We start from the raw sequence: 60,948 nt of genomic DNA, 5'->3' as shown, positions 1-60,948 counted from the left end.
GGAACATCCCTGTGAAGACACAAATATTTGCTCAAATACTGCTTCAATCAAAAGAGAGAAAAGGAGTGTACCAATTGCATCCAGTTTGAATAAGCAAATTCAAAATGTGTATGGTCTGGGAAGTTGAGACTTCTAGATAATAGCCAAGGACTCTTAACCCGTTGAGGACGAGTCCCGAGTATACTCGGGCAAGTGTCTATGGGAAATGCGTGTTGTAGCAAAATCAAACCGTCCTCAATGGGTTAAGAAAGGGCAATGATTGTCTGTGTGTATGAGATGGAAAAATCCAAGTCAGTTTGTGTTTAGTGAAAGGAGAACATTGACAAGCGTTGACACATTGCTTCATAATGGCCACTGGAGTATGATATAAAGCTTGTGCTAAAAAGAAAAATTAGGCAGCAATGTACCGATATCTTGCCCATCCTTCTTACCTGTGTTGCCACATGCATGCATTAACCCTATGCAATATACAACATGCGGACCCTGTTACACAAGAGAGAAAGTTTGATTTTTCTCCTTAACCTGTTGTGCGACAAAGAGAATTGGCAGTGTATCCCCTCACAGCCCAAGGAGATCTTGCCACCAACTGCACCTGCCCGCAACACCATCTTGAAGCATTTGTGGGGCAGATACAAAGTTTTCAGTATGTCTGAAAGTGATGTGAAGCAACCACAGCAAGGCGTCATCAGTAGGCATTCTTCTTAGCTTGGGTCAAAGGTCACAAGGCACATGATTGTGGTGTATGCATGGGCAATGGACTTCAAACGGCCATTGTCAATCTTCTCCCCGCGAGACAGGTTCTCGCAGCCGATCTCCCCTCCACCAAACAGCCCAAAGAGGGGCGTGTCGGGGAACACGCGATGGAATTCCTCGCTCTCCACGTTCTTGGAGCCGTAGAAGAACTGCCCGCGGCCGGCGCAGGCGAACATGAAGCCCACGCTCTGCGAGGCGGAACCAGCATGGATGTTGGCCTCCTTCAGCCTCAAGATGGCTCTCCGTGTGTCCTCTCGCTGCCGCACCTCCTCTCCCAGCACCACCGAGGCGGCTCGCACGTTGGGCCCAGAGAACATCACCCCGATCACCCCCGAGGACTCCTCTGACCTGGTTAGCAATGGATTGTGGTCATACATTTCAGGCCTGTCAACTACAGCACCATGAGGCCATAGAGTACCAAAGTGATGATGTCACACCTACGTGTATTGTTATAGCTTGGACTAGAACCACGGCCCCATTTCATAGAAAGTTGATATGATAGCAACTTTTGCTGGAATGGAAATTGTCGATGGTAATTACAAAAATCCAGTTTCCTGATTGGCTTTTGCCATTGGAAGTTGCCTTTTCAGCAAGAGTTGCTATCCGAACATCTTAAATGGCGCCCAGGTGCATGCTTCAACACTTGGGCCAGATGAAGTTGTCCAGAACCAGTTTCCATGGCAATGATCGATGAATGGCTCTGACATCACACTTTGGTACCCTATTGCTGCAACGATGAGGCATATGAATTTAAACAGCATCACATCATCATTATCTTGTCAATAAATGAAGATCTCACTGCAGCATAATAAAGTCTCTTCTTTTCTCCGCACATTTCTCTTACATTTGTATGAATGCTGATAAGAATAATCACAAAATTGGTCAAAGTTCCGGAAAACAATACAATGATTGTGAAATTCAGCTGATGAAATACTAAAATGCAGGAGACTTTGATGATTTTTTTTTTCCAATGGCTTTTTATTAGGAGCTTTTGTAGGAAGCAAAAGTAAACACTACTTTGCTAACAAACTACAGTAGTCCAATCAATCTTTAAAGGTATTGTTTACCATTGGAAGCAGTGATTTAAAGGTAATACAACTTTGGAGGGCTACCATTTGGAGAGCACAATGGTGGTTGGGAGGAAAGACGAACTCTTCCTCTTTCCATTGATACTTGTGATGTTGACACAGTCATCCGTGACTGAGCACAAGAACTTCAAAAACAACAATGACAAATTGCACTTTTTCCAAGTTTGAGTGTCACATGAACGAACAATGTTAGGTCTCACTGAATGGATGAGATCTGTCAATGAAAATGACCAAATAAATCTATAGGTCAGCTTTCATGACTGCAGGTTTGTACTTAGGATTTATGTTTGGGTTTCTTCTAACATTTTATGGTCCACAACCTTAAACATGGCCACCTGTCCAATAACTTGCTCACTCTCACAAAGGCCAACCTACACAGTCCAATTTCTTTTCTGCTCATATTCAACACATAGCTTGCAGTGACAAATCATGTCTTGAATATGAAGAGACAAAAATGGATGATGGGTTAGCCTTTGTGGGAGCGAACAAGTTATCAACAACGTGGTCATCTTGAAGGTCATGGACCATAAAAGATATTAGAAGAAACCCTAAAAACACAAACCTGCAGTCGTGAAGGCTGGCCTGTTAATTTGACCACTTTCATTGACATATCTCATCATTTAGTGAGACATCCATTTCCGTATCTTCACGATAACACTAAAATTTGGAAAAAGTGCAATTTGTCATGTGCACAGTCATGCATGACATTTGTCAACATAATTAGGCATCAATTGAAAGATGAAGAGTTCCCCTCTCCTCACAATCAACACTGCACTCTCCATTGGTGACAATTACGAAATAATAGCCTTCCAAATTTGGATTACCTTTTTATGATACACACTGTATAGATGATAATTTGGGGACCTGAATTTTAACTCCGTTGTAACAAGTTTTTTTTTTTATCAGTATCTACTTCAGACTGTCCTCCATATCTCACTTACCTAGAAAATAAACCCTTACTGAGGAGGCGGTTAACAATGGCACCAGCGATGACTGGACTGCGGCCAGCTTTCTCTAGGAACAGGCGCTGCAGCTCGAGAGCGGCCTGCTGCACCCCCGTCGTAAAGCCCCACCCAAAGAGGAGGATGCACTGGGTGTCAGTCGGTGAGAGCCCGGTCTCCTGCCACCGCTGCCACAGGGTGTCCTTATCCCCGCCCTGGAGGAGCTTGAGGGAGACCGGCAGAAGGCTCATCTCCACCCCAGGCAGCTTTGGAAAGAGGGCGCAGAGCGCCCCTCCCTCGGACTCGCTCTCGTCACAGGGTTTGGTGCTCTCACTGCATGTAGGAGCTACAGGATAAAGAAAGAAAGAAAAAAATCACCCAGCATTTTTTTTTTGTCTTACCATTTCACTCTTCAAAGTTTCTCATAAACTAGTGTTTTCATTCCTAAATTAATTTGTGTCACCTCTAGGAATATTTTGCACTCATAAAAGCAGGTAGACATGAAAACACAGATCTGTGATACGCCATGTATTTTGTGAGGGTTTTTGTTTTCATGAATTCTACAAATCCCATGCTATTCCGAAATCAAACAACACATGAAATATTGTGTACAATAGTAAGTGCTGCAACATGTATTGAAACATGTCACAAGGCTGACAGAAAGAAATCCTCACAACAATAGTGTTTGTATCTTTTATTCAACCTTTATAATTTGCTGCCTGCAGTGAGCTGTTACGCACTGGGTCAAGTTTTAACTTTTTTACAAACGTAACTGGTATCAAAGACAGTGCAGATTTACCTTTGGTTCATGAGCAAAAACAAAGCACCAACTGATATCATGACCATGTATGATCAATCTATTATTCTTAGCATGATCTCTTACATTACAGACATGTACGAATTTGACCATGACCCATGCACCTGAAAACTGGCATGATGTGATGCACTTTTGGAGCGTCTTTATACCCATCAACCTTATCATCTAAGGGTTGCCATGATCGCAAGCTGCTCTTCATATTTGACGATAATTACAACCTGTTGAGCATCTGCGACAAGAAGACTCAGGTTGCGGGCTGTGGTGATCATGTGCTATAACAAAATCAGAACGGTTTCAGTGGGCTATACTAGTTATTCTCACGCATACCGACTGTCCCAGGTGTCATCAAGCTGAGGAGGATGCAGTCACTTGGGAGCAGATTCCTGATGAAGTCAACGACCTCCTGTGCCTTCTTGGGACCACTGTCCTCAGTCTTCTTCCGTGAAGGTCCATTGGCCCTGTACTCCGCACCCTTTGAGAACTCAGTGAACATTAGTGCTAGCTTGGGCTGAGAGTCAGTAGACTGGGGGGTGGGTGGGGGGAGGTGGAATAGAAATGGATGTGAAGAATAAGAACAAAGGCAAATTATATCTGTATTCTATCAGACAATACAGAATCTTGCTGTTCCACTTTATATGCTCACTAAATTAAGTGTTTCCATCATCTTCTTGTTGTTGCATAAAGATACAGGGTGCTGAAACTACATGTGATTTCTGATGCCGAATACTGCCATTCAAATGAGAATCATCTTCTATAATATGCCTATATGAGACTTTTTAAGTATGTGTACCTTCCTCAATGGTGCAATTTTCCAAACAAACTCTAAAAAAAAAAACAACAAAAACAACACACACACAAAAACAAAAAATGGCAGATTTTTTAATCTTCTGAAATGGTGTATCTCCAAAGTTTGGTCACCATCCCAGCATACTACCAAAAACTAGGTTTTCATTGCTTTGTTGTTTCTTTATCTTTTTCTTTTTTTCCCCAATCAAATACAGAACTAATTGTCATCTAAGGCAGTTGCAGCTGCTGGTGCTGTTTGCAAACTCATTTTACCTGTAATTTTCCTTCTAGACCTAAACCAAAGAAGCCGAGTGGATGTGACGTCTGGCCCTTGGGATGGGACGACTTGAAGTCTACCACCCAGTGGATGTTTTGCCGCCTAGCAAGAATCCTCCTAGCTGTTTTGTGCCATACTTTGCAGACCCTGAATGGAGAATGGCCAAATCATAACAGGAACAAGAAATAATGTCATAAAGTCAAAACACAGAACTTTACTATAGCAGGTAGTAATTTATACAACAGCCATGACCAACTCTGTTTGCTATTTGACATTAGTAAAAGCTGGTATGAGATTCTAGTTCTTGTTTTCATTTCTTCTATAAAATGGTTTGCTTCATTTACACCAATTGTATTTCATAGCATGCTCCTGTTTCATGCGGGATCATGCACCAACTCAAAAGCAAGCAGTCAATGCAGCTACATGTAGGCCCTACATGTATTTTGTAGGTATAGCTCGACCAGACGCCGTGCAACTTCTCACAGCTACAGCTATAGGGGCTGTGTATTATAGTTGCATGTAGGTAGGATAATCTGGCATTTTTGACAGTCAACATGGACCAGGTCAAAGAAGAAAGATCTAGAATATCTAATATCATAACAGACGTTTGAAAGACAACTTAGGGTCTAATCAAAAGAATTTCGACGCTAACTTTGTCTTTAGACCCTTATCCACTCACAAGGGAATGAGAATTGAGGTGGGTTACGCACCTTGCACACACATTAAGCTGTCTTGCTGTGAGAAAAGAAAATGTTCTTTTCAGAACTTCGCGGAGCTCTGTCATCACCCATGCTGATCGCTCCCCGTTAACGTCGTCGACTATCGACTCGTCCGTGCCCGGGACGCCCTCGGACATGGTGATCCTGATCCCGTCCGTCTGCAGCCGTCTACGGTCTGCACGTTACGCTGACTGGCTTAGAATACAGACTCTAGGCCCTAGTCGAAGTGAAGTGGACGGCGTCTAGAATGTTTATCCCGGTTGGAGACAAGAAAATGCCAAGCCAATCGTAGATTTGCGAGAATTCTTCTTTTTAACGTCCCACGTCGACTGTCGACGGATCTTGGTACGGTAGCGGTAGGGTGAGCCCCGAGGGTCGCGGTGTACTGTATTACGGCAGCTGCATGCAGAGGAATGAGAGGAATTGTATGGACATACGAGCTGCGAGAGGGGGAGATCCCATCCAAGACCGTCGTCTTAGCAGCTGCTGCAACCTAGAGCTCGATAAGGCGGTGAGGGAATTACAGAAAGGCCTGAATAAAGGTGATAAGAGAGTAAGCATTAGGTCCCACCGACGTATTGTTAGCTGTATATGCTAGCTCTTGCTGCTAGTAGAACTCTAGTCTGTCAGAATTCCCTACACAAGTGCTCGCAGACGATCAAAGACGAAACTGACTGGTGGTCTATCCTTTGTTTATTTTTTATTTTGATTCCGTAATTCCTCCTATCGTAAGTTTAACACACACACAGTGTACGATACGTACATCCATACAGTATACATGACGCACTTCACTCGTCCGCCAGTTCATCGAAGGCCCTTGCACGCGCACGCGTGTAAACATCGAGTGCTGTACGTGCATACTTCTATACTAAACTTAGATATTATCAGGGAGGTGAGAGGAAAGCACCTCGATCCCATTGTATCAAAGACCTAGATAAAATTTCTTTGGATCACACTCAGTTCGAATCCCTGGACAAAGCAAGCGTAGGTTATAGTCCATTCGTTGTCTTCCAGGGGAAATCCCGAGGTATTTTCCTTCGTCGCAAAATACATGTATAATAATTGGAAAACTTATTTCCCCTTCTACGACATGTTACTGCTGTGTGATACAGCTCACCTGCTCAACATCGTGTAGTGATGGTTAAATTAAGAATAAAGATTTTTTTTTCTCTTTCCCTTTCATCGTTCTTCCCTCTCCTCCTACAAATACATCTACGTGTATTGAAGCTTCATAAAGTGAATGAAGAATCCTTAGCCCAAGGGGAAAATAGGGCTTACTTTCCTCCCTTGGGATGAAAACAGGATAACGAATATATTTATACTGCATTATGTATTTTGGTTTGGCTATTGTAGTTGGTGATGGACAGACAGTAAGCCATAATCATCTCTAGGTGGCCTTACAAACTGACCTGCCAATATTATCACTGTCATGTTTGTCCAACTTTTGACTGGTATGACTAACTCATATCAGGGAGGTGAGACAAAACCTCCCTGCTCATATAACCCATCATATATCCAGGACCTGGGCTGTGAAACGTTCCATGGCCGGCGCTATACGTTTTTCAAATGTGGGGGAGGGGCACTTCTGGATTTCATCAGCATAACAAGCAAGAATTAGAAAAAGTGGACCTTTTTATGGCAAGTTTGCATCAGTTCCGTCATTTATAGGGCCTAGGCCTATACCGAGCAATACCAAGGAGCAACGCCTTAGGGGGGTACCCCCCAGTTACCGGCCTGCACACACACACACACACACACACACACACACACACACACACACACACACACACACACACACACACACACACACAAACAAACAAACAAACAAAATCACACACACACACACCTCTGACAATAATTTCAGAATCGTCAGTGATCAGGACCCTTGACTGGATTTTGTCGAGCCTCCATTACTTAGAAACTCATTGCAACCGGACTATAAAATATCTCCTTGCCTCTTAAAATTCCCCCAAAAAGTGAGTAAAGAAATTGACCCATTACGTTCCAAGGGGCCGTCTGGAGATTCTATGCCCGTCGGCCAGCAGCCCCTTCCCCCCCCCCCCCCTCCCCGCTCCTCCACTATAGGAAATTTTTGTTTTTTGTTTTGTTTTGAGAGGTAAAACACCATTCGTTATTTTTGTATATAGGACTATAATGAGTTTGGGACATGCAGTTCAAGAAAATGTCGCTAATGGCAGAGGCAAACCCTGATTTTTGCCAACATTCGTCAGAAAAGTTGGCGAATCCAAAATTCGCAACGTTCGTAAGCATTCACCGCTCAGTGAGATACCCCCTTATTGTTGTTGTTGTTTTGTTGTTTCAAAGGCGCGTTTAGATTCAGAGTTGAATATTTTGCTGCAGGACTACATACCAGTCTCTCACTCTATAGCCAATAGGTCAGATTTATAGTATTCATGGCCGGCGGAGCCGTGGGGGCTGTGGGGGTTCGGGCCCCCACACTTTTTGTGCATCATACAAAGGAATACATATAAGGTGTCATCACTTTGGGCCCCGCTTTTTTTTAACCCGGAAGTACGTAAGTGGCAATAAATAGAAACATACCTTTTTTAATGAAACCCGGAAGTGGAAGGGGAGAGATGAGCTGGGACTTTTTTTTTTTTTTTTTTTTTTTTTTTTTTTTTTTTGCTTGTTAGCTCATGAAACCCGGAAGTGGGCCCCCACACTTTTGAAAACGATCCGCCGGCCCTGGTATTATAAAGATAAAGTAAAATCATGATATCATATTTTTTATTTTCATTTTTATAAAATGAATTACCAAGAACATTCAAAGAAAAAAATGTCCAATATTGTGAGCTGATCATCTACAGTTTGTCAGAGATGAGCATGATGGAAGTGTCTTTTTGCTCCTCAAAGTCTCGTCGACCTGGGCAACACTAATCCGAAGCAACGGCGGACGCCGGCAAGGGCAAAAGTGTGAAAACCCTATTGGAGTATTATCATAATTGTGAACGTTCGACCATTGTATACAGATATTAGTGCAATCCATCATAATTCACATCATATTCTGTTTAGTCACAAGCATGAAAAAACAAAGTTAACGTTATTTGTAACAGGTAAGAATTTTTTTTTTCAATGGATGAATGAAAATGATAACTTACATCAATTCTGTTATGTATATAGCGTCTTATCTCGTAATTCCCATACCAGCTGTCTCTGTTCCAGACCAGACAAAATCATTGTTTAGCACACGAAATGAGAGTGATAGCAAAATCTCTCCTCCTCGAAGTATAATGAAGTCAGAATTAGCATTATAGCTGCAGTGATTCTATTAAAAGAATCTAAAAGCATATTCATTGTGAGTTTATTATGGTTGACTGTATTGTTGGCTTTATAAAGTTTGTTATAGTGGCCGTTGTCTTTCATGAAAACCAGCAGAACAAAATCTTGATAAAGCTAATACAATAACTGTAATAAGGTCTTCAATCCTTTACTCAAAATAATGGATACGATCTTTTATAGCATAACCTTTATTAGAAAATGATTGAGAAATTTGTCTTAATTAATTACAGGCAACTTCCCGTTTTATATACTGTAAACTTGTTATTTTAATCATGCGAATCATTCTGTAAATATTGTGATTCTTCATGACTCTTCTAATAAAACATTTTAAAAAAAATCATGCCGCTGTTTTCCTATCTTTACAGGTCAATTAATGCACACGACGTTCAACCGACATTCTTTCCATGTTATCTTTCATACATTCACAAAATGACAAAACTTTTTGTGCAGTGTCTGCTGAATTTCATACTAATGTATGCCATGATTTGAATTTTCCCATCGCATATCATACATCATTACTGAAGTTATTCTAATGACTATTTTAGATATTAATTTGTTTATTTTTTACTCCACTAGAAGGCAACCAAATTTAATGGTATTATCGTTCTCGCACAGTCCCCTCATTGCCTCTGCTCTAGCGCCATCTACGACAATGCCTTGTCAGTGTTACGAAAACTTCGATGTCTCGAAGAAGATCCTGCGTGCGTACACATCGCTCTAGTGAGCTATTGAGCTAGCTAGCTACACACTTCCCATGTAAAAACAGTGCGGGAAACATGGCGACTGCGTGCAAATTACATTGTGAGTAGATTCTTCTTCTTCTTCGTCTTCTTCTTCCTCTTCTTAAAGGGCTATGCAACCTATCACGAAGATTGTTTCAGCGCCATCTGTGGGATCATTTCGAAACCGTCTAACGGTTGATCACAGTGTGGCTAGTATTTTCGTCAAATTTTCTATGTGCTTGTAAATATCTGTAAATAAATTGTATTATAATGTAAATAGCACCAGTCTGCAAGAATCTTCAGTCTATTGAAGGAGGCAGACTTAATCAGAAGAAGAAGAAGAAGATTCAGTTGGGCAGTTCTAGCATTCAGTAATGTTTTGAAACTTTTGATGCCCTGACTGACGTGACCTGATAATGTGTGTGTGTGTGTGTGTGTGTGTGCGTTTTCATCAAGCGCTTGCACTGGCAGTAAAATCACTAAAAAATAGATGGCATGTGTATCATCATCATCATCATCATCATCTGTACGGGAGTGTAGGTAAATCCTGTCAGGTCTCCCGGTCGTCAGCGCTTGGTGGCACGTATATAAACAGTCTACAATGTATATCGAGCGTGGGCGTGGATGTCAGACAATTTCAAAACGTTTGTCTGACCAGAACATGTCTAAACCATGTTTGAAAGAATCTATACTAGTGGATGTAACAAGTGATGAGGGCAGACTGTTCCATGATTGGATGACTCTTGCTGAAACAGTTGCTGCGGATATTCAAACGACAATGGGTTGCAAATAATTGGAAGGGATGGCCTCTCGTTCCATGATACTGTGACTGTACAAAGAAGGACTGTGGGTTGATTCTGTCTATACCATGTAGTATTTTGAAGACCTGGATCATGTCCCCTCTTTCCCTACGGTAATGCAATGAATACAGGTTAAGCTTTACTAGTCTCTCTCTGTAGGAAAGGGTGCTAAGTCCAGGAAACAGTTTGGTTGTCCTGCGCTGAACAGCTTCGATCCTTTTGTCATCTGTCGTAAACCTGGGTTTCCATATACACTGCAATATTCCAGATGCGGTCGAACCAAAGCCTTGTACAGAGGCAGGAAGATATCTGGTTTGATGTTAACGAAAGCACGTTTGATATAAAAGACCTAACATTTGGTTAGCCTTCTGGATAGATGAGGAGATGTGTTGGCGAAAGTTGAGCTTGCTATCAATCAAAACACCCAGGTCCTTTTCACAGTTGACATCATCAAATGTAACATTCTCAATTGAATAGGAACATTGTAGGTTGTTATACCCGATGTGAAGGGTTTCACATTTCTGCGAGTGAAGAGGGAGTTGCCAGGTTAGTGACCACTTTTCCACACCAGTCGGGTCCTCTTGCAGTGATTGGCAGGAGTCAATATCCGGTACTCTAGCATAGATCTTGGCGTCATTGGCATATAATTGTGATTAACTAGAGATAACATCTGGCAGATCATTCACATACATCACAAAAAGTGTCGGGCCTAGAACACTCCCTTGAGGAATGTATGTCCCTGTGTACAATGCTAATGGTGTTGGATCTAACTACTAACTGTTAGAACATAGTCTAGATCCTAGTAAATAACTGAGTATAAGCCCTAACCCAAATCAATCCTCACATCACACTGTTTATTCTAAACCTAAAAACCTATCACAACCCTAACCGTTACTGCCAACCATAAACTTGTGTTGAAGACCTTCACTGGAGAAAATATGACTAGAGCAATTGTGATTGTCGCATACGGCATGAGCCTGAGGAAATGTGTCATAATTCAAACCCATTTTCATGATTTTATTGTCTAGACTAGATAAACAAAATGCAATTCATTTGAGATAGTTAATGATTACAACTAACTATGTTGTAAACAGTACATTGTATATGTCAGTAGGCTTTGCATTTGACCGAGAGATTGGTCTGTAAATTTTATCTGATCGCCGGGGATATGTTCCATGGAGGAGACTGGCTCCGAGGAGAGCGATAATGTCACAAAGATAAAAAGACTCCTCCGGACAGATGGATCTTTCTGTCTAGCTTTGCACATGAGCAGCCAGGAAACAACCTACACAGTGTACCAACCTATCAAAGACCTACAAGCACGTGTGTAAAAAACCTGCACCAAGATTCGACCTCAAGTGCCAAAATTTGACTGTGTGCAAAAGCATGGGTTTCTAACGTTATAACTGTGACCAGCCCGAACGCAAAGCATTTCGGACTGCGGACAGTAAGATTTTTTGACTTGTACAGGGCAGTATCACGCAGAAAGTCCAAATTCAATGAGTTTGCTTCAATTTGAATTCATACAGATGTAGAGGTGTACATTGTACGTATGCGCAGAAGAAAATAACTCACAAAAATCAAGTAAAGTGAATGTGCAGTTGTGGTGTATGTTAAAAAATCATACCTCAAACAATTTCGCTTGGGAGAAGCAGGCAGTTTTTAAAAGAAGGCTAACATTTTAGCAGAATGATTGTCATTTGTGATCTCAATATTTCACTTTTCTCCAGCTTATTCCAGAGCAAATAGGGATGGTAATGGTAGAGAACAGATTACAGTGTATATAATCTTGCCATTAGGCAAGGTCTTATGCGTGTGCGAAAATGTGCGAATCAGCAATTCTCCATCTTTTGGCACAAAATTTGTAATGATCTCAGGTTTGCTGCTCCTCATCATCTGTATTTATTCAAAGACATTTCTGCTGAAAAAAGGCACATCAGTGAAACAAGACTGAAATGAGGGAAATGATTCTTTTGTTAGTGACGATACATGATTACACAATTGTTATTGTCAAGACACCTGAATGTACTCATTAAGATGCACATGATCAGGTGTCGGTGACGATCATTACATCAAAGAAAGACTGCCATGAATAGTCCATGTTATATTAGGTCCATGATTCAGTCAAGCGGAATCTGAGAACGACGACTGTTCTTTTGATGGATATGAAACATATGCAGCTGTGCTTGCGCTAGGCGTTCATGGCTATAAGATAGCAACAGGCTTATCAGCAGCATACCTGTGTATAACAGAGCACCCCAGGGTTAAAAAAGGCTTGTCTATTTAAAGTGGAATTCTACATCTCCAGTTGCAGTTTAAATTGCAAATATGCAACTCTTAACAATTCAATATTTCAATGTGCATCTGTGCATGCATAATAGCTAACGAGGGCCCAGGTTAGGGTTGTATATAGTGGATTTCTTTCTTTTATTGAAATGTCTGTGAACCTGTACCTTGCTTATATATTTGTGTGTGTGTGTGTGTGTGTGTATTTGTGTGTGTTTGTACATAATTTTTGTATCAATCGTATTCAAACTGTTCAATTGTATCAGGGCGTCCCAATGCAAGTTGCCTGTTAGTGTAACTTCTTGGGGCATGTCCTCATGAGATCTCTGTAGTATAGCTATCATATTCCATAGAGTAAACAACCCTGTTTGCTTTAGGGTGCCTATTTCTGGCAGGGGCACTTACATTCATCAATAAAACAGCAAATAAACATCATGCGTGCCTAGTCCCACTTTAGAACACAAGCAGAAGTTACTTGCTAGTGTTGTGGGAAGTAACACCTGATTGGGCCTTTTCATCAATGAATGAAATGCCCCCAGCTGCAAATGGGCACCCTGTACAAAGCTTGCTGCAAACAGGGTTGTTTACTCTAAATGTATTCTCGCGATTGATATGATCTAAATGGAATAAATATATCTGATTTTTTTTTTTTTAATTTAGCAAAACTGGATGGGGAGGGGGATACAAAGTTCTAAGTCTTTCCTGCACCCTTTTGGAGGTCTTCAGGGATAACAGCTACATATGTACAAGTGACGAGTGGCAAGGAAACTGCTCTGTATCTCTGTTCTCAAGAAAGTAAATCTTTCTTATTCTATAATCTTCTTGTATCAATTGCTGTAGCGGCGAGCACGATGATCAGCCGACTTGCATTGTTGGGGCGGTTTTCCAGTCTCCCGGTCAGGACATTGCCCACAGTGTGCTCACAGTCACAGCCCGCCAGGTCCCTCCATGAACAGAAGAACACCCCAAACCCTACCCAGTGCACCAGGTGAGGCTTCGGCCCATTTTCTGTTACACGGTACTTTGCCAATTCGAGTGAGTTTTTACGCCTCTGCTCTTTGGTGGTGCAAGAGATTGTTGATTGTTTGAGTGGCTGTTCTAATTCATCCATTATTTATCAAATAGTTTTGTGCAACACTTAAAGATCAGCCTTTGTGGCTGAGCATATGTTGTTTGTCTATGATTGTACAGTAAAAAAAAAAAGAGACAGAATGTGGTCAGATTTTCAAAATGTTTCAGGATCAAGATTGAATGCCAGAATTATTTGATTTGAGCAATGGATAAGTACAGCTGAAATTAAAACTTGAACTCTGATAAGACCCCACATGTTAGGCACAGTGTACACATTAGTATTAGTAATTCTCCTGTTTTGTATTTTGATAAATTTCATGGGACTTGACAGTTTGAAACAAGATTTTTCTTCACTGTGTGCTCCTTTTCGATCCCCCTTTCAATTGGACACAGCCTTGTGCCATACAGGCAACAGAGCTCTGCAGCTGTACCTGCAAAGAAAGGTGGCTTTTCCATGAACAATGCAGCAGACTTCGTAGTTGCCAAGGCTGATGATGTCATAAACTGGGCAAGAAGGGTAAGTTTAAGTGCATATCTTGGTAGTCTGCCTGAACATAAAACACACACACACACACACACAAAAAGAAACCTTCATAACAAATTGATACTGCATGTTGAGAAACCTCATAGAATTATGGCTGGAATACTTAGATTGATTTCATCTGCAATAAAAACCTTGGGGTTGAAAAGTATTTATTATTAATGATCTCATGGCATTCCTACTTGCCTTTTACATTGTATATTTAATGCTAATATAATAAATATGGTTATATAAATTTGTCTTTGTATTTTATGCCAATATGAATGTTTAGAAACAGCAAATTGAACAAAAATCTTACGAAGTGTCAGAAAGTTCAATAAATATAGATCAAAGCAGGAAAGTAAAGAAATGAATAAGAGTCCTCTTCAATAGGATGTACAATGTGTTTGCATGAAGATTATGTGGTTTATATGTTAGCAATCAATTTTGAAACCGTCAGAGTTCCCTGTGGCCCATGACTTTTGGTCTCGCGTGCTGCGCCGTGGAGATGATGCACTTTGCCGCTCCGCGATACGACATGGACAGATTCGGTGTGGTCTTCCGTGCCAGCCCTCGGCAGGCCGATGTGATGATCGTCGCTGGAACACTGACAAACAAGATGGCACCCGCTTTACGGAAGGTCTACGACCAGATGCCAGAGCCGCGATGGGTTATTTCAATGGGAAGGTGAGTTGTGTGTATCATGAGCAGTATGCAGACTTAGCCTACATTATATAACCGATCCAGACATTCAAAGATGAAGATGGAAAAGATAGAAAATTGTGCTAGTAATACGCAAGATATATGTATCAAGGAGGAGAAGATGATAGAAGCAATGATGATATTAGCAAAGGGAATTCTTTTTTTTCTTTAAGGATTTTGGCTGCCTTTTAAAAAGAACCATGGTCATATCTATCAACAACAAAAAAGGGTGATAGAACAAAATAGTATTAAAGTAAAAATTTCCTTGTATTAAGTAGCTTTGTCAACCTAAACCTGGCAAGGTCATTCTCAGCTCAGTCTTTAGCCGAGAAAGAGAGAGACCTACCCTGAAACTAAACATGGAGTACTTTAGGTTGTTAACATTTCACAGATTTTGTACTCTGCTGAACCACAACAAAACCAGTGCTAACATCTTAAAGGAGATACTCACATTTGTACAGAGATTTGCTCATCCATGAACTTGTGTGCATGGGAAGTTCACTGAAATTGGCCCAGCACGCACAAGCACACACACAAATAATAATGAAATAACAAATAACAAATAAGCAATTATGCAAAAATTTCCATCTCAAGAGAAACCAATATTTTCAGGAATATTGCAAAGAAGAAATTTTACACATCATGAAATGCTTTTTCATGAAAAACATTGCAGACAAAAGACTCCATTAAGCTGCATCCCTAATTAACCCGCTGATAACGAGTCCTGAGTATACTCAGGCAGGTTTCTATGGGAAATGCGTGTTGTAGCAAAACCAGTCTGTCCTCAATGGGTTAAATGAAGATTTTGTGCTAGCTCCATCAATTTTGACAATACAGTGCACTCCTGTTATAACAAACATGGTTATAATGAAATTCCAGTTACGATGAAGTAAAAAATTATCCACTCTATGCATTTTTATCGTGTATTTGGTTGGTTATAACAAAATTTTGATATAACGAAAGAAAACTGGCGGTCATGAGGACTTCATTGTAATGGGAGTCCACTGTAGTGACAGAAATGCACATTGATTGGCGTGTGAGTACTCTATGCAGAGCATCACACACCCATCAGAGCCACACTGGTGTTAAAATTGGATTATGAACTCATTGTGTAGTGTGTCTAACTTTCCCTAAATAAGTTCTATAAAGAGACCACAAGGTTTTTTTCTTTGTTTATTTGTTTGTTTGTTTTTCACCAAGATGGGTTTCAGTATCCACAGTAATTGGTTATTTACCTGTTGCCATTGCAAAACTGAGTGCAATAGCAATAATTGTGTGGTTTAGATGGCCTTGTTCACTCCATCAAATATCATTTATATGTTTTGTTCCTTCTAGCTGTGCAAATGGAGGTGGCTACTATCACTACTCGTATGCTGTGGTAAGGGGCTGTGATAGGATCATCCCAGTTGACATCTATGTACCAGGTTGGTATGCAATGGTATACAAATAATAAATGTTTATGGAGTGCAATGGACAGAATATTTCATGAGGTGAAAAGTGAAATGATCCATTCAACGAGGCGCAGCCAAGTTGAATGGGTCAATAATTCCGTTTTTCACTGAATGAAATATTTATCATTTGTTTTATATCTTGCACCTTAAAAATAGATCCTTGTCATTTGATGTATTATGAATTTAGAAACAAAAGAAAATGTGGGAGATCTGAGATAAGAGAGTGCTGAGCGCTAGACACTAATGTGCTGTTCGTTAATATGCTTGATCGCATGCACTCTGCAAATGCAAGTGTTTTACGTACGTAGTGTGCTGGGCTCTTGGCGTGCATGCAATAGAGCAAATTGCATGGATCCAAGATTGCACGGTATATGGAGCCACAATTGCTCGAATGATGATGTAACTTAGTAAAATGGGACAAATGATCAATATCCAACAGCCAATCAAATTACAAGGATCTGTTAAGGTGTTATATAGTACTTTTAACTTGGAATAAAAGAAATCAATTTTGCAATTACTTTTGCCAATGACTTTGAGTAAATTTCTCAATCGACATGGAAAAAATGTCTTCTTACTCCATTCTGTAAGTCAGAGTTTTTGAGAATTCAAGTTCTTCCCTCGGTGATTTTTAATTTTTCACCTTTCACTATTCTTTCACTAAAAGAAATCAATTTTACAATTACTTTTGCCAATGACTTGGAGTAAATTTCTCAATCGACATGGAAAAATGTCTTCTTACTCCATTCTATAAGTCAAAGTTTCTGCGAATTCAAGTTCTTCCCTCGGTGATTTTTAATTTTTCACCTTGATGCAGAGTCACTTTCACTGATTTGACTATGTTATTTGAAAATTGTTTGCAAACATTGTAGAATACAGTAATATATTAGCACATAATGCATCAGACAGTATGGATGATCTGTGAAAAAATATTTGTCATTCTCTACAAAATCTTGTGCAGTGGATGCATATATAAGAGCTGCTACTTAGAATGCGAGTATCAACTGTAGGTTGCCAATAGTTGAATAGTCAAGGGTATTTTGGACCCAGCAACCTTGAACCTTGACCATTAATTGCCCTGTGGTTATTCAGTCACAGCTGTGTATTGTCAAATGTTTATCCCTTAGGCCAAAAAAAAAAAAAATGTTGTATTGGCGTAACATGAGATTTTCAAATAGGGTCGGGCGGGCGGATTTTTTTTTTTTTAATTTAATTTTTTTTTTTTGCTACCTGTATTTTACGTGTAAAACTCATATTTAACAAAACCCCATTCGATAGAGATGGTCTGTTGCATCCAAGGTTTGTTATATCACCGGTTTAAAAGCCTTCACGACATACCGGTCAGAATACGAACAAACAAATTCCTGGGCTAAATCACCCAGCGCCACAGACAAATCGATTCTCCAAATAATATTAAATAAAATCTTCGAACCATACTTGCCGGTTGCCGACACGCTGTACTGCGCGGCCATTTTCCGACGCCAGCTGTTGTTGTTGTTTTCGATAATTGCAAACCCGTATCGCGCCCTCTCTCGGTAAAAACGATGTATTTCCTTTTTTTTTTGTTGAAAAGTTCAGGGTCGGGGGGTTTTTTAGGGTCGGGCGGGTTACGCCAATACAACGATTTTTTTTTTTTTGGCTTTACTTAAAGAACAGCAACTAACTGGTTAATTATACGTATGGTTTGTTCCATCAAATCACAGTTAGTTTCTGCATGATGTGAAATATGCACAGTGAAAGGATATGACTATCCCTGTAGGTTTTGATGTGATAGGATATCAGGGGATGACAGTGTGCTGATGTATTTATGAAAGAATCACTTATCAGTGAGTGTCTATAATGACATTTTAAATGGGATTTATGAAAGTGGTCACAATCATCTTTTTTTTTCATTTGGTTTTCTGTTGTTGTTTTTTTGTTTCACCTAAGTATAAAACAAAGAGAGAATTATGTCAAAAGTACATGTGTAATATTATGTGTTCTTGAAGTAACAGAAGAGTAGAATTGGTCATGAAGGCTTTGTAATAGCGTGTAACCTTCTATCTTGTTTTTCAGGTTGCCCTCCATCTGCCGAAGCTCTTCTATATGGTGTCCTGCAGCTTCAGAAAAAAATCAAGCGGTCAAAGACTATCACCATGTGGTACCGGAAGTAAATGGCCAAGATAGAATTCAATTGGGCAAAATATTTGAATCGTGTGTACAGAGATTTATTAAAGTCGCCCCCTCTTATCTTGAAGTGTGCAGAGTCACAAAGACCCGTTTTCCTTCAGTATGTACATGGAGGTACATGTGCTATGCGAGGCTCGCCTAGTACCTCTTTGCTGTGTGCAAGGTGCAACAAGTAAATACTCTGTATTGACAAAATCCCAATGCAGCAGAAGACCCATAGCACATCTTACAATCTAATTCCCCATGTTTTACAGTACAGAAGTGTATTGGTACAGTTTCATATTCTTTAACTTTGGCATGTGTATGAGCAATCTTAATTATGACTGAAGACAGGAGCGCTATCTCAAGTTCTGAAGGCATCATAGCTTGAAAATAGTCCAAGAGCACCTGGCATGGGAAAGTCTGAGTAATAGGCAGATACTGGAAAATATTTAAGCATAAAGTGATAGGCAGATACTGTAAAGTATTTAAAGTCATATAGTCGCTTTGCTGTGTGCAGTTTTTTACACAAGCCCTTGCCTGAAATGTTGTTATTCATACAGACCTATGTATAAGTAACATTGACATCAGAGTGTCAGCAAGCACATAATAGTAGGCCCCTACTGATCTTCGCCAAAGAAAGTCAGGTGATTTCAATAGAATCTGTCAGGTGCGATAATCAATGAAAATTGTACTTACCCCACCATGAGAATTGCATTGAGAGTTTTAACCAATGACTGCAAGACCTTCTTTGAACTATTTTTTAAAGCAGAGTCAGTGACAAATGAAAAATGGGGTGCAATGCTGGTCATTCTGAACCACCACGTCTATGAAGAGAGAAAAAGACTCTCCTACCAAAATTCTGAATGGCCACAATTGACCTGGTAGATGCTGCCATTTCTCCACCATGGCATACACCACCATGTACTTCTGTGACTCGTACTGCATATGACTCATACACAGACTGATCAGATATTTCATTGAGGCTTATATGTGTCTAGCTATTCACAAACCAATTTTCAAACTATTTTGTTGCGTGATTTGATGTCATGCTTAACCACTCACGCGCTGATAACCAAGTTTATGGGTACAGGAAACGTCGGACAAAGGGACATCATTATTATTGCGGACTACCCTCTTAAAAAAAAAAAATTGCATCAACCAGTTTTTAACAAACATACAATACTACATGTGTACAGTATAGGAAAACTGGTTTTGTTCCTACAAGATTTTCATGTATTCTTGGTCTCAGTTCTTGATATCAATGCAAATGGTCGACATATCATTACCGTTTCAATCTCTTGGACATTCTCTGGCATGCAGGGTGTAAACTAGACTCGTGCTATACAGCAGTGGGCACTGAATGGAGGTTTCGTGTATGCCAGGTTGGCATACAGATATTGTATAAAGTTATAATAAAATGCTGTTTGAATGCAGTCATTCTTCAAATATCTTGGGGCTCTCATTCTCTAATGTTGACAGCTTTTTGTGTTACTGTATTTGTTTTTGATTTAAATGAGTGTGTGTGCATTTTTTTTGTATGGCACTCTGACTCAGTATCTGGTTGATAATATTTGCTGACTACCTGGTATTGCTACTCACCTGGGGTGAATCAGCAAGGGGTCACTATCATTGCCATGTTTTCTGGTGTGGCTTTATGGGGTGAACCAGTTCACCTCTTTGGAAGGAACTGAGGAAGTTTGTGTATCTGGATTAATTGCACTCACAGTACATGTACTATGTTACAGTAAGGTAGATAATAGGTAAATAAATGAAGATAAGAGTGCATGTGAATTACGTGTATTGAAAGGTCCCAAATACAAGTGTTGTACTAAGTAACACAACCACCCTTTTGCCTGATGGAAGAATTGTGAATGTGTGTGTTTGTGTGTGTATTCATTCTGGAATTATACATTGTACACTGTACTTGTACACCCAAGATGAACACTTTTTAAAAAACAATTTATCAAATTCATGTTTTTCTCCTGGCCTAACTTTGAAGACTGTCAACTACTGTACAGTATTATACAGTGCACTCTTGTTATAATGAACATGGTTGTTACAAAATTCTCGTTACAACAAAGTAACAAGTCAGGTACCAAAATGATACCTTTGTATATACATATATATAATATTATACAGTTAACAACAAAATTATTCATACCCCTGAGAAATTATTAGTTTTGAGCAGATTTCTTACAAGTGAAGGATGGAGTGATAGTGATTGGGTGGCAACTTTATACTTTTAGTTGTCCTCTACTAGTTGACATTAATTCCAGTTTCTCCTCATTTGCATAACAATAGAAATGTTGAGATATTTGAATTTGGGCCTTTACAGAATTATTCATACCCTTATGAAAACACTGTCATTGCCATTGATTTATTAATTAGTGCAACTTTGAAGAATCCTTTTGCTTTGCCATTGGGTTTGTGCAGGTCTTCTAAAGACATTGGCCCACGTTCTGTCAAAGGGAACCTCCAGTATTCCAGTAACTTGAGGTTTCAGAGTGTCCATGCCGACATGTGATCTCTATAACTACAGTGCATATTAGATATTCATTCAATACCTTGGAAATAGTTTGTTTATCCCAAAACATCAACAGTAATGTCCTGAGACCATTACTTGTAAATATTGTACCAGACTATTTTGTGCCTCTGCAGGAGGAGAGGCTCTTTTCTGGTTATTGTCCATGGAATCCTGGACAGGGAAATGCTCCAAGGAGTTTGTCTCAGTATAAGTTGGATCTATTCCTGCCCAAGATGCACTTGGAATGTCTCTGATGTGATATTCAGGTCATTGTCACTCATTAGCAATCTCTCAATGGTAAAGAAGGTGACAAATTTGATGTCTGGACACACCTTGAAGGATTCTGCTCTGTACTGAACAAAACGCACACCTTGGATGTATGCTGTTTAAAGACGTTCGTGACTCTTGACCACCTCATATCACTACAGACATGTCTTTAAAGGTCTTTCATCTTTGCTGGGAGATGCAGTGTACTACTGCTAACCAATTAGCCTGTTCAATGAGAAAGGAATGTGAATACTCTTTGTCATAAATGTCTGTAGTTTCAATATCAACTACTGTTTCAAGAATGGACAGTTACACATTGTGACGAGTCTCTTTGGATGTGTCTGGAGCTCAAGGGTAAAGCTTTTTATGGCAACACTGGAACAATGCCATCCCAAAGATCACAATCAAAGCTATCCAGAACGATCTCAAGGATAATAGAGTCAGACTATTGGGAGAAGACTTCCACAAGGATGTCATTACAGCAATGTCTTCAAGGAGAACAGCCAGTTCGGAGTCACTTGGCCTAACCCAGGTACAAAATATGTGGGTTTGATGTTGAAAGTAATGTTTATGGGGCATTTACAGCAAATGTACTCCAATGTATAATTAATTTCTGCATTCTTGAAGTAATCTTTAATCTGAGTTGGGAACTAGATATCACATGTTGCCATGGACACTCTAAAATCTTATGCTAACAGAGGTCCTCTTGGCAGAAAGAACAACAAATGCTTTGGTGGAGACCTATACAAACTCAGTGACCAAACACAAGAACAATTCCGTGTCTGTCCTCTGAAAAAAAAAAATCCATGACATTGACAATGTGTTCATAAGGGTACGAATAATTCTGTAAAGGGCAAAATCTTAATATCTCAACATTTCTATTGTTATGCAAATAAGGTGAAACTGGAATTAATGTCAATTTATAGAGGACAAATAAGAGTAAAAAGTTAACACCCAATCACCATCATTCCATCCTTATTTGTAAAAAATCTGCTCAAAACTGAAAATTTCCAAGGGGTATGAATAATTTTGTTGTTAACTGTATACACACACACACACACACACACCATATTCTGAGAACTTTGTTAAAACATCAAAGGCACATGGTCCCAGTGGTTTAGTCAAATGCGTATGCGGGCGCAGGGCGCAAGTTTCCTATAGAGACCTACGCTTTCGACTCCTCTTTAGCGCTTACGCTGTGACCCATTTCCCCCCCCCCCCCCCCCCCCCCCGAAGAAGTGAGGGGGATGACAGCTTTAGCAAACTTCTTTTGTGACGTCATAATAAGAAGCACATATGCACGCACCCTGGCATTACTACAGACTGCGTGATGCGCAGAGAAGACAACTAAGGCAACGTTACTCTTGATGACAACTCAACTTCGGCAATCTTCGTATCAATACCAACGGTTATCAGCAGTATCATCAACAGCGCCATCTACACTACCGGGACTATGCGCCTTTAATCAGCAATGAATATGTAGGTGTTTTTAGTATACATGTATGAGGGGTTGTCTGCTGTGGAAGATCTACACACTGAACCACTTCACAAGCATCATTTAGCAAATTGAACACGAGTTCATGAATCGTTGACATGATATAGTCACGGTGAACTATTGTGTGTACACAATCTCAAATTAAATGTGCTGCATTATTAGTGTATGTATGAAAATTGCATAATTAATCAAATGCAGATTTCAATCGAAAAGATGCAGTCGCTGTGCATGCAATGTATAATAGTGCATTACAAAGTAGGCACTGTTCACTGGTGTTACCAAGAAATTGTAGTTGTGATGCATGACTGTTGAAAAATGCAACATGGCGCCAACTACCTATGCACAGATCAGATAAAATATAATTAGACACTCTAAGTAATTACATAGGCAGTAGCAAAACAAAATGTGCAAGCTCTGTCTACCTCCTTAATTTGGTCTTGCATCGTGAAATTTTAATTTATGTATACCCTGTGGCTTGGCCCTGTTGGAAATTCAACTGCATTTGGGCCAAGTATGCATGTGCCATAAATACAATCTAGTGCGGTGCGGCAGCATTCGAGATTGAATACTGTACAGTATTGTACGTGTATTTATGAACATATCCCAACAGGAGCACAAGCACACACACACACAAACACACAGTGACACACACAGTCCCAATCCTACATGCTGACATCTCTGGTGCATTATGGTGTACAATGTATACGCAGGAAACTTTGAGCAATGGAATGCATGAAAATTGCAGGACCAATTTCATTTCCAAAGGCTTAACTTGCCTGTTGGTAAACCAATAATCTTAGGCAAAATTTGGTTAAAAGTGAGAATATTGTCCAAATTGGCTACTACCTGTACCTGTAGTTGAAAGGGTTTCTCCATGATGCTTGTACATTTATTCTCAGTGTTTACTAAAAAGAGAACACACAAGGTATTCATGAAGGAAAAACATAACAAATAAACACTGTATATCTTTGTAGGTGATCAGAATTGTGATTTATTGAGTATGGCTTTCATGGCTGTAATGAAGCGCAAGGTTCAAACGTACAAAGTCTTTTGCGCGTCGGCTGATTCCTTGAACGAGGAAATTCACTGGAAAGTCTCAAAACACTGTTCTGGAAATCCATCGTGAAATCCATCGTGACAGATTCTTGAGGTGATTATCGGAGACATGAGATTTGCTGGTGAGCTGGTGCTGGATGGCAGAGGGAGTCTACTTGAGCGGGATAAACCTTGAGGAGTGGGTAGCTCCGATACCAGGCCTACCGTGCTTCACAGGCTTGTATGTGATGCTGAACTCGCCGAGGTAGTGTCCAATCATGTCAGGCTGCGGACAACGAAAGAAGAAAACAGTATTAAATGTCTTTTGATGCAAACCATATGTGGGTTCTTCCTTCAAAGGATTTCCTTTTAATGCAGTACTGCTATAAATAGTGGTGATTTAAGAGCTGTTAGGAGTATGCTCACTTATAAATGGGAAATAGTTTCCTCTAAAGAGTTATCATTTTGGAAGGAAAGAGTGAAACTGAAGCAATATCTACATAAATTTTAGCATGCCAATACACTACATGTATTATACAAGTGTGTGTCCAAGCTTTCAGCTTTATCTCCAAGATGTAATTCTAAGACAAAGAAAAAGTTTCATACTTAAATCATAAGCTGCATGTAAACATCAAATTTGAATGAAATAAAGGTACTAGACTTGGTTAAGAACAGTCTAGGAAAGAATTTATAATGTAAAAGTGGAAATTTTTGAAGTATTGAAATTTTCGCGCATTTCGCGCAACCAGAAACTAGCGCGAAAATAAAAGCATGTGAATATTTTTGCTTGCCATAATTGTGTTCCTGTGTGGGATGTCTTGATTCTGCGGAATTAAAAACACGTGAAACTCTTCTTACCCCGCCGAGCGCGAAAAATTAGTCACGCGAAAATATCCCCTTTTACAGTAATTATCCCAGGGTTTGAGACTAACATATCTCGCTGGTGGCACATTTGGGCCTCTCAAATCTATGAATTTGAAATTTTGGTGGCCTGAAATAGAAATGCAGTGGCCCCAAATAAAAGGAAAATGAATATAACATACTATTTTGAATGTTAGCTGCCCAATTAGGCCAACAAAGAAAACATTTTTGGAAATTTGGTGACCCGACATCAAATTTTAGTGGACTGGGCCACCGCTAACATCAAGCCCTGGTTATAGACATGTGTATTTCCGTTCTCATTAGGCCAATCATAATGAAATAAAAATATGGTTCTCTTAAATGAGGAAGTCATAGACATTTTTCTTGAGAAGTTGTTTTCGCAAATTTGACACTGAGGCTATTGTAAGAGCACTAATGCCCGTCTGTTCACTCTGCTAGGACATCAGGTGGCAATATTTTTGCTTTTTAAATTTGCAGCCCAACATTTATTTCTGAAATTAAACCCTTGCGAAAAAACACTCCCTGCTTTTACAGTATCTTATATCGCTGGTTACCTTGATTTCAACCTGATTGAAGACCTTGCCGTTGTAGACACCAACCATGCACCCGACCATCTCAGGGACGATAATCACATTTCGCAAGTGGGTCTTTACTACCTCTGGCTTCTCCAGGGCGGGGCACTCCTTCTTGGCCTTGCGCAGCTTCTTGAGGAGGGCGAGAGGTTTGCGCTTGAGTCCACGCTTGAATCGTCTCCTGGCACGGCAGTGGAGGAGATCTGAGAGCTGCTCACTGTTGACAGGAAAACAAGATTCATTTTTTGGTGAAATCATTGGAAAGGAAGGTCTATGATATCAAAGTCAGTTCTCGAGACAGCAATAAAATAATAATAATAATAATAATTGCATTTATATGGTGCTTCATACTGACGTTTCTAAGCGCACTTTGCTACTCATACAAATAAAACTGTAAGAAATACATCCTTCTTCTGCGTTCTTTGTCTGAGGCTGACTTTGGCTACACAGTGGCTATAAAATCCAATCACAATATCATGACAAATTCAAATCATTCATAGTTTGAGAAAATCATACAGTATATACTTATTTGTAATACAAAGTCACATGAACTGCATAATTTGCAAACTTATCCTTCAGCTGTACAGAAACTTCTGAGCTTTTTCAGAAATGGTCCCAAGTCTCATCAGCATCATAAATCACTTTACAAGCATGCACATTACAATGTATCAACATCCATGAGCCAAAATGAATTGCTTGTAACAAGAGTAAATATCTAAATTTCAGATTTCCTGTACCCATGGCTGAAAATAAAAGATTACTCTTATATAGGTAGGGTATGGCTAAATCATTACCTTGTCACATTTCAGTTGCATATGAAATGTAATAGAATCAGAATAATAAATAACATTTTAACTGGAATTACTCAGACCAAATATGCAGGATATACTGACAACAAGGATGCCATAAAACATTACGTGGCAAAGTGAACATGATTCTTGAATTTCAGTCAGAGGTTCCAAGATTGAATCCTGCCATGTGTTTACATCCTTGGACAAGATGTTTTTACCCACCATGTCTCCCTCGACCAAGATATGTATAAATACACGTAGGTACCTGGCATATTCACCATGGTAATTTTAATGGCAGGGTCCTCTGATAGAGTAATTGAAAAAATGAAGAGGCTACCCTGGCTAATAAAGATGATGATTAATTATCATCATCATCATCATCATCACCATCATTACAATTAAGAAGGCAGGGGAAACCTAAAACTAAACAAAACAAAAGATAAAGAAAACAAACAAGGATAAACATATTAAACAAAATTGGCTACAGCATCCTTTGGACAAATTCATTTATTTACAACATCAAAGCAGACTGGGCATGTATGAAGAAAGCCTTAAATTCTATGACCTTACTTTGACATGTCCAGCAGCTGATCCAGGTCAACACCCCGGTAGGTGTACTTCCTGAAGGTACGCTTCTTTTTCACCTCGGTATCAGCCTGGTAAAAAAAAGAAAAGTCAGCAAATGAAAAATTAAGTTGTCTAGAGAATATACATAGAGGTGAATTTCTTTGCTTTGCGATGTGGTGTGTGGTGTACAGTTTACTCTACTTGTGTGTTGATGTCGCTACAGTGATGGCAAGCCTCTAACCTCTACTAGCGCTCCCCTGCGTATGGATACAATCTACATTCACCAAGGTACAACGTATGATGGCTGTATATAAGCCACTTGGGCTATGGATGCAACCACGACTAACGTGTGTGTGTGTGGCCGTGGCTGGATGGTAGACACACACGATGACATGTGTGGCCATACGGTAGCTGTACATGTGTCTACACGTACACTGCCATAAAATAATGTCAATCATTTAGACAATGACAATGTTAGCCGCTAATGCATACAAAAAATGGTAGTAAATTTTTCTAGGCCTAGTCCCTAACATAAATCAAGCATTTTCTCATGAGGTGTCTTGCACATGCATAAATTTACATAGAGTTTTGAAGAAAAAAACAGACAGAATTTTTTCTTCTTTTCATCATGGATAGTGGACATGTGTGTGTAACAAAAAAAATCACCGTGCAAAGTTGCGACAATTTATACGTCAGATGTGAGATGAATAAAAAGTGAATGGGGGGCTTCTTTAGGCCCCCCTGGGAGGCCTCATGAGGCCTTCCAGGGGGCCTCATGAGGCGGGGCAGTGCTCGTACGGGGGGCAGTCCTCGTGAGCGGGTTTCCCCGGACTGATCTAACAGTACGGCTAGGAATTTCAGTGTAAAACCCTGTATTTTGGTCTCTGGTCACCAAAATGCTAAGCCATATCACGGGTTTCTTCGATAGCCATAGGGTATTAAGCTTCCATGCGGTACGTGTTGGGGTCGCTGCTGCGGTTATAGAACTTACTGGCTGGTGATCAGTGATAAGTGACCGAATACCGGTAGGTGACCGAATACTGCTGGTACTCTTACCCTAGTCCTGGTGTCCAACACATTGACACTGTAGACTACATTGAATTTGAAACCGAAACCCCTCTATTTTTATATGCACTGCGCGTAAAATTAAAGAACAAACTTTCACGCATGAGACTGGGTTCTACCACTGCTGGGGATTTGATGTCAAAATATTACTGAAAAACCCGATAATACACAAGATCAACAGCAGAACGATACCGTAGAATATAAATGCACATACAAAAAGCATTAAATTTACGTGCATTTCACACGTATTGTCAATGGAGGGTATACTTGGGTGACCCGCACCTCATCATAGTTAATGTTTATGGGCAAGTCCAAGATAAGGTCCCCTCAGAAGGCAAAATTTCATCTTTGCTCAATATTGACATGTTTGGTATCATTTTGAAGCTTATAAGTTGAAGTTTTGATTTCCGTGGAGGAAAAAATGATATTATGTAAATTTATGCAAATTTCAAGGGCTTCATTTGCATAAATGTGAAACACAGCGTTACGTATGGGACATTTATAAAAATTCATATTAATTCAAAGGAAAGCAAATAATATTTGATTAATATGTGGACATAAGAAGTTCATCACATAGTTTAACTTGGTAGGAAAATTTAGGGATTATGCAAATGATTATGCAAATTAGCTCGTGTCCTATCAAGAGATGTCCCATACGTAACAAAATGAGGTCATTTTTTTAGGTTTTTTCTGAAATTGCTAAGGTTATTTTAATGTCCTTTTGGAAAGTTCTAATTTATTGTTTAGAGAAATTAAATACCAGAGAAAAAAGAAAAAGAAGTAAAAGAAATATTTTTTATCAGGCATTGAAATAATGTTACGTATGGGACAAATGCGTTACGTATGGGACATCCTCATACATATTGCATGTGAATGCATGTTGCTAGCTGGGAAGGTCTCTCAGTACACAAATGGTCAATCATCCTGAAGAAAGCATCCCAACATTGTAGCTACTTTTTGAGTTATAGACACTTGAAACAATACATGAACTTGACTGAACAATTTTCAGAAAGGGGGAGGGGAAAATGGCAAAATACACAATGAAAAATCAGCATTAAAGGGATGGTATAGTTTCTTGTAGAAATGGGGATTCAGTTTTCAACATTTAAAGAGATGATTGGAAACCAATTATATGAATTACTTAAGAGCATGAAATCCTACGACCAGAGGAATTCAAAGTTTGTGATGGAGATCCAATTTGAAATGGTTGTGATATATATATTAAAAAAAAAAGTAAAATGATTTTTTTTTTATTGCAAGTGATACACAAATTGTCCTTATTCAGTTTTCAGTAGTAGCCACAACAAAATTCATGGGTATACATACTGAGTTGTGACTCGAATCAATGACCTGACTGCTAGACAGACATCATATATCTACTCGATCACTGGGGTTCCATGCAGCAGGTATTGCTTATTTATTAAACTTCATATTTTTTGTGTCAAGTTGTTTTTTATTGAAACTAAATGGCAAACTGCCCTTCATCAATGCAAGTAAACACTTTAAACTATTCAATTTTTCAGTAGTAACTATCCTGATAAAAATAGGCATACATACTCAGGTTGGTCATAAAAATATAGAATATGATTGAATGTGATTATGATGGTAAATATCGGGGGAATATTGTTCCCTTGTCAATCTGGATCAGTATTTGAGTAATTTCAACTGATTCCACCTGAATAATTATGCAAAAATTTGTTTAAATGGGTGTTTTGCAAAATTATTTTGCAAAATACCCATAAACATAGTTCTCCACACACTAAACGAATGGGGGACAAACGGCATGCATACCCAGGTTGGTCATAAAAATATAAAAATATGATTGACTATGATTATGATGGTGAATATTTGGGGAATATTGTTTCCTTGACAATCTGGATCAGTATTTGAGTAGTTTCAACTGATTTTACTTCAATAATTATGCAAAATACCCATAATCATGGTTCTTCACACACTAAATGAATGGGGGACAAACTGTCCCATACGTAACTGTCCCATACGTAACACGTCATGTCTGTCTTTAATTAGAACCTGTAATTAGAGCTTTTGGCCTAATGACATGAAACTTACCTGTGATAATCTTGAGTGTTGTGACTTTCATCACAGTGAGTTACAAGTTGTAGAATGATATACTTTCAGAGAGTTTTGAGGTTGAAAAAAATGTTCAAAAAAACAAAATTTTTCTGGTCCCATACGTAACGGCATATATTTTCTCTTCTAGAATGTAATTGTCATGGTCATTTTGCTCAATTTTTTACATGATTATACTTCTTCTAGATATCAATCACCATGATGAAGTTCAATATGATCAAAGGCCATTAACACTATTTTTCAGGTCATAAAAGTCTCTGAATGTCCCATACGTAACGTGCGCGTTATCTTGGACTTGCCCTAATGCATACCCGGTATTTGAATCACATTTCGTCACTGAAATTCTATGAAATCCTACTCACATAACGTTACAGGAAAAATGCTGAAGATTCCAATAGAATCATAACTTCACTGATCGATACCGAAAATTTGCAGCTATCATCGTCAAATGTGAACGATGTGGAATAGTGGTGCGCTAAGGACTGAAGGAAGGGCCCGCAACTCATCACCCACGCTCCCATAGACAAAGCACGTAAAAGACGTGTGCGCGTGTCCCGCAAATCGCATTTTCAATGCGCGCTTGTGAATTTAGAGTATTATCTTTACATGTGAGTAAAATTTCAGGCAAATTGTGAGATATTTTAAGTATCTATTGATAGAAAAACATGAGGGTCTCGATGTGTCGGACACCCAACTATAATACTATGTAATGTAGGCCCTACTGCGTATTTTGTACACTGCACCAGTGTACTGCGAACACCGATTTACAACAGCGACTCCTTCGATGGTGTAAGCCACTACTGCGAGCCACGCTAAATGTTGTCACTTTTCTTACTTTCAAACATCACGAATGGCAAAAAACTGCTTCGTGTGTTTTAATCATATTGTTACTTCTTGCTATACCACTGTAAAACATGGATTGACAAGAAATGACGGAGATTATTTGGGATTTTATAGGCAATCTTCACATCGACCTACCATTGTGAATGTATGAGATACAGAAAAGGATGTTTTTGGTTTATTATGTCTGTCGCCCTCTACGCGAAATATTCGTACAGCTTCTCATCGACGTTATCTTTCCTTTGGCTGCTGCGTCTCTGAGTTGCATTCACTTGTCACTGATACCTTGGATAACACATGGCCGGCGGAACTGAGGGTGGGCAGGGGGGCTCGCCCCCCCCCCCCCCCACACACACTTTTTGTGCACCATACAAAGGAATATATAAGGTGTCATCACTGTAGGCCCCCCCTTTTTTTAACCCGGAAGTACCTAAGTGGCACTAAAAAGAAATAGAGATGTTGAAGTGTGAGCTTTTTTGCTTCTGCTGAAGAAACGTGGAAGGGGATGGATGAGCTGAGGACCTTTTTTTTTTTTTTTTGCTTGTTAGCTCATGGAATCCGGAAGTGGCCCCTCCCCTCCCCCTCCCCCACTTTTGAAAACGCTCCGCCGGCCCTGTAACATACCTTGGAAATTGTATTTGCTCCTCGGTGTCGTCGTAGTAGACTGTAAAATTGATAACTTATCGGTAGACGCAGTGGCTGTGTAGTATAAAGCACGGACAGAAAAATATCTCGTCGGGGTACGTTATTATTTTGATCTTGTTCTGGCACCAGAATCTCTCGAGTTCACTGATGGGATGTCAGCCAAAAAAAAATGGTAACTTCTGGTATCCATTGCTCTTTGAGAGAAGGACCACTGTCTCACTTTAGTGTTAACATGTGTTATGAATAATGTATTTATGTGAATTATAGTGTAACGTGTTCGGCCCACGTGTGGGCAGAGGAAGATTCGAGACTCTAGAGACTAATGGCGCTCGAGGGGGGGGGGGAATAAAGTTTAGTTGTTACTTTAAGAAAGTCTGGTATGGTGGTGATCTATTTGGTGTCCATGATGATATATGTGACATGGTAAGTTACCATTATCTTATTTTCCTCTCTCGACCTCCATAACAACATGTTTCTCCAGTATCATCATGAATTGGTGTGCACGCATGTCCTTCACTCCGGAAGAGAAATCAAAGAAGTCAGAAGACTGGAGTTCGTCAATCTCATGAAAGTCTGTATCATATCAGCTCTGTGACGTTTGCATACATTAGTGAAGGCAGTTTTAAGGGATTTAATCTTGTTTCGTGATTTGGAGGGCCAAGTGAGTGTACAATTTGGAGCGGTCTGCCGGTAACTCAGCGCTGTTCTTTTTCTATACTTTTATAGCACTAGTAATCCTTCTTCCAAAATGGGTGCCACACAGGAGAACCATATGTCGGTCTTATAATAGAATTGTACAGTTGAATGACTCCTTTCTCATCTAAAAGGACGCAAAAAATGTGCGGTTGATAATTTCAGTCTTACGATAATCGCTGCACGACAGACAGTGTTCATATGACGGGCAAAATCTAACCTCTTTGTCAAAATTCACTCCGAGATCCTTTACATGACATTGTGTAGCAACAGGAATTGGCCGGTTTACATCACCCATAATATCGTTAAAGCATGAATTATTCCTTCCATAATGGATCAATTTACACCGTTTCCTATGATTAAAAGGAAGCTGCCACTTTCTTTGACCGTGCAATAAGTACGATTTACTTAGCTTGCAGATTCAGTAGGCAACCCTACATCATCGTTATCATTTACTGCGAATATAGGCCTAACTCAGGGTAGTCCACAAAGAGCTTGACTTCACCATAAAGAAAGAGCGACATTTCTTCACCATAAAGAAAGAGCGACATATGTTACTGCCAATGCAATCAAGAATATTGCTTAAATTCCGTGTGCATTTTATATGGAACTCTTATAGTTGCCGATCAGTTTTTTCTTTATTTTGTGTTGTTTTTGTTCTCAATGTCTCGGAATGAATTCAGTGGTACATTAACTCAATTTAAAACACTGGTATTTAGTTTACAAAAGAAAAGAGAAACGTTTCTGACAAGCCCGGTGTGACGCTTCTTACATGATGAACGAACGTTTCAACTTTAAAAGTTTGAGTATTTTATTTGGTTTATAATTGGTTAGTTTTTTTTATGGCGAAAAAGTGGTTTTGCGTAGTACAAATTAATGATAATTTCTCCCCGAATTTTTATAGAGTAGTCAATAGGATGCATAATATGAAAGTTATTACACCCTTTAAAAAAAATAATATTTTTTTTTTTGGATATACAGGGCACTAATGTCCGTGAGACAAAATGTATGTTATAATTCTTTGAAAGGTAATTCGCATATATATTCTCATTTGTTCAAGTATTCGGCGACTCTCTCGGGTTCACCCTCTGTATCTTGTCAATCTGATAAATCATCGCACTCATCAATGTTACCTTTTCCCGTTATGTTACAGACTAAGGGAGGTCGAAATGATATTTTGATGAATTCATTGGAATTGAATACTGACTTTTTTCTCGGCAATGTGTCATTTTTTTTTAATAGGCCTATATAAAATCCCTATTGTATGTGTGGCGGTCTACCCCCCCCCCCCCCCCCCCCCCCGGAAGAGGAGGTGATTTGCGACCAGGTTGTTACCGCCTGCTGGATGAATGATTATTTCAATCCTTTAAAAGGTCAAAGCCCGAGATTTTTTTTTTTTTTTTTTGTGCGTATGTGTGTGCTAAGGTACAGCGACACTCTTTGGCTTGCCTATTGTGTGATGATAGAATAGACTGGAGATGCACTCCTCAGTATAATCCCCATTAATATGATAGAAATTAGTGTAATGTAAGAATCATTATGGAGTTTCTAGCAACGTCCACGTTGCCTGTGACACCATAGCCACTGTTAGCTGCCACCTTGTAAATTCATCCGTGACTGTTACTTTTCTTGAAAATGCATCCAATAATTGTTTGTGTATATGTGTGTGTGTGGCATACCGTCTCCCTTTCGACCACGGGTGTCCTCTTGATGCAATTTAACAGCTTGCATTGCTTTTCCCGCCAAAATTGAGACAAAAATAATGATGGCTTTCCCAGTCAAATGAATGGATTGAAAGGCTGTTGTAAATTTGATGGCTCATGGTATTGTTGAGACGCACACATCCTAACTTCCTCTTATCTCTAGATGAGAGATTTGGAATTTCTTAGAATTGTGTTTTCAACTAAAGTAACTCCATACCCCTTCAGAGGATGAGCCCAGATGTTAGAGGTTTGCAGTTTACATAACCCCATTCTTTTGTTCTAAAAAATGCACTCCTTGCAGTGGATGCACTCTATGGTACATCCAACTTAATTCATGGCTATCGTGTGTCTTAACATTGGAGTTGAGACACGCCCATCATGAATATCCAGCCCCCCCCCCCCCCTCCCGTGTGATTTGGGATTCATTAGCCCCTATCCGATAATGAGGCCAAATGTGACAGGTTTACGCACTAAGCGTAACCCCATTCTTTGTAAAACTGCAGCATTGTTCCGCATGCACCCTGTGATATTTGGTCTCTAAGGAATTTTCTAACAATGTATAGCAAATTCTCGCACTTATAAGTGAAGGGCTAATGCGCTTTTATCTCGTGTCATTACCCTCTCCTCCTTGCATTTACAAATGAGTTGAAAGTACGCTTTTATCTTATGTCATTACCCTTCTTTTTTGTATGTACAAGTGAAGTGAAAAACACACTTTCATCTTATGCCATCACCCTTTGCCATGACGCCTGTATTTGTTATTATGTGTCAATCCCTTCTGTTCATTTATCGTGAAAACATTCCCTGGATCCCTTGAACTAAAGTAATTTATGTAAAGTACATAATTATCCCACACTGGTTTGCTCCGGTTTGTAGAGTACCAAAAGAGTCTGTAAACATACAGAGAGGTTTTATTACCAATACCCAATCTGTCCTTCCCGTTCTATCCTGCCACCGCGATTCTTTGGCTATACCTTAGAAGTTGCATACTGTTTGTCATACAGTGCAATGCACAAGGTTTTAATGTGTTCCGTAAATATTGAGCACTATAAATGTACATTATTTTGTAGTAATGGAAGTTTTGAAATGTTTTTGAAACATTATAATACGCTCTGGACCTTAAAACTACTCCAGATGTTTTATGTATTCAACACACAGGTGACGTGCCTTGTACTAAATATCACGCGAATGTCTATTGTGTATGGTCTAACCGTGGTACTTTGTTAGTTTTCTTTTCCTTTTTTATCCTTCTCCTCCTCTTCTTTTCTTCTTCTCTCTCTTCCTGCTACCACAGATCCGTCTTGCAGACAAGTGCACAATAAATTGTCCCACTTGTATATTCAAAAGCCTTTATTCATACTGTTCATTATACTCATAGCCACCAGGTGGCAAATTTCGGGTGTCTCGCTGGGACAGTGTGAGGTTTCCGGGGGTCCCTCGGGAATTATCATTTCCTTTGTCTACAGCCTTATTCTCATTTTGTTCCTATAACCTGAAGTCATGAGGTACAATTTTGCACTATCCTGTTTGATACCTGTATTTTTTCCCCTTTCTTGTGCGGATATTACTTCCCATGTTCATAGTATACATGTTGTCTATTTCAAAATGCATTTTATGTGCACTGTATAGTTCTTCTCCCCTTTCACTTATATGTTGGCTTACACTTAGTCTCAACAATGTTGATGTCACACGATAGGGACGCTAGCTTCCGGCTCTATGCCGCCCTCTCTCGCTTACACTGGCGTTCCCTCTGATTTCCTGCACACATGGTATACTGCATACTCTTTGCATCCTCAGCATACCGTCCAGTACATATCTCTGTTACCTTTCTGTCTGATGGCCATTATTATAAAACGTTTTCGCCTCATTGATTACATTGTTATATTGTACAATTCTTGATTACCATGTACAATACTTTAATCCTAAATCTTGAACTCATTTGTTTTTTGGATGTTAAATATGAATGTAATTATTATTTTTTCTTTTTTTTCTTTCTTTCATTAATCGTTCCGAAATGTTATATCCGAAACTCAAGAAAGATGTATTTAAACCTCCTTACATATTCTCTTATGCAGTTAAATTGTCGTGTTATCATTGAAGGATTATTATTCATTACAATTTTATTTCATCTAATGTTTCCCCATCGTATTTTCCGTATCTGGCGGGAGCCCTCCCCCCAAACACACTACAACATGGCTTTGTTATCCCACCGTCTTCGCTCTAGCATATCGGCATATCGGCTTGCCTCTCACAATCCTCTTTATCCTTTCCAATGCATGTATGTCTTCTCGGAAGCCCACTGAGACACTGGATTTATTCTTGTTATTGTGTTGTGTGTGTTCTATGTCCTTTTCTGTCGATTCTTCTCACTGCTCTTACTTACCTCATTCTTCCCCTTCTCGTTTCACGTTCTACGTCTCCTCAGCGATCTTCTGCTTATCATGATTTTGACGTCACCCATGTTCGTAACTTACTCCAGTGTCTTGCCACATTACGGCGACTGGGTATTTTTTTGTATTGTCCACTCGTTCATTACATCCTAGTCTCGTTGATGACGCAGACTTTAAAAGATTCGTCTTGTATTCGTAATTATGGCTAATTTTTTGAATGCTCCATTTTATTCCTTATCGAACGATGATTTTTTTGAATTGTTTAGGGACACAGGCTTAGACTCTGACCCAGTGAGTGGGTCAACCAGTATACGAACCACCCCTTACGATAATTTTGTTACCGATAGCCTGAACACTGCTGCAAATGAATTGCCTTTTGATTTTAGTAATGATCATATCACCCAAAATAAGTTATGCAATTATATTACAGTGAATCAATACAAAAATATAATTCAGAATTTTTCTGAGGATACATTTTCTTTTTTGCATCTAAATATAAGGAGTTTGAATAAACATTTTGATGATTTAAAATTTTTATTAGAATCTGATGCAAGTCAGTCGCTATCCGTTATCGGATTAAGTGAGACATGGTTAGCTTCCAATGCAGAAAATTATTTTGCAATCGAGGGTTATAAGTTATTTGTTAACAATAGGTCTGATAAGAATGGAGGGGGGGGGGTTGCATTGTATGTAGCACGTTCCTATGATACTATTATTCATGAAGATATCTCTAGAATGGACAATATTGTTGAATCTTTGTTTATAGAAATTTTCATCCCAGGATGTAGAAATCTTATGGTAGGCGTTATATACAGACCCCCTAATTCAAATTCTAATGATTTTTTAGATTATTTTTCAGATCTGGCTAATTCACACGTTTTTAAAAATAAGGATTGCTTTTTACTCGGCGATTTTAATATTGATTTGCTGAAGTCTGAGCATGATAATATCTCTAGTGAGTTTCTCCATACACTTCTGTCCTCGTCTTTTCTTCCGCTTATTTCTAAACCCACACGTGTTACAGATCGCTCTGCCACCCTCATTGACAACTTGTTTTGTAATATTTTACCCCTCCCCGATTCTTTTATAATTCTTTCAGATATGACCGATCATTTTCCGATAATGACTTGTTTTACACCTAAAACACCAGCTAATACTAAACCTGTTTCATCTTTTTTGTTCAGACGTAGAGTTTCACCTGAAAAGTTAGCAAGTTTTGATGCGGCTCTCGAGAATGCTGACTGGTCAGGAGTATTTGGCAGCGATGACGTTAATATATCTTTTCATAATTTTATGGAAATTTTCAATCATCATTTAGATGATGTAATTCCAAAACAAAGAAATAGAACCGAGTATAAAACACACCCAGGTTACCTTGGATTTCAAGATCAATTCTTCGTTCAATTAATAGGAAAAATCGTTTGTATTATAAGTACAAAATTGAAAAAACTGAGCGATCGAAGAATAGATATACATCATACAAAAATACTTTGACAATGATTTTACGTTCTGAAAAGAAAAGATATTATTCTAAGCAATTATCGAGATATAAGTTTGATATGAAAAATACCTGGAAAGTTTTAAGACAGGCCATGAATGTTCCGAGTAAAAACTCTGACATTGATAGAGTTAAAGTGAATGATGAATTGATTAATGATCCCCTTTATATTGCAAATATTTTTAATACTTATTTTTCAAAAATAGGCGAAAATTATGCTCATAATATTCCTGCAACAGAGACTCATTTTACTGAATTTTTAGGTCATCGTAACTCTGATTCCATATTTTTCACACCAACTAACAGATTTGAAATTATTGATATAGTTTCCTCTTTTGAAAATAAACGTAGTTCTGGTTATGATGAGATAGATAATTTCATACTTAAGGGTGTTATTTCCTCGATTGCTGATCCACTTGCTCATATATTCAATTTGTCAATTCTTAACGGTGTGTTTCCCGATAAAATGAAATTAGCTAAAGTAATCCCAATATTTAAGGCAGGTGATAAGTTTGAAATCAGCAATTATCGCCCAATTTCATTATTATCGTCATTGTCCAAGGTCTTAGAAAAACTCATTTATAAGAGAATGATTAATTTTTTGAAGGCACATGAGATTATTACGAATTATCAGTTTGGTTTTCGCGAGAAACATAGTACTACGCATGCTCTTTTGCATTTTGTTGATAGAGTTGTTCATGCAATTGATAACCATTCTCATTTAGCTAGTATTTTCTTGGACTTCTCCAAGGCCTTCGACACTATCAATCATGATATTTTACTTTATAAGTTATCGCATTATGGAATACGTGGGAAGGCCTTGGAGTGGTTCAGGAGTTATTTAGTTGATAGAAAACAATTTGTAACAATTAAAAACTATGATTCAAATGTCAGAGAAGTCAAATGCGGCGTCCCACAGGGAAGTCTTTTAGGGCCGTTATTGTTCATTATTTATATCAATGATTTTTGTCGCGTATCCGACAGCCTCTCTTTTATTCATTTTGCAGATGACACAAATGTATTTTTTGCCCATAATGATATTGATTTTCTTGTTCATAAAATCAACATTGAGTTGAAGAAAGTGACAAATTGGGTCAGGGCCAATAGGCTATCACTCAATGCTCAAAAAACGAAATACATGCTTTTTAGTAACACTGTTGACAGTTTAAGTATGAATATAGTATTAGATGACTCTCATCTACAAAGAGTCTCACATACCAAATTTTTGGGTGTCATTGTGGATGACAAACTTTCCTGGAAATCACATGTTGATAATGTTTGTAATATAGTATCACGTAATATAGGTATAATAAATAGATTGAAATTTTATATTTCACAAAAATCATTACTTATGTTATATTCGTCGTTAATATTGCCTCATCTTAATTATGGAGTATTAGTTTGGGGCAACACTCATCAGAATTTATTAGACAAAGTGTTTCTTTTACAAAAGAAAGCTCTTCGTGTTATCTGTAATTCCTCTGTATGTTCTCATACAAATATGTTGTTTGCCTCCAACAAGCTCTTAAAAATGACAGATTTGTTTTTGTTTAATTTAGGGCAATTTATGTACAAGTATTGTAATAACTTGCTTCCATCTATTTTTGATTCTATGTTCCTCAAAAATCAATCATTTCACAAATATCCCACTAGGCGATCTGGTGAATTTCATTTACCTCTTTTAAGAACGATTTTTGCTAAAAACTCACTTATTTATGTAGGCCCAAATTATTGGAATTCTTTGAATCATGACTTAAAAGATGCTCCATCCATATACTCTTTCAAGAGGAGACTGAAGTCTTTTTTATTGCAATCGTATGACTCTACAATACTGAATTAACCTTTTGGCTTTTTTTTTATACTAACCTGTTTACTTTGTCCCCTACTCGAAGAGGTTTGCAATGTTGCCATCTATGCCATTTTTTACCCATAGAGTCCAGTAGATGACTCTCCGTGTGCTACCTCGGTTCATATATCCCTCTATTTTCTATTTTCTTGTCTTTCTTCAAGGCGTCAAAATTTCGCTTTCCCCAGTAACTATCTTCTGTTTCTCTCGGCATGCTTCTGCCGAAGATCGCTGTTTATGTTTATGTTGTTTCTGTTGTTCTGTTACTGTTTCTGTCTCTTGTTTGCGTTCTTGTCTGCTATTTTGTCTTCAGTTCGTCAGTCTTGTCCATCCCGTTTTGTCCTTTACAACCTTTTCTTTAGTAGTTGTCTTGCTGTCTAGTCCTGTTTTATGTTAGTTCGCGTCTATGTAAATGTATTTATTTGTTAATCTAATTTCTAGTGGGCTTCCAGACTTCTTCCACTTTGTTATCTGTTTGTATATACGACGGTTCAATTTAGGATCTTTTCGTTGATGTTCTTCTCCAGAGGGACCCACATACTACAAGCTCTGTCTTTTTAGTGGGTCCCTCCATTTTTCGCATTTAAAACAACGGTATACATGTATTTCGCTTTGATCACTTATGTTTCTTTCTTGCAATACAATGTATGATTACTTTAGGTCCTCAATTGTTATACTCTTTTTATTTCACTATGTTCTACTTACCTTATTTTCTGTTACAAAATGAAGTGAAACATATGTTTTTTGTTGAAAAATGAAATAAACTTTGAACTTGAACTTGAACATCTTCCACTTAGCATGGACCAACACATCAGGGAGGTCATTTACATAAAATAAACAAAGAACTGGACCCTCAGCTGCACACTACCTCGTGGAACTCTAGTGATAACTATAGATTGTGCATACACAAAATTATGATTTGAAATCTACAAAGTCGAATACTAGTAACCTGGATGAACCTTTCCAAAATCTATTTCGTATGCAAAAATTTCCCCGTTAACAATATACCGGTACGTAACTATGATGGCATATGTCATGTTGCAGACGGGCAGGGTCAAATGTAAACAACGCAACGTTTCCTCACACCAAACTGCGATGGAATGGTCATTAATGGTCAGTATTACCTAAAAGAAGCTTTTTCGGGGCCGCTTTTTAGCTGGTATTTTGTTAGTGCGTATCACCCTTCATCCGGGTCTCGCCATTCACTTTACATGTAAACATTCCTGTCAATCACAAAGAGGAGACATTCACAAATCCGGGACACACGCACCGCAAAGGAACGCCAATAAATCAACTCATACAAGGTCGACCACTTCCAGCAGCACTACGCGTCAAACAATGACGAGTCCATATTTTGTGCTCAATAACTGCACAGTGACCATCAGTTATTACAACTCTCCAAATTGAAGCAGAAGCAAAAACAAAGTGTAAATACGTTCAGATTTTTGAAGTTCGCCTGTTACAACTACATAATCATGTATCTTGGAAGTTGGAGTTGAATGATGTACACTGCTGAACAATTATTTTGCAATTATTCGACATGTTGATGATGATCTGTATACAGGTAAGTCAAATGTGGCTTGATCTATATCAGAGTGTATAGCCGTATTCACATATTTTCCTAATTTACCTAGGGGATAGGAAATAATTATGATATTGACTGCCCTTGAGGGAGATACCAGAAAATATTGCCCGCACTGAAAGAATATTGCCCTCGTCTTCGACTTGGGCAATATTCTTTCAGTTTGGGCAATATTTTCTGGTATCTCCCTCAAGGCCAGTCAATAGTATATAAATATTGAGTAAGCTAGTGAGTGACAAAAAAGGTTATCGTGTTATAGTATTAGCCGATATAGGACCTACCGTATAGATCATGTAACATTATTCTGGTCGATGAATACCATGTCATTATAGAAAAAGAAAAAAAAGATGTCTCATATCATGCAATAGATTGTAGGCTCTACATTGCTTATTGTTTTATGAAGTCTACATCCGAGAGAGTGATCTCATTATTCCGTTTTATTTGCAATAAAACCAAAATTGAATTGAAATGATTTATATATCATGACAAAGACGATAATGCTGCTATTGCTGCTGCTGCTGATGATGATGGTGATGATGATTATTATCTCTCCGACGTCACACGAGAACAGTGCATCCGAAGTGTTTTCTCCGCTTTTCCTAAAATGGAAGGCGAAATTGGCAGCTCGCCAGCAATTTGAGATACACTGTAGGTCCTACTAGTGTACCGAGATTCTTTTACAACCGATTCAAACGGGGCCTTTGAAGAAAAAACCTTGTCCACAATTGGAGAAGCATACACTATAGACAAGAATTAAACACAACCACGGTACTCACCACCAGCATTGAGATTTTTGCTATTCTGTTGGTCTTCCGCAATGTCAACATTGTGACGTATTTTTACACAGATGCTTTGTGCGTGTGCGTGTGTGTGTGTGTGTGTGAAATATGGTTGTGATGTGTTTGTTTGTGAAGTTGTCCTGTATTTTTTTAATGTAGGCCTAATTTATGAAAGCGTGAAATGATGGAAATGAAAGTAATGACAACACGAGACCTGCATAATGCAATAATTACGTCACTGTACATACTATCACTTTTCACGCAAGCGCGCACACACAATAATGCACCCCTACACACAAACACAATAATTCCACATTATGCTGCCACCTATATACATGACTTACATTTCATATGTTACAGAAACAAATTGGATATAATATACATTTATATGCATAATTATTATTATCAAACGAATCATCATTCCACCAGTCCGACATACTATAGGGCCCGGCGAATGAGCAATCACGATCATACGACTGCATTTAAAGAAAATGAAAGCAATGTACGTGAAGATATTTTGGTTGGTCGGTTTATTCACGAATTAATTTAGTTTATTCATGAATTAATAGTCATACGCAGTGAATAAAACCGTTCAATTCCATTACCTGCCCCCCCCCCCCACCAAACACTTATTCATATTTCCCCTACCACTTGCATTACCCAAGAGCAACTTCCTGCCCTTGGCATTTGTCACTTGAGTTGACGACCACGCGTCATTACTTATTTTGAAATTTGTCTTCCCTGGTTTTGTTTGATTTGATGTTTGCTTTTCCCCATATGGAATCATAATTCACAGTTGGATGTTATTTCCTCTTTCTTTTAAAGTCAATATGACCACGGTTCTTATATGATGCCTTCATAAAAGGAGCGTACTAAGTATTTTACTACCACTGTTGATAGTCGATGGTATATAGGTTACCGGTCTTTTCGATCATTATTATGTTCATTCCTTTTGATCAGTTTCATTTGTAATTTGCCCATAATCATAGATAATTGGAGTTGCTGCTGTTCCCACATCGTATTACGTAAATCTACCCCCTCTCCCCCCCAAAAAAAGAACAAATAAATAAAAATAAAATGGAAAAAAAAAATCATTGCTTCTCCAGTCAGCAAGAGGATGAATTATTAGCGTCATCCTCTCCTCCCTCAAATAGCTGGAGATTATAAAGCTTCGTGATGAACTCTTCCAATCTTGGCCTTTGATTCCACTCAGCGCCACAGATCTCCGTCCCGTAACAAAGTAAATCATATTGCGCCATTTCCCGCCCGATGACCATCAGTAGTTTTCCCAGTGCGTAGACGTCCGTGGACGTCGAACACGGCATCCCTTCCAACAAACACTCTGGGGCAATATGTCCACAATTTCCAGTGCTTTCATACTCCTCTATGAGCTCGTCGTCCACCGGTACCTCAAAAGGAGAGCTGATGTCACTAGAAATTCCGAAGTCAATCAACTTTCCTCTCCAAATATCCACTTGTTTAGTGACCAATACATTGTCCTCTTTGAGATCGTTGTACAAGTAACCCCGGTCATGCATGGCTTGGAGTCCCTCTGCTACGTCAACAATGACGTCAAACCAATCGATTCTTGAGAGGTGTGGTCCTTCGGTATTGAGGCAGTCGGCTATGGTGTAGCTCCGACACTCTGTCTCGTTTCCGAAGAATTCCATGGCGAGAGCTGTCTGACCGTCTGCCATCTTGAAGGAGCCATAAAAGGCGGGAAACCACGGTAAGCCGCTGAGTGCGCTGTGGATCCGAACCTCGTCTGGGCAGAAGACGGAGAGATGCCAGCCAACCTTCAGGGCCATGGGTCTCTTTGTGTTGGCATGGCGACAAAGGAAGACCGTGGCTACAGCGCCGCATCCGAGTTCGATGCGATCTGTCGTTTCGTCCCACGCGGTGATGTCGGCCATGCTAGATACCACCATGACGTCAGACGACGATTCGGACGATTGATCTCTGTAAGAAAGCGCAAAATATGCAAAATGATCGTGCAAATGGTTGCAGGATTCGCAATGTGGAACGTGGATTTATGTTCCAGTGTAAATTCTCAACTTCGATTACAAACCCATCTGGATAACATATTGTTATTGATCGTGTGAGAGACGACATATCACATATAAATAAGTTGGACTCTGGCAATTATTATTACAGTAGTGACTGTCAAAAGTATTAACAACTTTTTTACTCATAGCCTTCGCGCTACAATCTGTGTTGAGTACATAAGTTTTCATTTTCACACATGTACGTTTTCACATCAACGCAGGCAGGTTTTCACGTGTAAGGAAAAGTTATACTATCGTCATGGCACATAAAGAGTTAAAGCTCACTTCACACTGTTGGTTCCCATAGCTCCAAGGAATGGATGAGTCTGGGACAGGATCTCGTTGGACTCTGTCGGATCATCGCCCACAATCCTCTTTGGCAAGTTCTTTGGAATGGCTTCGTCTGATATGACCGTTGATACCTTTGGGATGACGCCCTGGTCACGAAGCTGCAACTCGTTGGGTGTAAGGAGCAGGAGGTTTGTTGGGAGAGAAACGGTTGCAGGACTGTCACCATTGGATGGGGTCGGTGGCCTGGGGACAATGTAAATGATATCATTGTTTTAACATTACAATGAAAAAAGTTTATTATTCATCATATCATACTTGCAATTCTTTTGTGTTTTCTATCCCTACTGATTAGGAACCAGTCTGTTAGGAACAATGCTTAACAGTTTTCATCATTACTGCTTTCCTCTATCATTATAACCAACATTGAAAATATTTGCTCAAAATTACATCGTTACAGCGAAGACTAATTCAAATTTCATTCATGATGAGAATGCTAATAGCTAGTGCTGTTGTGCTATTTAATGTAGGTCTATATGCTCGTCAGTGTACAAAAGGAAACGCGCAGGACAGCAATATCTATTTAGTATACATATACCACCATAAAGTCAAGCTCTCATCAGCCTACTCACTCGATCTCGTCAAGTAATACGGATTGAACTTTGGTCGGCTGATAAAGTTGAATGATGTCAGTTTGGATGGAAACAGATGACGTCATACGGGATGGCTTCTGGAGATGAATCTGGAAAGTGATGAGAATGACGAGATAGTCTTACTATTTTCAAAAGAATTATTTAATATGATCTATTTTTGATTGATTTCAAACACAACACCGTTACACAGAGAAAACTTCCTGCCAATACCAGGGATGAAAACGAAATAATAAAATCTACGTCATCACAATCGAAAATTATAACTTATACTTTCTATAGAGCCTGAATTTCTTCATCTTAGGAATAAGAACACGATGCAGTGTAACAATTATCTGAAAATTGAATTCTCTGCTAAAAGATCATAAGCTGACGACTTTGTATACTTTGCAATATATACGTGTATTATAAACTGTACATTTTCTAGTTGCGTTTATTTTCTGTGTATAAGTATCATATTAGCAACAGCAATAATTCCCAATTTACTTGAAGAGCGTCCTCCGCTCGTTGCCTCTTTGCTCCCTCCTGTCTAAGAGTTTCTTGGAGGTCAGTGACCTCTGCACTGCTCTCCAGCCATTTAGACATCATGTCGGCCAGAGGAACCTTGCCACCTTCGCAAGGTGCCACGCCCATAAGTTCTGCCATATCCTGTTCGAAGGAGACGCAGAGGAGCATAGATTCAACAGCAAACTTCCAAATAAAAAACGATTCAAATGCATTTCATTGGCAAAAAGTCACCAGTTGCTTGCAACCGTGAGTTCATTTATACTGCGTGTATGACAGTCCTAGGCCTTTCATGTTGATGACTATCATATTACTGAAATTAAGATAGATTAAACACCCTTCATTGTGCTTCTACGTACACATCCTCTAAAATTGTTAACAAACCACAATGTCCAGGGACCGTTATCCAGGTCAAACAAATTGCTTATTGATAACGTTCTCCTCCATCTGTATACTTCAAGACATACTGTACCATGAAAATAATATGTACGTATCTATTCATGTTTTTATCTATTTCTTATGAGAACTCTTGTTTATATTTTCAAGTGAAATTTTTTTTCACCTTGTCAGTTGTCATACTGATTTCTTTCATGCAAGTGGAGAGAAAAAAGCTGAACTGAAACTAAAATTTCGTTTCGTTTCGTTAATTTGATCTCCCACAGGTGTAAGTACAATAACACATTTGATTAAACTAGCTACTACCTGTAGTGAGTAAAAGAAACGAAGACACAACAAATGTTTGGCACCTGTATTTCTTTTGTGTTCAATCTGTTCTTCTCCATTTCTGCCTGCAGCAAAAGCTCTTGTTCAGAAACTTTCTCAAGAGTCTCTGTCCATATTTCCTTGATGGCAGCTACCAGTGTAGACTCACTGCCAGGAGTTTGGTCGACACTACAGAAGTTAGCCATATCCTGTCGGTTGAAAAAACAAGAAAAATGATAACGTATTCCCACCATGTTAAATAACCATGTAAGGGGAACCAAAAGGATGGAGAACAGTCACTTATTAGGAAATAGAGAAAGAGATAGAAACAATAAGATGTATATACTGACTTTAAAAAGCGAGAAAAAAACTGTTGGGGTGCGTACAAAGAGTTCGACTGAATGAAAACGAAGATACATAATCATTTGTAAACGAGAGAAAAAGCTAGATTTATCAGAGAATTTGCCTGGTAATGCCTGGTGTAACTTAATACTTATAATCAATGATATTTTGCTGTACTTCTACTTGAGTTTTTGCTGAAATTTCCTTTACGGTAAAATTGATACTATCCTTTTATGGAATTCAGATGAATGCTTTATTTCACCTTATGTCATTCTTGCAAAATATGCAACAGATCTACTTACTTCGTTTCGTTTCATTTATTATTATACTATCAATTCATTCGTACATATATTTTGTACAATACATTATCACTTGTATACTTGTTAACTTCCTTAATTGTATAGACCCTATACTTTGTATTATGTATCGCCTCTTGTTCGATGAAGAAAAATAGTTGAATTGAAATTGAACTGAACTAATTTTTAATATGACAACATCACTCGGTTTATGTCAATGTTATAATGAATAGTTGAGCGATGATAACAGTTGTGAGATAATTATGCCAAGAGATTTCATTCAACAAGTTTTTAGATACCATACCTGCAGGTTCTCTTTGGTCTTTGCTGACTTCATCCTTTCGCGGAGAAGTGCCGTCTCCAGGTCATTCACCTTTGCCTGGTGCTGGGTCCTGGGCCCCATTTCATGAAAGATGTTAGGATGGCAACTCTTGCTGGAATGGCATCTTCCAATAGCAACAGCCAATCAGGAAGCTGGATTCTTGTCATTACCATGACAATTGCCATTCCAGCAAGAGTTGACATCGTATCAACCTTTTATGAAATGGGGCCCAGGTGTTCCTGATGGCTCCAAAGAGGGCGCTGTCAATGGTGGATCCAGCCACGCCCATCATGTCAACAACATGCTATGACAGGATGGTATAAGGAAAATGAGTGAAAACTTCATAGAACAAAATGTTCCATGCATGTATAATCTGTGACTATATTTAAAAAAATCAGTGAATTGATGTGGTAACACAATAACATCCTCATCCTGACAAGGGAGTGCATGGTGCGAAAGACGTATATCTTATGGGTCCAGAAAGTCAAAATCATAGTGACTGAATGATTTGAATACTCAATAGACATAAAACTTTCAGAGCAGATACACCTTATAGTTTACATTTCTATTATAACTGCTCATTTTTCTTACATTTAAAACATCCTTTTTCACCCCACGTCATCCATCCACTCATCCACCCACCCATCCATCCATCTTGCTATTCCTCCCTATATGACATCCTTGCCTACATACCTTTAGCACTTCCTCGGCATCGCTGGCTTTCTGGCTCTCTCCAGCAAGTTTCTCTTGGAGGTCAATTACCTCTGCTTCTTTTTCGCTCCATCTCATCTTGAAAAGGTCTAGAATGTTTGAGTCGGTGTCAGATGACGTCATCACATTCATGTGAGTGGCAAGATCCTAAGGAAATACCAAGTATGAGGATCACTCTTATTGTAAACGTATAGCTTTGATTTTCGGATTTTAAGGATTGAGCTATTTCTTTTGTCAGAAAATGCCGGTGAGGTAACGACATTGCGGAATATAATACTGGAGTATGTAAAATCACACGATTATAATTGTATATGCATTCAATAAACACCATTTATTTCTTCCTTGCAAACTCCTTAGCAAAGATTATCTTGATCGCAATTATCAAAAATGATTTTGTAATTCTACATCTTTTACTTGACATCGATCATGTCAATGGGAATTGTTTTGTGGTATCCACCTTGATGTTGGCATTTTTTATGTCCAACGCTGTGGAAATCTTGTTTGCATGTTCTCTTGCCCCACGCCATGAAGTCGCCAAACCCGCGAAGATGTCGTTCCAGCAATTTCGAGCCCGACATCGCGGGCAAGGATCTAAAGAAGACAGAAAAATGCACACACAAAAAAGAACTTATGTTCACAGAGAAAATAAAGATAGGTCTGTATCGTGCATGCAGAAAGTTATGTGTTATAGAGGCAAATGGGGTGGTAGTAAGCGGAATTCCACAATGCACCGGGAGGTACATACCGTCAGTTTGTCCAGGAAATTGTCGTATTTCGTTCCCACAATGCAGCATGCTTCCTGCTGCAGCTGCCATGCTGCTTCCATCCGGGCGAAGACCATGTCGGCCGTTTCACACACCCGGTGGTCCCCCATTAGCTGAGCAAAAGCCTGCAGCAAAGCACCGATGGGGACGATGATAGTGATAATAATGTTGGTAAAGACAGTCAAAACGGACATGTCAGTGATTAAGATGATTGTAACAGTGGTGATAATGGATTAATCTTGATATTGTCACCAATAGAAAATCATTGTAACTATGCTAATTCAGAACATGAACATTTTATATTATCTCATCTTATACTTTGTGCTTTACTGTGAAAAGTGTTTTGCATAAGCAGAGTAGAACAGCAGGATGATGTTCGAGCACTCTACTCAGTCTCCTTTAATTTGACAGCGTTTCTTTAATCTATTCAAACAAATCATATTTTATACAGGCACCAAATTATCTAAACGACAAGTGAATATAATAGCATCTGTGCGACTCGACTGCCATTAGCACTTGCTAAAGGATTTTGTAACATTTTACTTCAATCTTTGTGGCTGCTTGATTTTCTCATTGAGTTTTTGTCTATTTCCTTGTATCTCCATCTCAAATAAATTTTAATGAATATTTACCATAAGCCTATGCTCCATCTGTCGGATGTAGTTTTTCTGCTCAATACTGTGCAGAAGTAAATTGCCAGAGAGCGCACAGGGAGGTACGAAATGTGCCTCAGCGCTCTGCACCGCGTACGGTCGCATCATCTGATGAGATAACGAAAAAAAAAAACAACAACGATAAAGGCAACAAAAATCACATAAAGGATATACGCATTACGGTGCACTCCTGTTATAAAAATTCATTGGACCAGCTGTTTTCTTTCGTTACAAGGAAATTTCGTTATATAGCCGAACACTAAAGCACATAAATACCGATATAGATGATAATCTTTTGACCTGAATTTTTTACTTCGTAGTAACGAGTATATCATTTTAACCGTGTTCGTTAAAACGGGAGTGAATCGTATTAGGAAGTGTGGATATACATTCAACCTCGCGCAAGGTATTATTTTTATCACTATAATTATTATTATCATTATCATTATTATTATTATTATTATTATTATTATTATTATTATTATTATTATCATTATTATCATTATCATCATTATCATCATCATCATCATTATCATATAATTGAAGTCGAAGAGATATTCTACCCAAGATGGATATAAACAATGGTCAGCCGATATTCACGTAAGTCGAAGGGTTTCCTTCAGTGTCCTTTGATTCGATTGAAGCAAGGCTGACTGTAATTGCCATATCGGAATATTTAGTATTACTATTGTAGGTATACGCTTCCTATCACTAGTCTTTGACTCTAAATGGAAAGATAATTTGAGTCCCAACCTCAAGATACTGATATTTTTGTCTCATAAGATCATAACTTGTCAATAGGCTCCATTTCACTTTCATTAAGTTGGCTTGTACAGAGAAGCGAAATCAGTTTAAAGGAGACAAAACAAGAATGACCCACCTGGCCCTTAGCCTCACGGATGATATCCTGGCTCAAGAGCCGATTGGTGGAACAATTTTTCAGCATCGCTCCGGCGATGCGAAAGAGTTCCGACATCCTATACAGTAATTGTACAGAGAGACGAAGTTTCAATCTTGCTGAACTGAAAAATAGTCAATGCTTTTAAAGCCTTCGTAGGATATATTCTTATGATACAATAGAATCTATTTTTCAGCTTTTGCGCAAGAAACGCTTTATCATAAACCAAATGACTCTTATATGAAGATGCTTGAAGAATATGGTCACACACACATCTCTTCAAACGAGTTTGATATGAAGTGCTTTTGCAGCTTTGAAAGAAGATTTTCAATTACTTATAGGTCTATCTTACTGTGGTTTTTAACCTGTATCATACCACAATTACAGTTGTCAGAGCTATGCTGCATAGCTGTCACTATTCACGTTAAAACTGAAACTTTCGATATAAACTCCAATATTTTCACAAATAATCTTAATTACACAGTTCATAGTGCATTATCTAAATCTCTATCTAACGACGCATAGCATAATATACTTTGAAGGTGCATTCCTTTTACAGTTTCAGAAAAATGTAGATAACTATCACTGGGTAATTTCCATCAGAGCTACTATCTTAAGATGAATATGTCATGCTCAATGCCATCTGCAATAATTTTGAGGGTGGAAGTAGACAGAATTAACAGAAGACGATCTTGTTTACTCAGAGACGTTGTAGCATTTTTTTTTTTTTTGGTAAGAATACAGTCTATTGCTTGTTTTAATGCGAGTAGTCTATGACGTTTTAATTCTATGGAGCTTAAAAACTATACTGCAATCTATCTATACTACGAAAAGCAAAACTTACCTCGATAGACTATAGGAATTTGTAGTATCTTCAATGAGAAAACGCCGAATATTCGGAAAATACTGTGAACGTTAACTGAATCACTCTTTGCAGTTGAAAAGCTCAAAGCAAAGTGTCTGTGTTCACCATGGATGCGTTTCCATCCCTACGCGAATTATGCTAATTAGGGCGTCATCACTGAAACTTTCAGCCAATCAGGTTAACGTGCTGTGCGTGCTGCGCGTTTGGCATTGTTGCGTACAAAATTTGGACCGAGCAGGGAGGAGATCACGCCTTGCATACAAATTACGTGTGCTTTGAATGCTTCAAAGGCGTCTATTACAACAGACCCAACATAATTATGCACAATCTACCGACTTGTCTTGGGTAATTCCAATGCTACAGAGGACTCTCGACTCACGCAATCATAAAACTCGAATTATTTTTTAAGCTTTGTCTTGAAGTAATAATACATTTTGAATGTCACCTTTTTCTTCCATTTTCTTTAAATAATCAGAATTCATTGATTTGTCTTTGGTGAGTTATATTGTCATTTTATTTTGATCTATCATTTTGGTGATGATAGTAAACTACAACTAGGGCTCTTTTCACATTATTATCGTTATACTGGCGCCTACTGGTTTTTTATTTCTTCGCACATACACGTATAATTTCGACGTGATTTTCATTAACTTCCCTGTATTGTGGTGTCCCATCTGGGTTTTAAACATTTCATTTACCATTGCATCGATTTAACTCAAATTTTATCACATAAGTACTATACATAAACTTTGTAAATAATGCAAATACACCGTAATAGTTCATTATGTTATACATTTCATGTAAAACAGGAATGGTTGTTCCCAATACCAGTCACGTTGACATGGGATAAATGAATTGTCATTGTCAGCCATGCCAACACCCTCACAAACGCACACACACACGCAAATACACGCACTCACACACACATACACATGCAAAAGATTGCCGGCTCACATATAATATCATGCAAAGAAGCTAGTCTTCAGCGGTATATAATAATAATGATGATGATAATAATAATAATAATAATAATAATAATAATAATAATAATGATAATATACTAACTGTATATACTAATTTTTTGATTAAAATAACAACATATGAAGTCAACAGTTTCATCATTGCAATGGCGTGATTTTAATACTCTGGTTTATTTTTTATTATCGATTTTCTTGTTTATACACGCACACAGTATGCGCAGGAATGGACACCAAATCTATACATTTTTGATACTCAGTATGATTGTAATTCTAAAATGAATCAAATATAAAAACTGATCTGGTATCAATGTACAATAATTCTGTATCAATTAGTACTAACCTATTGTTTCAAATTATCGAGAACACGACATTACACAATGATTACCCTTAAAAATCGTGAAATTATATAGCTCATTTTAAAAAATGAATGTTGTCTCAGTCGATATCACTCAGATGTAGCCTATTCCATGCAATATGCGTAGCACATTTACTTTGAAGACACAAAGTGTTCGGATGTTAATGTCGCCCTATAACAGGAAAAGAAACAAAATACTTTGGCGCAGTGATTAACAAAGGATCTTTGTTGTTATTGGTAACAAGAGGACCAGAATTGTTGTTTTTTTACGTTTGAGAGACGCAAAACATCTTAAAAATATGGAAGAGAAATTCTTACTCATGCATTATGATGGATAGGTATAATAGCTATATAGCTAAAGATGGGGGGGGGGGGTTCACACCAAAAGACCCAAGCTCACAAACATATTTTTGTACACAGACATGTATCTACTATACCTATAATAATAATTCACAACATTTATATAGCGCATAATTATGTCTCTAAGCGCTACGGGAAAAATAGAATAGAAAAGGAAGAATAAGAAAGAAGGAAAGAAAGAAAGAAAGAAAGAAAGAAAGAAAGAAAGAAAGAAAGAAAGAAAGAAGAAGGTACAGTTTCCGAGATGGTAAGACGTGAGTCATAAAACTACTCAATGAACAAATAAGTTTTTAACATGGATTTAAATTTGTCTACCGAGTCTGTTTGTTTTATGCATTCAAGTAAACTGTTCCAGAGTTGAGGCGAGGCTGACTGAAAAGATCGTGAACCGTAAGATTGTGTATTGACAGGAGGAGGGTGTATCAGAAGTGACTTGCTGTTACGCAAGTCCCGGGGGGTAGGTATCAATTGAAGATAAACCGGTGCAATATATTTCGCAAACATTTGAAAGTTAACAAAAGAATCTTGAAGTTAATTCGTTCCCGGATTCTTAACATAGCAAGTCTCTCACTTAAGCCAGTTCGTAATTAGCTCATGTACACCTTGGTACAAAGACCTTTATTTTTTATCAGTTGGTTAGAAACATCACTCGTTTTCAAAGCGGTATAATGCATAAGCTGCCCAACATAACAATTTATGGAATTCGTGTTCAAACAAAGTATGAACTTGTGTTTAGACCAGGTGACCAGAATAGTCAGTCAGTTGACATAGCAGGCATCTAATTCATTGTTTCGTATTGAATGCAACAACAGCCTTTTTCTTTTGATATTGCCAAATACCTGGCTTGCTGTCAGGTGGATGTGCTGGCAAGCACTATTTAGATAAGGATCACATGAATAATCATCACATTACAGATGCTTATCTCAGTGAATTAATAAACCAAAGTGCCTGTTGGTACAAATGACCTTTTTCTGCTCATGCGCAAAGTGGAATTACGAACTGGTCTATAAGCCTGGCAGCTGAATTTTGTACTCTCTGCAGTTTGTTGATTTGCGCATCAGGCAGACCATACAAGAGACTGTTGCAAAAGTCAATGCGAGACATAACCAGTGCCTGAGCAAGTCTCTGGGTTGTCTTTTTAGTCAGAAATTGACGGATGCTGCCAATTTTGTGGAGAGCAAGTGAAGCTGATCTGCAAACATTGTTCACATGAGTCTTCAGAGATGGGCTGCGTTTATCAACTCCTTTTCTCGGCAGAAATAGGTTATCCAAACAGCTTTCAAGGAATTCTGCGAGTTGATAAACGCAAAGCTGTTTTGAAAGCCCTTTAGGAAAGCCTTTTACGAAAGGGTGCGTTTATCAACTCTCCTTTCTCGGCAGAAACAGGTTAAAATCCCAACAGCTTTCAAGGAATTTTTACGAGTTGATAAACGCAAAGCTGTTTTGAAAGCCCTTTAGGAAAGCCTTTTACGAAAGGGTGCGTTTATCAACTCTCCTTTCTCGGCAGAAACAGGTTATCCAAACAGCTTTCAAGGAATTTTCACGAGTTGATAAACGCAAAGCTGTTTTGAAAGCCCTTTAGGAAAGCCTTTTCGAAAGCCCCAAATTTTGTGGCTGCGTTTATCAACTTTCCCCTGTTTAAACGACTTTCGAAAGCCCTTTCGATAGCCCTTTCGATAGCCCTTTCCATAGCCCTTTCGAAAGCCCTTTCCATAGCCCTTTCGAAAGCCCTGTTCACTCCCAGTACTATTAATGTGCCGCTTGTTTTCGTCGGCTGCGTTTATCAACTTTCCCCTGTTTAAACGGATTTCGATAGCCCTTTCGATAGCCCTTTCCATAGCCCTTTCGAGAGCCATTTCCAAAGCCCTGACTGCCTGTACTATTAATGTACCGCTTGTTTTCTAAGAAGGGACGGCGAAAAGCAATTTCCATCATAAAGACATATCTTCCTTTGAGAGTGACGAGTCATGATACAATGGCACATGAATCAATTGTCTTCCTATCTGTGAGGCAGCTCCAGTTTAGCACATACTTCAAATGTTTCTGAGTGGCGGCATGAGACATGGGATCAAAGGGAATGAGACTGTTGTTACTCTATTTCTCAAACCTTGTTGGTGAAAGAAACACCTCCTTGTTCCAAGCATATGCGTGTATTACACACAGCTGTATGTATACACCTGTGTACACGTACTCGTATGCACTTTACGTGGCGCGCGTCTTTTCAGAAACCGGAAACGCATGGTTGCGTAACCGCAGTAGGGCGACCTAAAGGGCTTTCAAAACAACTTTGCGTTTATCAACTTCGAAAGGCTTTTACAAACAGGTTTCTGATAACCTGTTTAGGAAACCTGTTTGGATCGTCACAAATTTGGGGCTTTCAAAAAGGCTTTCCTAAAGGGCTTTCAAAACAGCTTTGCGTTTATCAACTCGTGAAAATTCCTTGAAAGCTGTTTGGATAACCTGTTTCTGCCGAGAAAGGAGAGTTGATAAACGCACTCTTTCGTAAAAGGCTTTCCTAAAGGGCTTTCAAAACAGCTTTGCGTTTATCAACTCGTAAAAATTCCTTGAAAGCTGTTTGGATAACCTGTTTCTGCCGAGAAAAGGAGTTGATAAACGCAGCCTGTGACGATCCAAACAGGTTTCCTAAACAGGTTATCAGAAACCTGTTTGTAAAAGCCTTTCGAAGTTGATAAACGCAAAGCTGTTTTGAAAGCCCTTTAGGTCGCCCTACTGCGGTTACGCAACCATGCGTTTCTCATGCCGCCACTCAGAAATATTTGAAGTATGTGCTAAACTGGAGCTGCCTCACAGATAGGAAGACAATTGATTCATGTGGCATTGTATCATGACTCGTCACTCTCAAAGGAAGATATGTCTTTATGATGGAAATTGCTTTTCGCCGTCCCTTCTTAGAAAACAAGCGGCACATTAATAGTACAGGCAGTCAGGGCTTTGGAAAGGGCTCTCGAAAGGGCTATGGAAAGGGCTATGGAAAGGGCTATCGAAAGGGCTATCGAAATCCGTTTAAACAGGGGAAAGTTGATAAACGCAGCCGACGAAAACAAGCGGCACATTAATATAGGTTTTCCCGGTCAATTTCATACTTTTGTCACTCAAATTCATTAATGTGCATTCAAATTCACGTAGCGCACGCACGCGAAAATATTCGGGCATTCAAATTCAGAATCCGAGCGATCAATTTCATTTATGTGCGTTCTATTTCGTTTTCGTGACATCAAATTCACGATTGGGCATTCAATTTCAAAATGCGAGCACCGACTTTCCTACTCGTGCATTCAAATTCATGCGATAGTCACGTGATAGTCCCAATGAGCTTGTTGGGAGCGTTCAAATTCATTCTTAGGCGATCAAGTTCCTACTTCGTGCAATCAATTTAACGAGGAAAATGGAGTAGACTTTTAAGAAAGGGAAAAGGGCCAACACAACCAATAAAGGCTTGCATATAGTGTAATTATGGTTGTTTACAGGTTCTACATTGTTCTCTGTTCATGTAGTCTTTGTTTGTCATCTCAATAAATTTCAAATTGCAGTGTCCAATCAGCAGTGCATCCAAACAACACAACGACTTGTAATCATATTTCTTGGTGATACTGCATGCTGACATAGCCCCAACACCAACCACATAATCATGATAATGACAATTCATCAATTTAAGGACAAACTGACACACAATGATCTCATATAGTCCCGCAAAAGTAAATCAATAAGACAGTAATACACAACAAACAACACGTATAAAATGATTAAGTATCAGTTTCAATATAGTCGAATTTTTTTTCCCTCGAAAGTGTCAACCAACCCTCCTTATTATGCTCGTCTGTAGGCCTATACAGTGCCTAATTTTTGCTTGTTTGTTTCGTTTTCCATCAAAGAAGATGGCTGGCTAACCCATATTCAGCTACAAAAGCTGGTCTTCCATAAGATGGAGTCCAGTTTGATGTTCTACTCTTTGCGATGAATAAATGAAGTGGGATCTTTTACGTGCATGAGTTGTGACTCTCTTACACATGGGACCTCCATTTTATGTCCAATCCGAGGGACATGTGCCTGTATATTCCTATTTGCTAAGCGCGAATTCAAAATTGTAAATGAACAGGTGGACCATACTGCAAAATAAATAATCATCGTAAATCCCAATATATTCAAAGCCAAATGAGAAATACATGCATTACACGACCCCAAACCAACTGAATTCAGGACTTCTTTTAAATTGAATGCAGTTATTTGGAACATGGTTGCCTATTCACGAATTTGAATGACTGACGAGATTCCGTCGCCAGCTTGACATTAATTTGACTGCTCATTGATGAAATGCGTGCTCCTCTCTTAAATTTGAATGCTCCGATAGTGAATTTGAATGCTCCGATAGTAAATTTGAATGCTCCGACAGTGAATTTGAATGCTCGGATAGTGAATTCGAATGACCGGATTTTGAATTTGATTGCTGATTCAGTGCTGCGAGCGTGGAATGCGTGAAATCGAATGCTCGGAATAGGAACTTGAATGACAAAAGTATGAAATTGACCGGGAAAACCTATAGCACAGGGAGTGGACAGGGCTTTCGAAAGGGCTATGGATAGGGCTTTCGAAAGGGCTATGGAAAGGGCTATCGAAAGGGCTATCGAAAGGGCTTTCGAAAGTCGTTTAAACAGGGGAAAGTTGATAAACGCAGCCACAGATTGTGGTCAAATATGACACCCAAGTTGCTTACATCTGTGAAGTATTACAGGATGTCTTCTAAAGAAATCCCACTTATCAGGCTTGAAATCCTATGCCTGCTTACGAAATGTAAACATTCTACTTTGCTTTCATTTAGCTTCAAACCATTCTGTATTGACCAACTCTTAACTGTATTGACCAACTCTATCTATATAATGATCAAGATCTGATCAATATACTGTCTACAGTATACTATTAGGTAGACTGATTGGCAGGTACATTGTAGATAATGTCTATGTATGTAAATACACTTTTGTGAGCTTGGATTTGTTTGTGTAAAATGACATCAGTAATTACCACGTGCCCAAGAAAAGAAGTGGCTTCTCTTGTAATCTTAATCCCAATCATGACATGACTAACTGGAGAAACTGCTAAACCCGCAGAATTCTAAATAAGAAAATGAATTCTAAGAAGAAAGTTCCCTTCCTCATCCTCTTACGTGATAGTGATACAAATCGCAAATAATGCTCTCAGCCATAATTATGTTTATATAATATACTAGTATAACTTGCAATGAACGACGCACAGACACATATCATTATAGTATACCACCATAATATCTTCTTACTTACTTGCTTATAATTATGTCATATTGTGTGTGTGTGTGTGTATGTGTGTGCATGTTATACACTTTTCGATGTCAGAAAGAATTGCTGTCTATACAGTGCAGCTTCACATCATAGTCAACTTGACTTTAATAAAAGAAATCAAGAAATCAGACGAAGAATGATAAAAGTCTCATCATGCAAACTCAGACATAAAGAAAGAGGGTCATGGAATTTGAAAATTTCGCATATTATCTCCTATTTGGTCGCAACCAATTTTATGGAATTGATAAGTTCACAACTCTCCCAATAATATAAAAATGAATAAATGAGATAGAACTCATGTTTTTCGTAATGCAGAACATCCGTGGAAGCTGTGGAATGGTTATTGTTGGATTAAGGCAACACACACATATTTTTTTTTTCCATACGGAAAGATACACTGTCGTTTTATTTATTTTTTCTTCATGTCAAAAAGGAAATTCAGCGAGATTATGTGTAGATCAATTTGAAATTTTTGAGGTCATGATAAAATCCATTTATTTGCATATTGGTATATACAAGTATGATTTTCCTAAACATACCTCTGTTCCGTTAAATACATAAGAAGTATATTTTCTAATGATATTCTTTGTTATTTGAGTCCGATTTTAATGTAATCTATGCCATTTTGTTTGCTTGATTTCACTTTATCAGTCAACATAATAATCAATCAAAAGTCAATCATACAATCGATATTATAAACACGGATAAACGTGATCGGACACCCGTGCGCTTTAAGAGTGAAGAATTCCGTCTCGAGATTTCTCGGAATTCTGATCTGCACTGAAGGTTCCATAAAACAAAACAAAAAAAAAGCAAAAAACAAATGTCCGAAGAAAAATCCAGGGAAGGAAGTTTTGGAAGAATTAAACACAACCTGTGTCATCTGGACTCGAAGTAAGCACCTTGCACTCGTCTGGTTTTCGTCCGTTACCATAGTTACTCTCCGATCAAAGTGACAGTCTTAGACTCCTTGGTGAGGATAGCCTGGTCGTCTTCATTACACCATAGATACAGAACTTTGAGAAAATAAAGAAACGAGAAAGTACGTGAAAGCAATAAGTTCTTTGACAATGCTAGTGATGTTGATATAGCGTAGGATTGAAGGGTCGCCTCGCTCATCAGTAGGAGCTTAGATCTTATCCAGTGAGTCTTTACGTTTCTATTATTCCCCGCCATGTTCCGGCACCCATTCTAAAAGAGCAATTCTGCACAGTGGCGGATCCGGGGGGGGGGGGGGGGGGGGGGGAGCACCCGGCGCGCGCGCGCCCACCCCCTTTAATTTTCGATTGTAGTGGCACCAGAAAATTGCGGTTTTTGTTGTCGTCAGCTGATGAAACCCGGAAGTGGCACGAGAAACATTACGGGAGCCCCCTTTTTTCTTTGCTTGTCAGCTGATTAAACCCGGGAGTGGCACAATTTTTTTTTTGCGCCCCCTCCCCCTTTATGGAATTCCTAAATCCACCCCTGCTACACCTATTTGTGTTGAAGAGTTATGAAGCGATGGTATCACCACCTTCTGAATGTGATTGTGAATGATACCACCCCTGTCCATGATAGACTGAAATTCCTAAACTTTACATATTTTGATCTTATTTTGATAGTATTTTTACTGTTTCTATTTACCTGATCTTAGTGTATTCATTACAGTCATCTTAAACATAGAGGCAGTTTTAGATACAGCACATCTCTCCGTACCTATATGATATAATCAGATGAGCTGCACCCACATTCATTTCACGAAGCGAAATCATCACTTCACTGTTGAGCTTTAGTGTGATGTTACCCGCGCAACACTCTCAATGTAGGTCGTATTCCATCAATGTCTTATGAGAAATGAGTCTGTTCTATCAAGGAAAATGTTTGGGCTATTTTCATGAATGAGATGATGCTGCCATGTGTAGCTGAAGGAACTCGACCAGGCCGTGGACAATGCCGACACTCTTTCTGAGAACTGCGACCAGCGTTACGCCCTCACGTGGCGACATGCAAAAAAGAGCTGTTAGATACCGGCCTTGACCCAGCTGCTGTCTTCCACTGAGACAACGCCACATTTGACGATGACAGGGCATAAAATCCGGCAATTTGTTATTGTTCATACATAATGATCAGAGTCATTATTGTTCAAAAGTACAATGATTCATATATTTGATTATAAATGCAAGAACAACAATAATAATGATGATGATGATGATGATAATAATAATAATAATAATAATAATAATAATAATAATAATAATAATAATAATAATAATTGCATTTATATGGCGCATTATACGGGTGTTTCTAAGCGCACTGGTGCTGTTTATACAAGAAAACTAGCAAACACAATGACCTAAAGACAATGAAAAACCAAAATAACAATAAAAAAATACATATATGTGAAGTTAGTAACTAATGATAAAAGAACAAGGATTGCAAAAGAAAAAATCAAAACATAAGGCATGCTTTCAACGATTATTTTTACCTCGATAACGCAACACGAGTGTTCGAAAATATTTATCAAATCCAGTCGATTTTTAAAATATATTGACTTAGGAGATGAATGACAATTTGAATACGCCCTTCGTTGTCTTTGAGCTGTTCTCACACGCTGCAACTATTTCTTCAGTCTGGTTCGAATTACAGAGTATCTTGAAGAACTTCGGATTCAGTGGAATATGTTTCCCGGAGTCTGTCATCTCAACCGGAAAATCCTGATAAACATAATACATTGCATAATCATTTATGCAAATAATCGGCAATAACTTTCAACAATTTTGTCATTACATGTACATACAATAAAAATCTTTTTTTTTTCATTTCATCTCGTTTATTTCGTTTCCAACAATTAATATAATGATTATAACATTTTAACAGCATAATATCCCCCAAAATATGATAAAACAGACAAGGACACCGTGAACAGAGATAATAAGTTATATCATGACAAATACCTAAAAAGAAGTTGATGGAAATGGACGGGATTGCTAAAAAGCAGGGCTTTTAGCTCGCAGTCCCCTCATGAAAATATCTAATTACAAAACTTACAAAACCTTAAGTCATGAATCGAAAAAAAAAGCAAATAAACCACAATCAGCCTCAAGAATCTGTTAGCTTTATTTTCCATCCGTATGAATATTTTTCCGTGAGCTGACCCCCTCCCCCTCCCCCGCATTTTATAATAACAATACAACAAAATTGATATCGTGCTATGACTCATGTCCTCTAGACACCAGAGGAAAAGGGACAAGAAATGAA

The 60,948-nt window shown here is 38.7% G+C and overlaps 3 protein-coding genes across 3 annotated transcripts; 1 reads left to right on the top strand and 2 right to left on the bottom strand.

The window, feature by feature from the left end:
* Positions 1–248: 248 nt before the first annotated feature.
* LOC139708601 (F-box only protein 22-like) lies at positions 249–6,036 on the bottom strand. Its single transcript, XM_071620542.1, has 5 exons — positions 5,373–6,036; positions 4,659–4,809; positions 3,927–4,122; positions 2,783–3,128; positions 249–1,101 (listed from the first exon to the last, which is right to left on the bottom strand). Exons 1-5 carry the CDS (start codon positions 5,516–5,518, stop codon positions 702–704), a joined length of 1,239 nt encoding a protein of 412 aa, XP_071476643.1. The 5' UTR covers positions 5,519–6,036; the 3' UTR covers positions 249–701.
* A 7,299-nt stretch (positions 6,037–13,335) lies between these two features.
* LOC139708600 (NADH-quinone oxidoreductase subunit B-like) lies at positions 13,336–19,399 on the top strand. The gene is made up of 5 exons (XM_071620541.1): positions 13,336–13,477; positions 13,954–14,077; positions 14,541–14,767; positions 16,118–16,206; positions 18,286–19,399. Exons 1-5 carry the CDS (start codon positions 13,341–13,343, stop codon positions 18,381–18,383), a joined length of 675 nt encoding a protein of 224 aa, XP_071476642.1. The 5' UTR covers positions 13,336–13,340; the 3' UTR covers positions 18,384–19,399.
* A 4,235-nt stretch (positions 19,400–23,634) lies between these two features.
* LOC139708599 (small ribosomal subunit protein uS19-like) lies at positions 23,635–30,670 on the bottom strand. Its single transcript, XM_071620539.1, has 4 exons — positions 30,649–30,670; positions 26,518–26,603; positions 25,139–25,373; positions 23,635–23,988 (listed from the first exon to the last, which is right to left on the bottom strand). The coding sequence occupies exons 1-4, from the start codon at positions 30,649–30,651 to the stop codon at positions 23,875–23,877; spliced, it is 438 nt and encodes a 145-aa protein (XP_071476640.1). The 5' UTR covers positions 30,652–30,670; the 3' UTR covers positions 23,635–23,874.
* Positions 30,671–60,948: the final 30,278 nt, after the last annotated feature.

This window comes from Diadema antillarum, unplaced genomic scaffold (genome assembly GCF_040938485.1).
Source record: "Diadema antillarum isolate AM-2024a unplaced genomic scaffold, OU_Dant_1.0 seq00001354_RagTag, whole genome shotgun sequence".
NCBI classification, from domain to species: Eukaryota; Metazoa; Echinodermata; class Echinoidea; order Diadematoida; family Diadematidae; genus Diadema; species Diadema antillarum.
The sequence above is the reverse complement of the archived record's forward strand: the minus strand, read 5'-3'. Positions and strand labels throughout refer to the sequence as shown.

What these genes read in the sequence shown, in the direction of transcription:
- LOC139708600 (XM_071620541.1), top strand. Translation starts at nt 13,341, where the DNA reads ATGATCAGCCGACTTGCATTGTTGGGGCGGTTTTCCAGTCTCCCGGTC. An exon ending in AACCCTACCCAGTGCACCAG is followed by an intron (nt 13,478 to 13,953) that starts GTGAGGCTTCGG and finishes AATTGGACACAG; the next exon opens with CCTTGTGCCATACAGGCAAC. An exon ending in TCATAAACTGGGCAAGAAGG is followed by an intron (nt 14,078 to 14,540) that starts GTAAGTTTAAGT and finishes TGAAACCGTCAG; the next exon opens with AGTTCCCTGTGGCCCATGAC.
- LOC139708599 (XM_071620539.1), bottom strand. An exon ending in CAGCTGCTGGACATGTCAAA is followed by an intron (nt 25,374 to 26,517) that starts GTAAGGTCATAG and finishes TCCTGTCAACAG; the next exon opens with TGAGCAGCTCTCAGATCTCC. An exon ending in TCAATCAGGTTGAAATCAAG is followed by an intron (nt 23,989 to 25,138) that starts GTAACCAGCGAT and finishes CGTTGTCCGCAG; the next exon opens with CCTGACATGATTGGACACTA.
- LOC139708601 (XM_071620542.1), bottom strand. Translation starts at nt 5,518, where the DNA reads ATGTCCGAGGGCGTCCCGGGCACGGACGAGTCGATAGTCGACGACGTT. An exon ending in GTCTAGAAGGAAAATTACAG is followed by an intron (nt 4,123 to 4,658) that starts GTAAAATGAGTT and finishes CCCACCCCCCAG; the next exon opens with TCTACTGACTCTCAGCCCAA. An exon ending in AGTAAGGGTTTATTTTCTAG is followed by an intron (nt 1,102 to 2,782) that starts GTAAGTGAGATA and finishes ATTGCTAACCAG; the next exon opens with GTCAGAGGAGTCCTCGGGGG.